Source organism: Cuculus canorus, chromosome 21 (assembly GCF_017976375.1).
Source record: "Cuculus canorus isolate bCucCan1 chromosome 21, bCucCan1.pri, whole genome shotgun sequence".
Taxonomy (NCBI): Eukaryota; Metazoa; Chordata; class Aves; order Cuculiformes; family Cuculidae; genus Cuculus; species Cuculus canorus.
Genome location: NC_071421.1, coordinates 1,255,575 through 1,325,180, shown reverse-complemented (window position 1 = coordinate 1,325,180; position 69,606 = coordinate 1,255,575). Strand labels below are relative to the sequence as shown.

Sequence of the window (69,606 nt, the reverse complement as noted above, 5' to 3'; positions counted from 1 at the left end):
CTCTATTCACACTCACCGCTAAATAAACTGCGTGTTCTCTGTTAATAGACTTGATTGGGATTTCTTCAACGAAAATGATTTGTTGGGATGTGGGGTTCTTAGATCTGCGAGAAGAGAACCAGTTGCTAACCCTGTTTTTGGAAAGGATTCACTTGGCCTTGTCCTCCAATTTGTGGAATGAATGTGTCACAGCTTTCGTTTTTCAGAAATATTTAATGATTGGCGAAGGAGGCAGGTCAGCAGATCTTGCTAAACAAATCTGTTATGAAATCCACATGCATTTTGCAAGCTTGGACAATGAAAAAAAGGATCTCTTGGCACTAAGATGCCCTGACCAAGCTGTTGCACTGAAAAATCAGACTGGGAAGAGGAATAGAAGGCCTGGAAACAAATGTAGTTGGGAGAATCAGCCTTGATCTGAGGGCTGGAGCACCTCCCATGAAAGGACAGGCTGAGAGAGCTGGGGTTGTTCAGCCTGGAGAAGAGAAGGCTGCCGGGAGACCTTAGAGGAGCTTCAGTACTGGAAGAGAAACCTGAGGGAGGGTCTCTTTAACAGGGAGGGCAGGGATAAGGTGAGGGGGAACAGTTTTCAGCTGAAAGAGGGGAGATTGAGATGAGATCTTCGGAAGAAATGTATTCCTGTGAGGGTGGGGAGGCCCTGGCTCAGGTTGCCCAGAGCAGTGGTGGCTGCCCCATCCCTGGAGGTGTTCCAGGCCAGGTTGGATGGGGCTTGGAGCCCCTGAGCCAGTGGGAGGTGTCCCTGCCCGTGGTGGGGGGTGGTGGAACTGGATGGGTTTCTAACTTTCTGACTCAAACCATTGTATGATCTGTTTTGGTGCTTTGTAAATCTGTATCAGACTTCTGACTGTCCCCAAGATCTGTGGAGGCTCTTTTCTCCCTGAGGTTTCTCTGAGGTTGCAGTACAAGTGGACATCTTGAAAAAGAGCAGATAAGGTCTCCATTAGATGTTGAGATGCTTGCAGCCAAATCCCAGATGAACAGATACTTTCTTCTTGATAATCACCAATGGGATGCTTTTATTTGTTGGGATTTTTTCCTCTCGTGAAAGAAAAACAAGCGATACATCCTGTCCCCAGTCCTGTCTATAAAAGTGTCCTCAGGGAAGAAACTGAGCCTCTGCAAATGATATCTAGATCTAATTTAGGATCAAGAATATGTCATAATTATGAGAAAAGAAATGTCTGCAGCAGCTCGTTATAAATTGTATGGCTTTATTAGTGACAGTCCTTTACCAGCCTACAGGTGCTCTCAGTTTCTCAAACAGAACAGATGGCATATGACCAGATTTTGAGCAAACTTGGGAGTTTGTGTATGTTTTCTTTGGCAGACCTTTTGCAGAAAGTAAATAGTTGATGTTTATGTTAGATTATTTCTGCTTTTTGAAACAAGCAGGTTAGGAAGCCATTCTTGTTAAGTTCTGAGACGTGGATGCAAACAACTTCAGTCAGTCCAGCACCTGAACTGTGAAGTGTATGGATCTTTGATGGAACACAGATAACTCCTCCCTCCAGGTGTGGTTTGCATAACCTGGTCTTGAACAATTCCAAGGTTGAGGCATCCACGACAGCCCTGGGCAACCCGGGGCAGTGCCTCACCCACCTCACAGGAAACATTTCTCCCCAATATCTAATCTCAATCTCCCCTCTTTCAGCTTAAAGCCATTCCTTGTTGTATCTTGTTTTCTGAATTCTGAGATATTAACAACCCTCACTTCATGCTGCGCTTTGAGATCCCGGGGAAAAAATGCACCCCAGGAGTATCTGCAGTTCTTATAGAGATGAAGCTAATCAGCTGCTGGAAGGGATAACTCTTTCTACCATTCTTCTGGTAGCAATTTCCAGCTTTTACGAGCTCAATCCAATTTGGATTTGGGGCTAACAGCTGAGGCTGGAGTCAAACCAGGTCAGAGCCAAAGCTACAAGCCAGCAAATACTGTTCGGGCGCTTGTGTGCTGGAGTGAGCTCGTGCTTTTGCCCATGAGTTTGCACGCTGCCTGTGTGGTTCTGTGGTGGCCTGAGCTATGACTTCAGAAAGGACAGAGAATAAGTAGCTGAGAATGAATACTGTTATTTTTCCACAGCTCATTGAGTCTCTAATAAGTGACTTGCTGTGTTGCTTTTGGGAGGATGTTCTGTGGTTGCTGGGGAGAAGATGGCTAATGTGTTTATTTGTATGTTGCAGTTTGGAAAATTGCTTAAGTTGTATTTCTCTGTGTTTCAGTCGGGGCCTCAGAGCTGAGCCTGTAGAGCTTGCCAAAGCCGGTGAAAGGGAAGGCAGGCAGCAGGGAAAGGGCTTTCCCCTCTCTGTTACGGAGGATACAATCCCTACCTTGCCTTGCACGGTGCTCTTCGTGCTTCACAGAGACGCGTATCATGTGTAACTTTTCAAAAAAAGTCTTCTAGAAGTCTTGTTTGCCCAGAGAAGTGGTGGATTCCCCACCACCGGAGGTGTTCAAGGAAGAGTGTTAGAGCACCTTGATCCCCATGCATGGCAGAGGGGTTGGAACTATATGAGCTTTAAGGTTCCGTTCCAACCCAAACCGTCCTATGATTCTGTGATTCACACTCCAGAGGCATCATCCGTGGCTGTGATGAACTTAATGCAGAGACATCCTGCTCGCTTGTTGCAGGAGACGAGCAAGTTGCTGAGAATGTTTTGGTTTCACATGGTGATTTGATGATGAAGGAGCTTTACTCAGGTTGTCTTGTTGAGTGGAAGTGACCAAGGACATATAGCTGTTTCCTAGGGCGATCTCATAACAATCCTGAGCTGCCACGCTGCTTTGAGTCTCTGCACAGAGAAACCGTGGTTACAGTCAGCACATTCCACTGCTATCTTAGACATCTCAAGATCTGTGACATGTAAAAACACAGTTTTCACCCCTATGTAGGCATTATCCAAATCATGTTCTTGCCCAATGAAATTTAAGAGTTACAGGTGTACAAAGCAGTTCCACAGCACAAAACCCTTTCATAACGCGATCACAGGCTACCTCAGAACACACATAAAACCAAGCAGTGCCTGCTTCAGTAACACCTCCCTCTACCAAATTCTGCTGGTGTTGTTACCCCACTACAAAGAGGCTATTTTCCCCCCTGTTTTCCAGAGACTGAAGCCAAGCTACTGAGTGGGACAAATGATGGATGCCAGTAGAGTTGTAGTCTTCTCATCCTCACTGTTTCTGCATTGGAGTAGACACATAAGCTAAATCCTTGGCAGCATACGGCAATGTATGAAATCAGCTTTTTGCTGTCAAATTCACCAATATTTCGTGGCATAATGAAGTCAATTGACTCAGTAGACCTGCGATTTCACACATAAAACCTCACACCTTACTAAGCAAACAACTGTAATTCAGGACCCGCAGCTCTTACAAATGAGATCATGTCCACTCCATTTCAAACACAGCATTTTTGTTCTGTATTGCCCCGATGCACGGGTGAAAACAGTCTGCTTGTTTTATGCCATCTTAGCAAAGAGCCGGGAATAACCAGTGCTCAGTTTGTAAGTGAAATGTTTTCAAGAACAGCGAAAGACACGCTTCCGTAGAAATGCAACCACCAACCAGCTGACCATAGCCTGAACATCCAGGTAAAACTGTTATGGCTAAGTCAGCTATCTGAGTTCATACCCAAGCTAACGAACTCTCATAGTAGGTGTCGTGTAGATGTGGAGAAGGTAGACAGAGTATGGCCTTTGAGGCCACATCCTAGAAGGACTCACTTCTGTTCAGCTGTGAAGTGGTGCTTTGCTTCTCTCTTATTATCCAGTGCGTGGTCCAAATCTCCTTTCTGATGAGACAGTGAAAGCTGGTTAAATGGTAAACTGCAAGTTTGTCTGGAGAATGAAGTCTTCCAGCAGAGGAGGGAATGCGATGGTGTTTACAATCAAGACGTGATTGAAGGTCAGTTGGACGCAGAGTTCGGTGTCAAAAGATGATAGAGAACTGAGCACCATTTATGGAGGCTTTGAAAGGAATAAACAGGAAAGCAAACGTCAGAGAAGGAAGGAATTTGCCTTCAAAATGGATGGCCTCCAAAGGCATCTGCTCACAGTCTAACCATGATAATGATTTATTGTCTCCTTTGGGCGGACTTTAACCTTACTTGACTGCCAAATGCAGAGTATCAGCCTGCCTTGCCCCAGGGAACGCACAGTACAAAATACAAACTCACAGGGGAGATGACAACCCGGGAACAAGCATAGGAAAGGAGCTGATTTTGCCAGGTACAGATCTTTGTCTGCCTGGGGAGGAATCTTCCTGACTTTGGTCCAAAGTGACTTGTAAACTGGTTCTCAGTGGCCTTCAGCGAGTTATGAGCAAATTGCTCTCAACACCAAATGAGTGTGATCATGCAGATGTCTGCATCCCTCCACCACTGGGAACTTAAAACCACGTTTAAAGATAAAACAGTGCCACTTATTTTGAGTGGTTATTGAGAGGAATTTGGGCACTAAAGATAATTCATTAACTTACCTGCTGTAAATAATGTCTAACTTCTAGGAATGTCTCCCATAGATATGGTTCTATCAGCAGTAAAAATCAACTGCTGTGCATTCATAAACGATGTAAGCACTTTGATAGGTACTTGAGTGCATTCCTTGGGAGGGAGATGTGGCAGAATACCAAGGTGGTGGGAATTCAGTGCTGCCAGAACAGTATTTCTGACTTCTTGTTTCACTCGGTGCTTATTAGCACAGACTTCTTCCTAATGAGGAGACAGACATTTGTATAAATATCTGAGCAAGGAGGCAAGCCATTGAACTGGAAACCCGAGTTCTGTAAATAAGAACAGGGTTCGTATTTCTACAATATATACCCTAGTGCACTCGCACAACTGTCATAGAACCAAAGAATGGTTTGAGTTGGAAGGCACCTTGAAGTCCATCCATTTCTGCCATGGGCAGGGACACCTCCCACTGGATCAGGGGCTCCAAGCCCCATCCAACCTGGTCTGGAACCCCTCCAGGGATGGGGCAGCCACCGCTGCTCTGGGCAACCTGGGTCAGGGCCTCCCCACCCTCACAGCAAAACATTTCCTCCTAATATCTAATCTAAATCTCTCCTTCACCAGCCAACTGGTATCTTGAGCTTAAAAGCCTACAGTAGAAATAGAAGAGGTCCAGCAAAGAGTAAGAGGTGTGGTCAGGAGTATAGAACCATGTTGTATAAAGAGAGGTTAAATAAACTATGACTGTTCTGCTTGGAAAAAAGACTCATGAAGGAGACCCTAAAAGCCTATAAAATCACAGAAAGCAGAGAAGAGGAATAAGAGCGACATGGTTTCTTGTGATCTGTGGTAGAAGAGTGTGCAGACCTGAGCACCAGACTATTTCCCTGCATTGTCATGTGTTGACAAGAAGATTTCGGTAACGTAGCCAACACCCTCAGAGAACAGAGTGGGAGAAGCACGTAAGCCTGGCTTTGCCCAAAGTGAATCAAGATGATATTCATTCCAGGAAATTTGTTTTCATTCACTGGAGAATTTAATTAGCCATGGAAGGAACTCTAATTACACTTAAGAAAAAAGTTTTTGGATTCATGTGACCGAGAGCCAGTCATTTTCTATTGTTTCGAAAGTAAACACTGGAGGCCCAGGCAATTTTTAGATCATTTGAGTTATAATGAGATGGATAAAGTTGATTCAAACTTCATAAAACATGCAACAAAGTATTTCCTATGAGCATGGTGCCTTCTTCTCGCAGTAAATACACACTTACTACAACTTCACCCTGTTCAAAAGAATCATAGAATCACAGAACAGTTTGGGTTGGAAGGAACCTGAAAGAGACTGTGATTGGACCATGCGTGAGTGATTTCCTCAGGAATGTGAGTCAAATTTTACTTTGCATCTCTTTTTCTTTGGAAGCAGGTGTTCCTTGGCTAGAAAATGGGCCAGACCCACAAAGTAAGGAGTGGAGGTTTGAGGATGCTACAGACAGTACAGCTTGCTACACATTAAAATGCTTATTTCAAGTCCTTAGAATGAGACTAGAATGAATTAGCTTTAAGTGGAAAAATCAAAGTCTAGTTTCCTCGTTTGCTCTCCTGGCCTCAGAATGGACTCTCCTTATTGCCTACTACAGCCCTTGAAAAATTAAGGCTTGGGACACCAGAAGGATGATAGCACATAAATAATATATCACATCATTCAAGCTAATACCATAAAGCTCAACGACTGCCCAGGGCAAGTCACTTTGCTCTCCAGCGCCTCAGTGTTTTCTTCTGTGACTAAGGCAAAAGAAATCCTTACTCGCCTTACAGTTGTGCTTATGAGGCTTAATGAGGCTTGATTAATGTTATCAAAGCACTTTGAGATCTTTGATAGGATAAGAAGCTTCCCAAATGCCAAACAGTGCTTTTTTTCCGGATGAGTTAGCCCTAACTCAATCCCTATGAGAGCACACAGATGGTATTCCCCTTGGTAATATTGTTGAATTTTGGCTATGAGGAGACCTCTTTGGTTCTTGGCTACAGAGTTGTGCAAGACAAACATCCTGAGGCTGGTGACCATCTGGAAGACTTTGATAAGTAGTAACATCTGCCTTTAGTCTCTGGACACCAGATGGCAGAAAACAACGTAGTACACTGTCCAAGAAACCCAGGCTAACCCAGAAGATCTATTCTTCTGCTAGTAGTTAAAATCACATTTCTATTGCTCTGCTACAGGGTCCTGTGAATGGCTGTAATATCATCCAAAGTTATAGAATCATGGAATGGTTTAGGTTGGGAGGGACCTTAAAGATTGTGGAGTTCCAAACCTCCTGCCATGGGCAGGGACACCTCCCACTGGCTCAGGGGCTCCAAGCCCCATCCAACCTGGCCTGGAACCCCTCCAGGGATGGGGCAGCCACCACTGCTCTGGGCACCCTGGGCCAGGGCCTCCCCACCCGCACAGGAGAACATTTCTTCCTAAGATCTCATCTCAATCTCCTCTCTTTCAGTTTAAAACCGGTCCCCCTCTTCCTTTCCCTGCCCTCACTGATCAAGAGTCCCTTCCCGGCTTTCATGGAGTCCCCTTTAGGTACTGGAACGTCGCTATAAGGTTTCCCCAGATCCTTCACTTCTCCAGGCAGAACAACCACAACCCTCTCACCCCGATCTCAGATCACCTTTGTGGCCTCCTCTGGACTCACTCTAACAGACCTATGTTCTTCTAATAAATTATGTTGAACGCAAGTCCTTGTTTTTGTATCCTGACTACATTATAGTTTATTTTACATTCTGTAGTTCCTTTGGATAAATCTTTTTTTTTTTTATCCAAATGGCTGAATGTCTGTAGGAGGTGAAGCAATTTCTTTTTTAGGCTTGGATTTATTAGGAAATGTGTTATTTATAGCCTCCTAAATGACTTTTTTTTAGAGTGCAGGTAGTTTTATCATGGTACGTTCAGCCTGGAGAAAAGAAGGCTCTAAGGAGGCCTTATAGCGACCTTCCAGTACCTGAAGGAGCTACAAGAAAGCTGAGGAGGGACTGTTCATAAAGGCTTGTGGGGATGGGATGAGGGGCAATGGGGATAAACTGGAGAGGAGAAGATTTAGGCTTGATATAAGGAAGAATTTCTTCACCATGGGAGTGTTGAGGCCCTGGCCCAGGGTGCCCAGGGAAGTTGTGGCTGCCCCATCCCTGGAGGGGTTCCAGGCCAGGTTGGATGGGCCTTGGGCAGCCTGATCCAGTGGGAGGTGTCCCTGTCCTTTGCATAGGGGTTGGAACTAAATGATCTTTAAGGTCCTTTCCAACCCAAACGATTCTATGATTCTATGATTGGTAGTGCTGAAATTGTTTTTGACAGAGCTACAACCAACAGCCACGGAGCAGATCTTGGCTTCTCCGAGTTCCAGAGCCACTCTGGTAGGTGTGCGCGAAGCAGCGTCTGCTTTGCTCTCACTTGGCTCCGTCCAGAGCCCTGGCTCTGCCCTGTCTGTCTGCTGCCTCTTGAGAGCATTTCAAAAGCAAATCCAACCTTTCCTGTTTATGGATTCTCACACTGAACAGATGCCTCTTTTGGAGGGTAGAGCTCTTCCTAGCTTGATGTGACTCGTTATTTGTTTTTGAAGAGGCCTGAAGGTTGGCTGGTTTGATTGGAGCTTGTTCAGGCTGAAGAGCTCAATAGCTGCTGGAGAAAGGGAAGCTTTGCTGACTTCTTCAAACTCTCCATTAAACTCCTGCTTAGTAGAGATGCTGCATCTCCGCTGCAGTTTGGGGTCACGGTGTGCTGAGATCGCTTCTTGGCATGCTGATCAAAACTGTTGTGTTGTTTGAGTAGTTTTTCTTTTCTTTATCTCCGTGCTACTTTTATCTTAAGTTAGTTTGCAGATTTTGGGTGGGAAAAGACTTTTTCCTTTGGCTCTGCTCAGCACCTAACACAACAGTGGCCATAGTAATAACAGAAAATCCTAAAAGAAGGGTACCGCGTACAAGTTGAAGAACTTCAATTAAAATCAGGAGCTGAAATGTAGTTATTTACAGTTTATGTTCATGTAGCCCTTTCTTCTGTATCAGCCCTCTGAGACCCAACCCTAAGCCGCATTCATCCAAGTGCCACCTTCTGTTAATGGGCTTTGAATCATTTTTTTTCAGTTTCATTAATTATTGCTTCCATTGGATCAGGTCTTTCAGAAGCAGGTGACAATACACACAAAGAGAAAGCCTTCGTGAGGAATGTGGGGTGGCAGTTACGCATGAGCTGCGGAGTTAGCAGGTCTTGGATCAGGCCAACGTGGCTGGAGCTTTTCCAGACCCAGAAAACTGATGCTTTATGGCAGATTGGGTGGGAGCTGACCACCCACTCTCACTATGCTTTATTTACACATGAACAGTAATCCGGATTGCCTCAACAAGGATATGTGGAGAGATACGTACTTGGCCTCTGCCTGTGCTTGGTTAACCTCTTCATGGCCACTGCTGGGGTTAGTCGTGCATCTTAGAAACCCAGGGAAATAGTTCTGCTACAGCAGCGCTGATGGGGAGAAACCATAGACTCATAGAACGGTTTGGGTTGGAAGGGATCTCAAAGCCCATCCAGTCCCACCCCTGCCATGGGCAGGGACACCTCCCACTGGCTCAGGGGCTCCAAGCCCCATCCAACCTGGCCTGGAACCCCTCCAGGGATGGGGCAGCCGCCACTGCTCTGGGCACCCTGGGCCAGGGCCTCCCCACCCTCACAGCAAAACATTTCTTCCTAATAGCTCTCTAAATCTTCCCTCTTTCACTCTGAAACCATTCCCCTCATCCCATCCCTGCACTCCCTGATCCAGAGCCCCTCCCCAGCTTTCCTGCAGCCCCTTTCAGCCGTGGAAGCTGCTCTAAGGTCTCCCCACAGCCTTCTCTCCTCCAGGCTGAAAAACCCAAAACTCTCTCAGCTTGTCCTTGTATGGGAGGTGCTCCAGCCCTGGGATCATCTTTGTGGCCTCCTCTGGACTAACTCTACCCAATTTGGAGGTTTCATTCTATTGAACATGGGAATGGACCTCTCTCTGTCTGGCTTTCAGTCACCAGAAGTGTATTTTTTAGTCCATTTCTGCCCAGTGTGGTGACCTACATTCAGTTCTTTATAACCTTGATGTGAGTTCTGAAATAACACCGCTGCCTGCAAGCCTGACTCTGACAGGGCAGAGACTGAAATCAGAATCCGATTGATCTCCTCCTTGGTGTTTAATCACAGTCCTTCCCTTTTGAAAAGCCTTCCTGCCATACCTTGTGGGTCTGTGCGCCGTTAAAGGGATGTCTTTGCAAACAGAATTTTGTGCTGTAGTTAGATTTAAACCTGTGTAATTTTTTATTCCTCCGTGTCTGCTCATGAGCTGGAACCGAGAGTAAACCTGTTGCAAATTAAAAACACACTAGTGCCCTCGTATGTGAGAACTGTGCAGTACTGGCTGTGCAGGGGGAACCTCCAGCAAGATTTTACGGGGTTTTATTTCTCAGCATGGTCTTGTTGTTAAGGCTTCTTTTTCATCGCCCAAATTCCTGTCCCTTACACCCCTCTTCCTCTTATATTTTAAATGTGAAGTGTTTATTTCTGTGCTCTCTGCAGTGATGAATCTAAACAATAAGGAGCTGAATGCTTTATGCTTCAACTTTGGGAAACTCTTCAGCAGCAGCCACGGGCTTCCACCGCTCTGCTGTAGTTAGAATCAGAGAATGGTTTGGGTTGGAAGGGATCTTAAAGCCCATCCAGTTCCACCCCTGCCATGGACAGGGACACCTCCCACTGGATCAGGGGCTCCAAGCCCCATCCAGCCTGGCCTGGAACCCCTCCAGGGATGGGGCAGCCACAGCTTCCCTGGGCCACAGCCTCCCTGCTCTCATAGTGAAGAAAGTTGGGCAGATGTTATCTTGTCCCCTCTTTGATTGTAGCTCTCATAACTGCAATGACACAGAAAAAGCGGTCGTTCTTGAGTACTGTGTTTTGTTGTGGGTATGAGTTTTCTTGTGGGCTCTCGAAACCCAGCGGGCAGCACCAGTGCTATTCCACCCTTCCCCTCGAGCCTCTGTCCCTGCGCAGAGCGTGCTGCGGCGGAGCTGGGGACTCAAAACCACAGATGAGAGTAGGAAATGAATGTAGAAATCGGAACATTACCATGGCGCCCGCTAGCAGTGCCATACCAGACAGAGGACACTGCCTGCCGCTGTCTCACCCCTAAACCCCTCTGGATGGGGTTTATATTACTGCTGGAAGGTTCTCCGGCTTGGCCTCTGGATCCACCTCTGCAGAAGGTTTGGCTGAGTGGCCTTATAGAATTTGAGAGGGAAATAGCAGGCTAGGTTTGATGACTGCAAGATGATACTCTTTCATGCTCTCTGTTGTTTTATAACTCTTGCGAGTTAGTACACAGGAGAAAAAAATCAATTGGTTCCATTTAATGCATTAGAGTTTCTCAAGGAATCGCTCAGACTGCAAAGCAGATCAATCGCTTCTGCCTCTTGGCGGAGGAAATCCTAAATCAAATACTGATCTATTCCTTCAGCACCCGAACTCCTTTTGTTAACAAATTATTTCTTCTCAACAATGGCCCCTTGGACAACCACGCGCTTTCTTGCAAAACCCATTTTTGCCCAGCACACCAAGTGACAAAATTTCTCTTCTTTTACTCCCAATTACTAAATTTCATGGCTCTCCAGCAGGCTTTGGCTCAGCTAAGAAAGACCCACGTGCCAGCTGTAGTGAGCGGAGCGAGCGTGATGTGAGGCTGATGAAATGGCACACAACCCAATGGACTGAGAAGCGCCTTCTACCAGTAAGTACTGAGTTCAGATCCACGTTGGAATACTGGGCAGCCAGTGGGAAGGGAGAGAATGGGTTTGGTTCAGCCTGCAATGAGCAATTGCATTTTGCTTGCCGGTGGCCTCGGCAAAGCCCAGCAGGTTTGGACGGGCTCTAAGCATTGTGTCAGCATTATTGCAGGGTGAACGGGGCACGCAGAAAGAGCTTTGTTAAAGGCTGCCATCTCTCAGCATGTTGCAGAGCAAAGGGACAGAGTAGAGAAGGTAAATGACATCTGTGGTGGCTTCCTCGCCACCCTGTGCCTTGAGCCAGCAGAGAACACAAGGCGCTCAGTCCCCTGAGAAGGAGCAATCGGTCAGTTTGCCAGCAGTGGTCAGCAAGCACTGTTGTGGCTGGCATTGTGGTGGGGGGTCGTGGTGCCTGGGGGGGCTCAGTCCTGCAGGGAGCAGAGCAAGACCCTAAGGACCATCACGTTCACTGCAGCCTTAAGGCCAGGAGAGCCCTCAGTCCCTGGCAGGATTCGGCCTAGTAGCTATCCAGGCTGACCTGGGATGCAATTCCCCGCTCTGTGATGAATGTCCCAGCCCTCTGTGGGTTGGGCTCTGAACATTGCTGTAACATTGTCTTTGTTGGTTTAATTTTCTAATAACATATTTCACCAAGCAATGCAGCCAGACTGGAGCCATAACCCAGAACAGCAGCTGGCATGAAAAACTCTACTGTATTTCTGACACTGGGGTCTTTTATAGCCAGGCTATGATGGTTTCAGCACCAGTGCAATTGCAACCAAGTATTAAATATCCCAATTAGCGCAATTCACAGTTATCGACAACACTGTTTTCTTTCCAACATTCCCCAAGGACAAGAAAATGTTCTGTGTGAATCTGAGAGCATCAGAAAGAGGAGGCATTCCTCAGTAGGATGCTGCAGTGTTTAACGTGGATCTCCAGAGCTGATCAGGGGCTGAGGAGAGGCGACACATCAGCTTTCTTAGGGAGAGAAGGTAAAATAGACTCAACAGCCTTAATCTAAGAGGGCCTTAATCTAAGAGCCATTTAAGAGGGGCATCTCTGTAGCAACAGGCATGGTAGCAAATGGCATTTGTAGGACTCTTGCCTGCAGAGAAGAGCTGAGAAATGAGGAGACAGTGGGCCTGAACTAGAATACATTCACCCAGTAGAAGTCTGTGTCATAGGATCACAGAGTGGTTTGGGTTGGAAGGGACCTTAAAGATCATCCAGTTCCGGATCCAGGGACATCTTCCACTGGATTAGGGAAAAACAGCCCCTCCCCAGCTTTTCTGGAGTCCCCTTCAGCACTGGAAGCTGCTCTGAGGTACCCCCAGGGTCTTCTCCAGACTGAACAACCCCGACTCTCTCAGCCTCTCACATCAGTATTTGCACAAGCCTCCAAACACGGGCATTTATTGTGCATTTGCTCCTGCTTTGTGGAAATAAGGAGATGAACACTCTTAAAGATACTTTCTGTAGTCATAAAATGTTCAAAGGCAAAGCCCAATAATATTGAAAATATTTCCCCAGTTTAAACTGTAAATGCAGATGCATTTCTGGCCATGCTTTTATGGGCTCTATTCCCTGCCAGACTTGAGCTACCAGCTTCAGTTTGTGGTTACGACCCAATGCAGCTACAATAAAATGCCGTTTGCTCAAGATAATTCCACTAGATTTCTCTAGATTTCAGCCCTCAAAAAGAGGGGACAAAGAAATTCCTCAATTTCCTTCCCTCTGTCTAATATCATTCACAAATCAGGGCACGATCCTCCAAATGCAGATGTGTGCACTCATGGTTAATGCAGCCACGTGCGCTCATGGTGCAGGATCGACTTCAGCAGGGTTGACTCCAGAGGATCAATGATTACTAAATGATCATTTTATCCCAATTACCACCTTTACTTTTTCTGCTTCTTGCCCTGTAAAGCCAGAGGGAAACAACACAGCTGGAGAACGCCGCTGGATTTCACGAGTTAAAAAAAATGACAGTTAAAAAAAATCATAACTGCCTTTTAAATAAACACCAGAGTTACTGATCCAGTTGTTTATGACTCTCTGTTCCAGCCCATTTCACTGACAAAAGCCAAGTGAAATCAGTGTTTGATGCCTGAAAAGAAATGGAAAGCCATCAGCCTGACATGAAAGGGGAAGCAGCGAAGTAAACAAACTCTGATTACATAGAAGAGATTGCGTGTTTGCTTAGAAAGAAATCGGTGAATCACAGGTTGGTTTCAGTCAGGAAAAAAAAAGAACATGTTCTGAATAATTCAAGGAATGGGGATGTTAGGACACCGTCTGATGGGCAGTCAAAGGAGATAGATGTCACAGCAGCCTGGGGACGATTGTGAAAATACAGCTCAGTTCTTTGATTTTGCTCCTGATTGCCATGTGAGGCAGTTCCTCGTGGTCTGTTAACTTTTGGGACGAGGAGTTGGAGCTGATTAACTTGAGTTCAGCACGGTCCTATACCAGAGTCAGGGCAATCCCGAACACGGTTACCGGCCGGGTGGAGAATGGATAGGGAGCAGCCCTAAAAGAGAAGGATTTGGGGGTGCCGGTGGGTGAAAATCTCAACTTGAGCCAGCAGGTGTGCTTGCAGCCCAGGAAGTCAATCATATCCTGGGCTGCATCCAGAGAAGTTTGCACAGCAGGGAGAGGGAGGGGATCGCCCCCTCTGCTCCACTCTGGTGAAACCTCACCTGAAGCCCTGCATTGGAGTTCTGGAGCCCTCAGCACAAGATGTGGATCTGTTAGAGTGAGTCCAGAAGACGCCACAAAGATGATCAGAAGGCTGGAGCACCTCCTGTACGAGGACAGAGAGAGTTGGGGCTGTTCAGCCTGGAGAAGAGAAGGCTGCGAGGAGACCTTAGAGCAGCTTCCAGTACTTAAAGTGGCTCCAGGAAAGCTGGGGAGGGGCTCTGGATCAGGGAGTGCAGGGATAGGGTGATGGAGAATGGTTTTAAACTGAAAGAGGGGAGATTGAGATGAGAGAGTAGGAAGAAATGTTTTCCTGTGAGGATGGGGAGGCCCTGGCCCAGGCTGTATTCCCCAATCAAGGATCTGCAGCCACTTCCAACCTGCTCCTGGCTTGCGCCTGTTCTTTTGCAAGGGGTTCTTCAAAGCTGCACTTCCCATGCCATGAAGGAATCCCTGGTCAATATGAACCCTAGCTTGAACATGGAAAGGGAATGCAGTGGGAGGAAAGGAAAGTATGGCCTTTGATCTCTTATTTCATCTGGAAGGCATTGAGAGCCAAATGCTTTTGAATAAACAAACCGTCAGTGGTAGGGAGCGAACAGATCCACATGGACTGGGTGGGGTGCTCTCTGCACGAGCCGATGTGGAACTGATGTAAAGCAAGTGATGGGATGTTTCCTAAGCATTTCCCTGCATGGTGATGTAATCTCTCATTTGTCATGTGCCCTGGCTAAGGCTGATCTCTACACATGCCAAGGATGAGTGGAGGCAGACTTGCAGTCAATCCTAGGATAATTAACTTTGGAACAGACCCCTGGAGGTCTCTAGTTTGACCTACCGCTCGAAGTGGGGGCAACTTTGGGGGCACACCAGGTTACCGTGGGCTTTATCCAGTTGGATTTTGAAAACCTCCATAGTTGGAGACTGCACAGCCTCTCTGGGCGAGCAGTTCCAGTCACTGACTGTTCAAATGATGAAAAACGTTTCTTTCAATCCAATCTGAACCTCTCCTATTTCAATGTGCCTATTGTCTCTTGTCCTCCTGCCCCAGAGAAGGACAAGACGTACAGGCCATACGTGTCCTCCTGCCTTCCGCAGGCTCCCACCCCTCACGCCAGAGCGACTCCCTGGGCTAACCATGGCTCTGGGTTGTGCCCTTCTCTTTTCCAAAAACAAATGGAGCAGAGCGCTGTTGCTGGTAATGAAGATAAAGTTCCTCTTATCACAGCTGGAATCAAAATCAAGGTCATTTTACCCCTTCAAGTTCCTCCTTTTCATCTCGATCCTTCCCCAAACAGGCATCTGTCTCTTCTTTAGTGACCCCAGTGTTTAGGACAACCGGGACAGCACATCCCTGCCCAGTGGCTGGTCCCACCCAGTTGCAATATTTATGTATTTCTTGCTGTCTCTTGCTCTTTGGGATCCTGCAGCTTCACTGCATTTCATTTGTCTCAGGTTTTAGAATTTATTTCAGTGACTCCAGCCCTGATGTCTGAATCTGGCTGAAAATAGTAACTCAGTCTGATCTTATCTGCAGCTATTAGAGACCTCAATTATATCCTCCTGGGACTATCCTTTACTCCTAAGAAATTAGATCTTGGGTATTGTTTTCTTACCCCTCTTCTTGTCCTCATAAACCTTCCAGCTATGGGTTTTGCTTTGATGAAGCTTTTCAGGAGCTGGATTGGACTTTGTACAGAGTGTAAAGTAATCAGGCACTTCCCTGGGTCTGGCCACGCCTGGCTCCCCAGGGCCTTTGATGGCTTTTCTTCTCAATGCCCTGGGAAGAAGTATAATTATTATTAATTTACAGAGGAAAAAACCAAGGCACAGAGTAGTAATTAGTTTTATTTTAAGAATTATTTCCAATGGATTCTGTTGGGATGATGGATACGCAGCGCATTAAGAAATCGGGGAGCTGCAGCCCATGGTTTGTCTCGCCTGTCCGTGGCTGCGGACTAATCTGATGGTCACTTCCATGAGTCCTGACTGCAATTAATTGGTCAGTTCCTCCTTTATAATAAAAAAGTGCCTCGCAGCTGCATAAACCAACATCCAGCATTAATATCCTACTGCTCCAGCACTCAAGGGAAGACGTTACTTTGCATTTCCAGGAGAGAGAGGGTTCTGGGAGTAACTGCATCTTCTAGTGCTTTAAATCTGGAGATGTGGAGAGTTCACAGTGTATGGCCAGTAACTCTCCTCCCTTTCACCAGTGCCAGTGCCTCTCGCTGGGACACCCCTTTGCCACTCTTCTTGAAGGAATCTCTCCTCTCTGTCTCCCTCCAGCCTCCCACTGCCATGGTGAGCCATCCGTTCTTGCTGCTACAAGGCAAGAAGAAGCAGCTGAGAGACCCACCACCCTGAAAACCTTTGCAGAAGTGTGCCAGAAGGCAGTCAGAGAAGGAAGATGAAACTCCACCACACATCTCGCAAGCCAGGAGTCTCTAGGAAATCGGGGATTAAGAATGATAAAGAAAGATTGTGCACAGTGACTCGTATTTGGGAAAATCATAGAACTGCAGAATGCTTTGCGTTTGAAGGGACCATTACAGCTCACCCAGTCCAACTGCCTTGCAGGAGCAGGGACATCTTCAGCCAGATCAGATTGCTCTGAGCCTCATCCACCTTGAACTTAAATGTTTCCGAGGATGAGGCCTTCAACATCTTCATAGGAAAAATATTTCTTCCTTACGTCCAGCCTAAATCTACCTTCCCGTAGTTTAAGACCGTTCCTTCCTGTCTTGTCTCTGCACTCCCAGATCAAGAGCCCCTGCCCATCCTTCCCCTTTCAGTGCTGGAAGCTGCTCTAGGGTCTCCCCGGAGCCTTCTCTTCTCCAGGCTGAACAACCCCAACTCTCTCAGCCTGTCCTCGCACAGGAGGTGCTCCAGCCCTCAGATCATCTTCGTGGCCTCCTCTAGACCTGCTCTAACAGGTCGATGTCTTCCCTGTGCTGACGGCCCCAGAGCTGGATGCAGGACTCCAAGTGAGGTCTCACTTCCTTGTATGGCTGAAGATCCTCCTAATGCTCTTTGCAGCCAAACTGAGCGAGATTCATCTTTCGGAAGGGACAGAGCACAGCATCTGCGGAGAAGCCACTTGCTAGGGACTGTGAGCGACCAGCTCCAAATCAGGGCAGAGACAGCTGAGAAAATTACCCAAACAAGTGTGTGATGTGTAAACATCTAAGGAACTGCAAAAAGATACTGAAATTCTTGTAAGTCTGGGTCAGCTCCTGGCCTCTTTGGTCTTAGCAGAGCCATCGATTCAGGCCTGGGGCTCAACATGGCACATTTCTAGGGGTGGTTTTCCAGTGTATAGAACGCTTGTTTTATTGAGGTCAAGGCATGGAAAGTCAGACAAATATATTAGACAAGATAACATCGGAAAGATTAGACCCAAACCTCCAGTTCTTAGCACCTCAGTTGCTGGTATGTTTGCAATCAAGATCTACTATCTCTGGCTTGAGTCCTTCCCTAAAGTAAATATATTAAGTAAATATTTGTAACTCTTGTGGCTAGAATCTGTTCTGGATAAATGTTTTTGTAGTGTCTTGTGCTCTGATGCTTCAAAGCCAACTGGAGCTATTTGGCATCATCCCAAATCAAGTGATTACTGGCAACAACAGCAGCATTTTCCTTTATTTAAAGAAGGCAGTGTTATTAATTTTCCAGACCCGTCTGTTGCTTATGGATGGTGCACTTTGCACTGGAGGCTCTTTGCGTGGAGCTTCTCTACTTGTCCAGCACTTTAGATTTCATTGCTGTGCATCAGCCTGCTGCCTGGAAAACAAACAGATGCTGTAACAGGACTCGCGCTCCCTGGATCTTGGCTGTGAAGCAAAGCAGGGAATGAAATGGACCACCAAAAGGTGGGGCTTGTGGCCTTCAATGACTTGATGTTCTTCTTCTGCCAACTTGCTAAAGCGTGCTGCTCTGCCGGGCAGGGGCTGTTGCTTTGGAGTCTCCAGAAATCTGGGCCAGAGCAATCACCAAGCAGTGGGCAGTAGGGGGTTGGATGTGTGGGCTTGTGGCTTTTTGAGTTTTCATCAAGACGTGAATCAGTGTCTAGGTTTTTCCACATTTTTTTCCCATATTTTCACTGAAACCAATAACAAACCAAAAAAAAAGAGAAATAGGAGAGGATGTGGAAAGTAGTTTGGATTTTATGCAATGCTTGTGACCTGGGTCTAGAAACAGAAGGCAGCTTGACAACAGTGCTGGAATAAGGCTGGAGCACTCCATACTCACTATAGCATCAAGAAGTATTCCTGCGTGTATAGAAACCCTGGCTGATCCGAGCAGGACCAGGCTAGAACCCTGCTGGGCCCCGGGCGTGGAGCTCTGCCACGGCTCCGCTTTGCCTGGCGTGCTCTAGAGGTCACATAGCCGAGCAGTAGCTTAGGTGTGTTCGGAGACAGGGTCTGATTCCCTGAGCTGCCCCAAATTTCCCTGGAAATACTGTTGGACTCACAAGGGAATTGTTTTATCGAGTGGGTGCTATTCAGAATTAATAAAGCCTTTGGAATCTGGCTCAGAACAAGTATTTATTTCCGTAAGGATTGATAAGCCATTCCTTACCCTTGCTCTCACAAAATTCTTTTTAACACTCCCTAAATTTCAGCATCAAATGCCCCATGAATGTTTCCAGCACAGATAATGAGTAATTCATTCCCTATCTCAGAAAAGACTCACCTGAGAAGCTCCCATATTCAATCACTGTGTTGATAATTTTGAATAAGTTTCATTTCTACATCTCCTTTAATCAATCAAGAAGTTCAAGGAGGAGTTGCACATGGACATTTTTTGGACCTGAATTCCTTTTGAATATTTTGGGGGAGAGTTTACCTTATAAAAACTCGTTTTGAGCCTCAAATCAATTGTATTTTCAGCTGATAAAACCACAGAAAAACTTGATTGGGGATGGAGGGCAGGAGGACTGGGGGCTTTGGTTTGTTTTGACTTATTCCTTAAAAAACGTCCACTTCATTGGAAAACTATTTCTCTTCCACCTGCCAGCCTTCCCCCCAACAACAACAACACACTTTGATGTAAATTTTTTGGCCAGTTTAACCACAAACATACATAGACATGAAAAAGTCATCTGAAGATTTTTGGCACATCACAGCTGCGTGGTTTTTTCCCATAACAGACACAGTTTGTCCATAATCCCAAGTTATTGGAGCTCCCAAGGGGTGTCTCAAATTCTTTGCTTTCCAGTACCTGGAGGGGCTACAAGAAAGCTGAGGGGGGGCTGTTCATAAATGCTTGTGGGGATAGGGCGAGGGGCAATGGGGATAAACTGGAGAGGGGCAGATTTAGACTGGACATAAGGAGGAATTTCTTCACTGTGAGGGTGGGGAGGCACTGGAACAGGTTGCCCAGGGGATTTGTGGCTGCCCCATCCCTGGAGGGGTTCAAGGCCAGGTTGGATGGAGCACCTGATCCCGTGGGAGGTGTGGGTGGGGTGGGACTGGATGGGGTTTAAGGTCCATTCCAACCCAAACTATTCCATGATTCAATATCAGACTGACAAAATCCTGGCTCGTAATTTTTAATTGATTTGCTTTCCCCACTTTGGGGGGGCTCTGTGGGCTTCTACAAAGGTCTGTCTTTAACATTTGGGTGTGCATTATCAATCATTAATTCCATGGAACAATACGTTGGCTCCACCCTCAATCATTCCTTCTGAACCCATTTAAGAGTTGGAAAACTTCCTCCCTTTTCTCCCTGATCACCCATTGGAGCCTGTGTTAAACAACAGATATAATTAGATTTTGGTCATAAACAACTGTCTTCTGATGCTTCTTAGGCTGCAGCTTTAAAAGCCCTTCTTATACCCAAGGAACACATCCCGTTAGGTGCTCCTAAAGGCACACAGGGACATCTAGTGACTAAGCTGTATAGGACAAGTAAACCGAGTTCCAAAGAGCAGCCCTCGCTTCGATATCCAATCTGAAAGGGGTTTTTTTAATGATTTATTTGAAAAAAATAGAAGAAAACTCGTATTTTAAGTCTTTGTAGCAAAGATGCAAAAAAAGTGAGCTCATTATACATATGGGAAAGATTTTAATGTATATTAAAATGCATTTTTTAAAAGAACTGGAGTCCATAGTTTGATTGTTATCAGGGAAAACAGAAGGAGAACAGCCACGTGGGGATGTCCCTTTAAAACAGTTGGGCCTAATCCTAACCTGCAGTTGATTTGTTGCTTCCCTGAGGTCACTGATTGACCTCTTTGTAAAAAGCGGGAAGAAGAGGTCTGTGGCTTTTTTGGTGTGGAGTGTTTAGGCTGTGCTCATGGACATCATCCGTAGAAGCCACGTTGGGTAGGTTGATTTTATTTGCCACCTTCCTAGGAAAAAAAAAAGGTGAGGTAGATGACCTGAAAGGATTGTTCTGGCTCTTGGGTAGACGGTCTTTAAACAGTGCCCCGATAACAGCAGCTGGGCTGCTGCAAAAGAGGGTGGGTTTGGATTTAGAGGAGATGTAATATATTGCTTGTCTATTCCGGAGACCTGTGTTACGGAAGCTATGTTGAGTATTTGATGTTGTAGGTTAACTGCAAACCTTCAGCTGATGTGACCCATTCAGCTGAATCGTGCTTGCTTCTCTTTGGATTGATAACCCCAGCACTTGATGAAAAGCCATCTAAAGAGCTAATGTTTTAGACTTAGAGGCTGCCACTTACCCTTGTAACTCCTCGACAGTCTGCTGAGAGTGCCCCGAGCACCTCCCGTACGAGGACAGGCTGCGAGCTGGGGCTGCTCACCCTGGAGAGGAGAAGGCTCCAGGGAGACCTTCCAGTCCCTGAAGAGGCTATGAGAGAGCTGGGGAGGGGCTGTTCACAAAGGCTTGTGGGGACAGGATGAGAGGGAATGGGTATGAACTGGAAAGGAGGAGGTTTAGGCTACACCTAAGAAAGAATTTCTTCACTATGAGGGTGGTGAGGCCCTGGAACAGGTCACCCAGGGAAGCCGTGGCTGCCCCATCCCTGGAGGGGTTCCAGGCCAGGTTGGATGGGGCTTGGAGCCCCTGATCCAGTGGGAGGTGTCCCTGCAGGGGGGTTGGAACTGGATGATCTTTAAGGTCTCTTCCAACTCAAACCATTCTCTGATTCGATGATCCAGGAACACTGAGAACCAGCACACTTAGGATCGAAAGTAACAACTCTGTCTTTCTCGGAGTCACCTTGTGCTTCTGCGTACAAATAGATTGGTTTATTTCACTAAAACCAGAGGTGTTTCTCTGGGCTAGAGCTCAAAATGCAGCAGCAGCAAGAACCCGCTCATTTTGAAGGGCACCGACTACTCACCTCATCAGCAGAAAGTCTGAGCTATTTTAAACTGCTCAGAGTGCTGAAATCATTGGAACAGATGTTGGAATGAAAATATTTTCAAGTCTCTGGCAGAATTTTGCTAATGTTCGGAGTTTTTAACACAAAACTGGGCTGTAGCCAATGGTGTTCATGGATGTCTGACTGCTTTATAGTTTAAGTCACCCCCCTTTCTTGCTACCAGTGTAACAGGAGGATGAACAGGTACCTGTATTTCTGTACAGGTGTGCACCCCAGCAGCATTCCTTGCCCCTCGCCACTTCGGGGTTCTGGCATGCTGATCAGACATTCTTACTGATCTGAACAGCTTTTTTTGTACAATTGCTGAAGACTGAGCAATCTTCTGTGCCCCTCAGTACCATAATACAAGGAAAATAACCACACTTGTACCTTTTCATCCATAAAACAAGCAATCAGCCATACAGCAAAAGTCTTTTATTAAAAATCACAGCACACAGATCCTTTGGCCAGTGAAGGCATACAGAAAGGACATAAATACATATACAATACGCTTACGCAATTGCCAAGAGTTTTCACCATCACAGATAGCTTCAGGCTTCTAGCAGTTTATTCCCTATATAAATGCTGAGCAAATAAACTGTGTGCCACAGCCCTGCCCCAAAGGGTAAAGACACGTGGCTGCCAAAAAATGGGCAATTTCATTGATTTCCTTGTTTAAAACATACCCAGCAGAGCACCCCACACAAACTCCGTTTCATAAAGGCACACTATGCAGTATCCTTCAGCTCCAGGTAGGCTACAAGGAACAGACTGATCCAAGTTTTACTAGACATTACCTAGTCTGTATTAGAAAGTAATAACTGCCATATTATGTTGGCATATAGTTCCAGTTCCAAGGTAGAAGCACGCCTTACACAGGTACGTGTAGCGACAGATTTGCATCTTGCAGGCAGCATGTTCTAAATGAAATATATAACAGTGTAGGTGTTGACAGTCTGTCAAGCGATCAGCAATACCGAAAACATGTTTCAGCTCTGATGCTGGAGCAGAGCTGAACAGAAACGAGCAGAAATGGAGCTCTTGATCACCTTCCTGCGCTGCTGGGCTTTTAATCAAATCTGCAAAGCTAACACCTTGGCCCCAAACACATCAGTGTGAACAGATATGAAATCCAAACCTAAATGCCCCCAAATGAGACATTTCAACTAGAGAAAATGTAACATTTTGTCAAAAGTACCAGACAGAACAGCTGCATTTGAGCAAACCTCACATGAACAAGGTGAGGCATTCAGAGAAGTAAGTTTGCGGTTACAGGAATAATAATTTTGAAGTTGGGTTTGTTTTTATAAATCTTGACCTGACTACAGGAATTTTTGAAGACTTTTTTTTTTTAAGTTGAACTGTTAGTTTATTTAGTATGGAAATTAATGTTTTAGCTACTTATTTTTATACACTAAAGTAATAAGTCATGTTGCACATAATTAAAAACTCAGTGGAAAATAAAATCAACCTTCTAGTTGAGTCTAAGCCATTGTCAGCTTTAAATATTTCAGTCTCGAGTCTTAAATGTGATCATGGAGAGGAGAGATCATGAACAATTAATTTCTCTACTATTTGTTAGCTTGTGTAGAAAGCTAAATGCCTTCTTTTAAAATTATTTCTTACATTACATCTGTAAATAATAAGAGCTTAGTACCCACTTAGCGGTAGTCTAGAACGGATGCCAACCTAAGCTTAGTCTTGACACAGTTGCCTACCTTCTAGCGCATAATGCACTGATATCTAGGAAAGCTGACATGATAATTTTTCCCCATACTAACAATAATAAAACCGCCAAGTATATATGAAGGGAAAACTTAGAAACCAGCAGAAACACTGTTAAAAAAAAAGAAAAAGCCAGACATATTTTCTAGTGGGACACGGCAGGAGGTTGGAATTGGATGGGCTTTAAGGTCCCTTCCAAACAAAACCATTCTACGATATCACTAAGTTACTGTCACTAAGAAAGGCTACAAAAAAGAAGATAAATCTGTTCCTGGATAACTTTTCTTTCACCAAGGCCAACCCCAAGACCTTCCCACTGCAATATAGCTGCTATAAAGACCAAAACCTGCTTATTTCTCAGCAGCAAGTAAACACCCTCTGAAATGCTGGATCCCTGAAGTTGGGACTTTCAAGGGAGACAAAGATTGTATCCTGGTTTTCAAGCATAAAACCACCATATACCAAATTGCTGAGATGATGTCAGGAAATGTGGAACCTGGTCCTGCACAGGTTTGCCAGATGGCCCTTAGTTACTGCTTTTGAAATATTCAACTCAAGTGTGGTTCAAAATGTGCTTTATATTTCGCTTCAGAAAAAGTGGGCTCAAAAATTAATTTGGGACTAAAACTAGTGAGACACTCATGCAACACACGGATGTTTGATTAGTCAAAATAGCCTTAATAGTCTTTCATATGCAAATTCTTTCTAGGAAAAGATAAAAAGAATCTTGTACCAGTTAATGTTTTTATGGCTTTTTCTGCACAACATGTGGAATGCCTGCTCTCTCCCAAATGATTCAAATTGCTTTTAAAACACCAAAGAAGTCTAAGAATCTACCAGTTAACTGGGATTGAAATCTGTGTGCTCTATTTGCAGTAGTGGGGTATCAACTAAACAAGGTGAAACCACAGACCACAGGGCAAGACTCTGTCCATCTTTCTCTGTCGATCTGTTTTGCAATGAGAGCAACACATGGGAAACCCCAACCAGACACTCGGGGAAGAAATGCTTCAAGAGAATTTAACTATTAAACATCTATATGAGTAATGTTTTCCATCAGGTTAATATCAGGGGGAGATCCAGCATTTCTCTGCCATTAGTTTTGCTTGCAATGAAAAACAGTTGTTTTGGGAGTGGGGATGGAGGTTTGCAGGCAGGGAGAGTCAAAGTCACCAATGTAAACAGCTCCCGTGAGCACAGTTATCGAGAGGAATGGATAAACGGCACAGTCTTACTAGTCAGAGAGACATGCAGCAGATATTTGATCTGTAGTTCAGATCTCGGTACTTTAAATAATGGCTTGTACACCGATAACTTCAAGCACTGCTTGATATGTAATTCTCATGGACATTATACAATACCTCCTTAAACAAATTTAAAATTACATTTATCTATCTTATTTTTCCTATACATAACACAGTTTCAATAATTATAAATAAATACTCACATTACAAGCATTTAATCACATATATACACACAATAGTACTGAATGCCAAATGGCAAAGAGATATTTTTAAAACTCTAAAACCAATTTAGATCTCCGTATCGTTGTTAAACTCCTGTTTTGGAACAGTATACCTTGCTGTAACGCACCTCTGCCTACCTGTCAATACATAAGCGTGCACTAGAATAGACACGTGCTAAAATAACTTATTTTTTCAGTAACTTAATTTAGCTTTGCTTTTAGAAGGAAGTCAAAGATTTGTTCAAATTCTCAAAGCAGAGCATTATCAACCTCTGCAGTAGACTTTGCTTAATCCTCAATTATTTAATCAAAACAAGAATAATGAAAAAACCCATACTCGATCCCTTTGGTATGAATTGCTAACTTATTTAGGGATTAAAAATACAGGTATTGGCACCCTTTTGTTTTTCTTTGCAATTTGTCTCTTCCTGCCGGTGGGAACGGACACTGACCTAGGGAGAGGAGGGAATGAAACTGTATGAAAGTGCAGTGTGCATAAACTGTAAAACTGATAATTAACAACGCCCTCTAGGCATGAAAATAAAAACTCAGCGTATACTGAAAGATCTGTAGCTGACACAGGTTACTGAAGGCAGTAACTCTGCATTAGTACTGGAAAAGAATGTGTTTCTGCTATTAAAGCACCTGACATTAAAAAATGCTTGAATTAGAGGCTTCCCTAAAGGTCTGAAGATAAATACCATGGTGAAATTGTGTAAGTAATCTGTTCTACAGCCAAAAAAGTCCTGTCTGCGTTTGCAATTCAATACTGCATCTGATGCTGACAAGCTCTGTCAGTTATAGGATTATTTGTAGTGTAGACAGGGCTAAGGGGAATAATCCCATTTATTGACACATTGCTTGAGCAATTAACTTAGATCTCCTGTAAAATTCTTTGTAGTTCCACTATAAGTTGCTACTGGAGAGGAGGGAAATCCACACAATCTGGCTTCTGGCATGTAAACGTGACTGTGAGAGACTGGTCCCCCTGGGTTGTAAGGTAGCTCCTGAAGAGACAAGGTTGTCTTCAAACAGGAATTTGTGCAGGGCAGAGCGAATCTATTCCTCTTGGCTGCCTACAGAGTTTACTTTCTTAGCTGAGGTACCCACGTTCGAGCACTCTTGTTTGAACTCCAAAACTTCCACTGACCTAATCCTGCTAATTTACATTTTACAGAAGTAATCCAGAATAATATAAATCTGAAGCCTACAACACATGACCTTGTAGGAGTCAGTGAGATCGCTCAATGTTAGGAGGGAAACGTTTCTTCATACGCAGTGTGCTTGGAGGATAAGCTAAGAACACCAAGGCTACCTTTGTAGCATAACTACTTGCCCCCAAAATAAGATAATAAATTCTGTATCTGTCAAATACCATAACTCATCCACCTTTCTAAATGTAGACTTACTCTGTAGCTGCCTGATAATTTATGTACATGTCTTTAAAACAACAAAAAGCTGAGACAACTTGCACAGGTCTAATAATTCCATTCTTGTCAGAGTACTCCCTAAAAAACTCTTCCTCCTCTTTCACAAATATCCTAGGCAAAATCGTTCCCTTTACTTGACTGCTTGTGTCAATATTCAGCCACCTGTTCCCACTGGCAACAGCAACTGATTTGCAGCCCCATTAGAATCTCTAAACCTTGCCAAACTGACACTTGTTCCTTGCCAAGAAATAAACAGCAGATGCTAGTTTTACAATCTTATAGACAGCATAAAGCCTTTAGTAAATAAATCTTGAAATCTGTTAAAAATCTTCTGGCAATTTTTCATCCAAGTTCTCTCTCCCAAATTTCCTGTACTCTCTGTATTTTGCAACCTATTGTTTGCCTTCAATCCTGTCTTATGAGCCTTCCCATGCTTTTTTGTCATCTATTTCTCTTGTTTGAACACCTCTACATCATGTCACATCAGTAGCTTTTAAGAGTTTCAGGGTTTCATTGATTGTGACATAATGAATCGTGCAAAATCTTTTGAGTAATTTAAGCCCTAGTTACCAGGACTCTCCCCCAACAGTAACCAAGCTCAGAGAGTCCATCAGCATTCTGCCTTTTCCTTCCTCAGACTTTCACGGGATGCCATCCTTCCTTTGGCAACACTGGGAAGGAGGCACCCCCCAGTCATACATGTAGGAAAGCCTGAGCTTAACCTCCTCCTTACAGAGCTTTCCTTCTTTAGCCAGGGTCTGGTGCTTTTCCAGCATGTCCTCAATGCTTTGCTTATGAGTTACTATGTACTTATTGTTGCAGCCCCGTGATTTATACTCAGTGTCAAAGCGAGGGTCGTGCACTCTCTTGACATCGATGGGCGCGAGCCACACGCCCAGAGAGACATCTTCGCTCTGCCACATGTTCAGATAGTCTCTGCTAAGGCGCAAATAGTGCACCAGATCTGCAGAAATCACATACCCACCACCAAGAGCGTACGGCAGATAGTAGTCACAGAGCACCCAGGCGCTCTCTTTCCATTTGCCACCAGATTTCACACGACCGCGGCCAGAAAAGAAACCCCAATAGAGGCGACGCGGCTCCTTGGCTCTCAGCTCTTCCACAAGCACATCCAAGCGTACAAAGGTATCGTCGTCAGCTTTCAGGGCAAACTGGAAGTCCAGGTGCAGATCCAGCCAGATGTACGTGGCCAGGACTTTAGCAGTCAGGTTCTCATAGGAATCCCGCAGCTCTGGCAGGAGAAGGAGGTCTTTGTGCCGGCTCTGCTCCAGCTCCAGGCTCCGCAGCTCCTCAGCACTGAGCCCCCCAGTGCCAATGACGAAGCGGCTCCAGATGTCGTGGTGAGGGGGGTGCCCGGCAGCCGACAGCCACGTGCTGCGGATGATGCTGCGCCGCTCGCTGTACTTGGGGCCACTGGTGATGAGCACGGCGAGGAAGGCGCTGTCCTGAGGGGAGGCTGCGGGGGCCGGCGGGGCTCCCCGCAGCGGCAGGGCGGCGGGCTGGTGGTGCGGGAGCCCGCGGGCGGCTGGCAGCGGCCGCAGCCCCTCAGAGGTGCACTTGGCCAGGTACAGTAGGACCACGGCGAAGAGGGACAGGCCGCCCAGACCCAGGGCCGTCTTGTGGCGGCACAGCAGCCGCAGCAGCTTCATGGCTGCGGGGCGAGCGGGGCCTCGACGGGGCGAGCGGGGCCTCGACGGGGCGAGCGGGGCCTCGACGGGGCGAGCGGGGCCCCCTCAGGCCCCGCCCTCCCGGGTTTAGGCGGGAACGCCTTACGGCGTCCGACAGGGGTCAAGATGCGTGCAGGAACGCCTTACGGCATCCGAGAGGGGACAAGCTTCCTGCGGGAACGCTCACCAAGCTTCGCCGTCCCTCAAAGGCGGTTTCATGCCTCCTCCCTTTCCTCGGGGAAGCGGCGGCTCGGGCCGCGGAGGGAAAAGGAAAGGAGAGGTCCCGTCTCTGCCTACCGGCCAAGCCTGCAATGAGCATACCAACCGCCGCTCCGCTCTCCGCCGGCCTCGCGGGGAAAGGGGCGGGAGGCGGGGCCGCGCGCCAGCACCACGTGACCGCGGACGGCGGCGTCCCGCGGCGGCCATCTTGCGGCGGGGAACGAGAAGCCCGAGCGCGGCCATTTTGGTTGCGGGCGCGCAATGCCGTACCCGCGTTTCTTTTCGCTCAGGGCAAGGAAAGCGGCGGAAAGCGCCGTCTGGGGGCGATCGCAAGGTCTGGGAGCTGCACCGCTTCCGGAAGGGGTGCGGAGCGACAAGAAATGGCTGGAGTAAAGCGCTCACTTGCCCTACTCCAAGATGGCGGCTGCGCGCTCCCATCACGCCCCGCGCTCCCATCACGCCCCGCGCGCTGAGGCAGAGGCCGTGCTCCTCCCTGTGGCCGCGCCTGAGGGGCGGGAGCGGGCACCGGGCGGAGGGCCTTCCCTGAATCGTCGAGGCTGGGCAGGCACTGGGTGAGTGCGTTGGGCTGGGGGGGACGGGGGGCGGCTGGACCGAGCTCAGAGAATCACAGAGTGATTTGGGTTGGAAGGGACATTAAAGCCCATCCAGTTCCACCCCTGCCATGGGCAGGGACACCTCCCACTGGCTCAGGGGCTCCAAACCCCATCCAACCTGGCCTGGAACCCCTCCAGGGATGGGGCAGCCACCGCTGCTCTGGGCAGCCTGGGCCAGGGCCTCACCACTCACAGTGAAGAAATTCTTCCTTATGTCCAATCTAAATCTTCTCTCCAGTTTATACCCATTGCCCCTCGTTCTGTCCCCACAGGCCTTTGTAAACAGCCCCTCCCCAGCTTTCTTATAACCCCTCCAGGTGCTGGAAGGTCGCTGTAAGATCTCCTCGGAGCCTTCTCCAGCTCCCCCGCGCCCATGGCGGGGAGAGGGGCCTGGAGAGGCTGCTGCTTTGGAGCTCCTGGGCGCTCCTTGTGGCCCCCTTTCCCCCAGCCCCCCGTTGTCCCTTTTTTCCCGGTCGCCGTGGCTCCTTTTCCCCGGCCCCGCGGTCCTTTTCCCTTTCCCTGTGGCCTGAGAGCTCCCCTGTGAAGGTTCTGGGACACAAGGGTTATGGGGAGCAGCTGAGGGACCTGGGGCTGTTGAGTGTCTGGAGAAAAGAGGCTGAGGGAAGACCTTCTCGCTCTCTGCAGCTCCCTTGAAAGGAGGTTGTGGTGAGGCGGGTGGCTGGGCTCCTCTGCCAAGAAACAAGCACGGGACAAGAAGAAACAGCCTCAGGTTGTGCCAGGTGAGGTTTAGATTGCATAGCAGGGAATGTTTCCTTCCTGAAAGTGTTGTCACTGACAACAAGAGCTGTCCAGGTAAGGGGTGGAGTCACCAACCCTGGAGGGATTTAGAAGACTAGGAGATGTTACTCTTGTATACCCTAGCTATGAAATGTCTTCAGGAAATGTTACTGATTAGCATTTCCTCTTGTATGTTAAAAGCATTCTCATGACTACAAAATCAGGAAACTTCTCTGTCCAAGTCTTGTTTTTCTTCATCTTTCGTCTGATTTCTCACATCATTGCTGCTACCTGCAGCAAAGACAACAGGAACATCTACTGGCCAGCACCTTATACAATCTGCAACATTACATCCCGGGAGGTGTTCAAGGCCAGATTGGATGGGGCTTGGAGCCCCTGATCCAGTGGGAGGTGTCCCTGCCCATGGCCGAATTGGAACTGGATGGGTTTGGAGGTCCTTTCCAACCCAAATCCTTGTATTATTTTATGTAGTGCTTCAGGATGTGGTTTAGCGGTGAACATGGCAGTGTTAGGTTTATGGTTGGACTTAATGACCTTTAATGTCTTTTCCAACCTAAACAATTCAATGATTTTCATGCGCCAGCAAGCAGGCGTGAATGGCCTGCCCTAAGCTGTTTTTTCCTGCCAGCTGTTTCGAGGTCTCTGCGATGGCATTTATAATTGTATTTTCCTCTGTGATCTCTTTCCGAAAGGACCTTGGTGTCTCTCGGGCTCTCTGAAGAGGTGCTGTGTTGAGGTCTCTGTGGTGCTGTGGCTGCAACTCGCTGTGCGTGGTCACAGCCGAGTGTGGGCTGTGGGGTCGGACAGTGAATGCTTCGTGTGCTGGGCTGGCTTTGCAGCAAGCGCTGGGGTTTCGCTTCTCAAGGCAGCTCACGCCAGAACACCTGCAGATGGTTTTCAGAGCAGAGCTAGGCCATTTGAAGGATGTTCCTTCCAGAGTGTTCTGATGGGGGTTTCAATTGTGCAGAATGAAAACTGACAGAGATTAATTTCTCGTAATGTATTTGTTATTGAAGAGGTGGTTTTATTCTTTCACCACAAATGCTTGTATGTGTAGGTTGTTCTGATTTTTAAAAGACGATTTATTAGTGACGTGATGTTCTAAGGTTTAATTTGCATGTGGTTTTCCTTTTTGTTTTTAGGTCATTTAATCCCTTAACAGGAATTTAATCAGCCACTACTTTGAGTAAAAGGGAGAGAATGATGTCAAGACAAGCCTTTCTCTGTAGCTTGGGATCTCTGTATTTGTCCCTTCTGTTTGTGTTTCTTCTAATGGATGTTTACGCAAGGCCTGCAAATAATTCGGCCCTCAAAGAAAAGCCAGCTGACAGTAAAGATGAGAATGAAATCCTGCCACCAGATCATTTGAATGGTGTCAAAATGGAGATGGATGGACATCTCAACAAAGAATTTCATCAAGAAGTTTTTCTAGGAAAAGAGATGGAAGAGTTTGAGGAAGATTCAGAACCCAGAAAAAATAGAAAGAAGCTCATGGTCATCTTTTCAAAGTAAGTTGTGTGCATTGGCAGGAACAGTGCAGCCTCTTTCTCTGATCTTCTGAGTAAAACTTGTAGTTTTTCCTGTAATACTTAAAAATCGTAATGATGAGGGGAAAACTCCATACTACAAGCAGTGTCTTCAATTAAAGTGTTAACATCCTTGCATAACTGTGCTCAGGAGTGAGAGTGCATGTGTTGAGTGTCACGATCAGTGTAAAGGATTGGTTCTGTGGTCTAGTAAAGTTTATGACAAAACATGCTGTTTCTCTGTAAAAAAACCTCATGTAGCCTCTCAAGGTATGACAACTATGTTATGTACCTGGCTCAGTGAATAATCAATCACACTTGTGTCTTAGATCAAGGCGTTAGGAAGGAAGGGCTGCCTTAGGGGTAAAATGCCCATGCCATGAACTGGGAGGGACAGACAAACAGTGGAGTAAGATTGTGGTGAACAAACTAACAGGTGCTTTCTTTTCATAAAACTTTCTAGTAGATGATAAGTTTCTAAAATTTGAGTGTTTCCAATGAAATACATGAAGGTTAAAAATAATTTTGCCTAACTGCACGTACCAGGACTTCAGAAGTTACCTTGACAGCTTTTTTCATTAAGTTAGCCTTGTTAACAAGATATTTAGCTTCTTAGGGTTTAGAAAAATAAAAGAGAAAGAGAAGAAAATGTGAAAATAGATTAATTTTTTCTTCTGTAGCCTTTTCGAAGCCTTCATCTAGCTCTTTGCTTGGTTGAGAAATATTAACTTTACTTTTACACATTAAAGCATTTTTCCTTTTATAAACCACTTCTGCTAGATAAGGTTTGTGTCTGCTAATGAACTGTCAGATGTTTCGAGGTCAGTAAACGTAATGGAAATGGAAATCAGTGTGTGCTTTTAGACACCAGGTGGCAGAATTAGCTTTATTTGCATTTTTGCAATGAAGGATTAATTTTATTAGAACAGCTTAAATTACATTGGTGCCCTTAGTGCTGCTGATGGTGTGGGGCTGCACATATGCTTGAGATAAAATGAGGAGGCTTCACAAAGCTTTTTTTCCCCCTACAAACTTTTTGTTAACAGGGAAAAAAATATCAATAACATTGGATTTTTTTTTCCTGATGTTCTCCTGAGTAAAGGCAGTTGAAGCAAACAGTTAAACCTGAGCACCTCTTTCTTTTAGAGTAGAATCCTTTATTACTACATCTGTTATAGACTGCACGCAGACCAAGATCTAAGCCTGTTAATTTTGGGTTTGTCACATAGCTTGACATAGTGCTCACAGCTACTGGTATGCATTCTGTCTGCAACGGGAAGACACTAGCAATGACAGCTGATGCTGGGCAATTGCAGGTAGAATAGAGAATGAGGAAAGGAGTCCTTCTAAGCTTTCCTGTTTTGAAATCTTTGGATTAGTTTACAGATTTATATTGTTCAGTTAAAAGACTGTTTATGCTTTATGCCCATTTTACGTTTTAAGGAGCATGTGCGTCCTTGTTTGTTCTTCTCCGAACCTGCAGATTTATATATGCATCTAATAAATTCTGTGTATCTTCTGCCGTGTAAAGTAGAGCTTTTCTGGTATTAGTATTTACTAATCTGCTTTTCATTATTTGGATGAGAGACCAACCCTGAAGTTTTATGCATTCAGTGATCAAGGAAATTTATATCTTTAGTCCTTTAGGCAGGAATGTTGCTTTCCTGCTCCCCTCAGAATCTGGGGTAGCATTGCACTCTTGTCGTTTAGAAACCTCAAAACACGTATCTGACAACCTGAGTGGCCAGTGTTTATGAATAATGCTTTCACTTTTGAATGGTGGCCGCAAAAATCTCATTTTTAGTGGCTTGTGGTCAAGAAACTGGGCTGATGTATTTGAAAGTGGTTGGACTTGATGATCCAAGAGGTCTTTTCCAACTTGGTGATTCTGTGAAAGGTTTCCAGGCTTAACAGCTACATTGACTGCAGCCCTTACTTATGGGCTTTTGTTAGGAAAAATTTACAATGTAAAGACAGTGATATGAAGAGATTAAAAAAGTCAGAGCCAAGCAGGGGGTTTTTGTTGTATTTGTAGTTGTTTTTTTCATTGAACAAGGGTGGTTTTGGTATGCTTTAAATAGAATCTTGCCTTTTAAATGTTAGAGATGTCTTTTCGTTTTAGATATTGTTACATCTTTTTTGAATAAATACTTAATGTTATGCTCAAAAAAAACCTTAAAGTGGCATGTTCCTGGCTTTGTATTTGTTCTTCAGCTGTACTTTCTGTATTTCCTTCTTTTTGATGAAATAAGTGTCAATGGGATTGGTGGTATGGCAGAATATTTTAATGCAATAAATCAGCATCGGTAGCACACTGAGGAGAACAGTGGATTGTCAGGTTGGACATTTACTGATAATTTTAGTCAGGTAGAAAATGTTCCATTCTGTAGCTCAGTAGTTCAGTCGCCCTGAGTACAAGCATATCCCTGGACAAAGCAAAGCGAGCCTGATGATTCAGAAACCTAATAGAGAACAAGTGTATTCACAGAACTTTTAAATGTGTTAAGAATTAAGAACTGTCAGCTGTAATGTTTTCCAGAGATCAAGTTATAATAGAGGAAACATGGTTGGTTTGGTTTTTTCCACTTGCAAGGACTTGCAGAGTATTAAATAGTTTGAAAGTCCTTGCACCAAGGTCATTCACATTGAATTTTCATTGCTTTTGGTGGTCACACAGTTGTGATGTGATCTAGGCACGCACAGGGGGGCAGCTCATCTGTAACTTCAGAGATCTTGGAAGAAAGATCAGGGTAGGTAAGACTTGGAAAGATAGATTGAGCGGGAGTTAATGTTTTGGGAGTGTATCAGAGAGGAGATTTTTCAAAGTAGTGAAAGTCTGTGGCAGCTGGCAGTTCTGAACCAGTAGGGAATAAGCTGATACGCCGTGACTGATGTGTTTGTGGTTTCCTCTACTTCAAAAATTTACTGAAATCCATAATATTGAAATGAGTTAACTTACAGCAAAGTGAAGTAGCACTGGATTTTTTTTCCACTGAGTAGTGGCCTAGATGTTGTACTTACTTAACTTATGAAATAAATGACTAACTTTCTGCTTGTTTACTCTGTAGTTCAAAGAATATACAACTTCTCAGATAGGGTTATAAATATACTTTTTTCTGTAACAGTTTATGTTTGTTATTGTCGTATAACATAATTACTTCAGAATCTGAAAATATACACCTCCCCCTCCGTCCCCAGACCTAAATCTTGTTTGCTGTTCATCCATAGGGTGGATATAAATAATGATAAAAAGATAAGTGCGAAAGAGATGCAGCGCTGGATCATGGAAAAGACAGATGAACATTTCCAGGAAGCTGTGGAAGAGAATAAAATGCACTTCCGAGCTGTGGACCCTGATGGTGATGGTAAGGTGAACGATTCCTCCATCTCCTGATGACATCTTAAGTCAGTTGCTAATAGCTGAACCTACTGGCTGCTCCTCAGGTGGCCTGCGAAAAAAATCCAGTTTCCTCTGGACTGTGTGTAATCACAGCGGGTTTGATCCATGCAGAAGGCAACAAAGCGAAAAAGTAATGTGCTCCATTCAGCGCTGTAGTTCTGTGTTGACTACTGTGCTATTTCGCTTGAGGTTGTAGGAAATTGTAACAAGTAGCTCTGCCAGGGATGGGGTGAGGACAGTGGCATAAAGTTGTTATTTTCACAAGGCCTGTCTGGTTTAAAGATACCTAACAGTGTATCAGGTGATAGTTTTCATGCTGTCATTTATAAAGCTTAGTGGAGTGGTTATAGTGCTGAACCAAAAGATTTTAGCATGTACTGTTGAAGTAATGAGATGAAAAGTTTGTCAGTTAAGCATACTGAGGTCTGGCTTTTTCTTTCAGGTCATGTGTCCTGGGATGAATATAAAATTAAATTTTTGGCAAGCAAGGGCTTTAATGAAAAAGAAATTGCAGAGAAGATCAAAAACAATGAAGAGTTGAAAATAGATGAAGAAAGTAAGTGCAGACTGTTGAAGTGTGTCTGTTTTTCTTTTACTTTCCTAAAACCTGAATGTTAAGTGTTCTCAATATTAGTTGAATGTTTTAGTTGTTCTGCTTCTACACGAATGTAGAATGTGTAAGTCAAGACAGAAATACTACATTTCTTTCTGACCCAAATCTGCCTTCCCAACATTCTTGATGTGAATTTTTAACACTGAAAAATCTTGGTTGCTTATTTGTCACTGTCGATTTCAATAGTTTACTGTTATTTCTGTTTAACAGCCAGTGAAAATTGGTCAGACCTTTTTAGGTGGACCATTGCAATGTTAATGTGGGAGCCAGGTCTCTGTTGCTCCAAATGAAATGGAGCTGCTACACAATTCCTTTTCTAAAACTGGTGTGTGTGTTCATGTGCTACCAAAAGGTGTTGTGTTTAAATCGCTATGTGGATGGGCACTGCAAAGCGTAGAATAGCAGAAGGCTGTCCAAAAACTGTTTCGTGTTTCATCTGAGTTCTCTAGAGAGAGATTTTGATTCTTTAGGCTAGTGAGATTGATCATTTCTACCTTATTACTTTTGAAACTTTCATTTGAATCTGGCATAGTATAAACCTTGCAACCCTTAATAGAGTAATCTCCCTGCTCCTCCCCCATCTAAGTGTGTTTAAATTTACTGTTAAGTAAAACACAAAGCCTTAGCCTTTCCTTGCAGGAATTACTAATTTAAAACTGGGTTATGTTATATTTTCCATTTATCAAAAAGCAACTAAAATGCAAATGGACTTTTGAATTTTATGGCAGGGAAAACACCTGTGCGACGTGTTCTATGGCAGTGTGGTTAACTACAGTTTACGGGAATGCTCATCAGACAAAAGATTTGCTGAATAAGGGAAGTGTGCACATTATCGTTTTTCTACCTAGGTATGAGCCTGGTTCAGAAAAATCAAGTTAGTTATCTACCACTTCCTGAGGATGATGGGCAAAGCTTATTTTCATACTCTAGAGCAGTGTAGACGTTCTCTTTTTCGGTCTGTCTAATAAAGAATAACCGAAGGTGTGGATCTTACGGCATGCTCTGAGTCATGTGCAGAAGCAATACAGTTTGTATTCCAGGCCAAAGCTAGGGACACAACTTTATTTAACTTACGCAGATGATGACAGTTCTGACTGTTGACTGACAGCTGAATTTCATTTAAGAAGATGAGGCGAAGGGAGATTGACTCGTGGCTTCTAACATTTGGCGTTGGCTTCACTAGAAAATCATAAGCAAGTGATTCGATTATTCTGTTTTTACTTGTGTCCTTGATGTAACTAAAACTTACCTTTTACAAACTTACCCTAAGATTTGTATTAAGACTCTGAAGAATTTCTTTACTCTTCTCAAAAAAAAAATTCACTGAAATGTAAATCTTAATTGTGACTAGCAGGTCAAAAAATGTAGATGCAACCATTGCGTTTGGTTTTTTTCCTCTTGTAACTCAGCAACCAAAAGGATGCATGAGCTATGTAAAACAGCTTATTACATCAAAAAGAAATTTTGTTATCTGAAGAGTGTAGTCTTTCAGAGTATTTTAAAAACTTGTGAAAAGCAAATGCTTCAGATTAGTGTTTGTTACTGTATTTTGCATATAGCAGGGTATGCCACAGACTGTATTTTTCCAGTGTGTCATTTAGAAAATGCCTACACCAGAAAAGAATTCTCTCTACAGGTACTTTTTTCCTGTTAGGTTATATTCAGGACCGCTAGGTGCACGTAATAGTCGCGTTGTGTGTTACATGTTGGGTTTTTTCTTCAGATCAGTTGCATGGGTTTAGCGGAAACTCGTGCAAATTATGATTCTCAGTAGGGTTTAGGAAAAATTCGCTTAGAAAGTGCTTGTCTGCGTGATGTGAGATTAAATGAAAGAAGTGAAAATGTAAAGTGAATTTGGTGCAGATATATCTGTTCATACATGTGTAATTCAACTTGCCTTTGCTTCTTGAAGCAAAAGTATTTCCTTTTATTAAATAATAGTGATAACTGAAACGTAGAGAAGGTTTAGGTCTGAAGTCAAAATGCTTTCTGATACAGAATAGACAAGGTAGCTAAAAGGAGTAGTAAGTGCTTGTATGCTTAAGCAGCTGAAAGCTAAATGGGTTCCTTGGTGCTTAGCATCTATTCTTGATGCTTCCAAACCACCTTTTGTAGAGCTACCCTCTTAAATCTCTCGTAGTCCCAACAAATCCTATTTTTTAGCCTGAAATGCTGATCACGTATCAGAGCCTAAGAACCAGCTAACAGTGCTGCTACAACAATGATTTTCAGTTGATACGTTGAAGTTTTAGTGCAGATGTAGCTAAATCTTTATTTTCCTCTCCTAGTTTCAGTTCAGTTATTTGATTAAAGATCTTTCCTAGTGTTTCAGCACAAACTAGATGAAACTACTTGCACTTTGTTTCCCCTTGGCACCCACTTTCCCTGGGAGTTGCCCTGTAAAATAACTGATCATTCTTGTTTAAACAGTTGAATAGCAAGGGGAAGGTGCTTTTTAAGAACTTGAAGTAGGTTGAATATGACAGCTTAAATCTTCTTACATTTCTAGCACAGGAAGTTTTAGATAACCTGAAGGATCGGTGGTACCAAGCTGACAACCCACCTCCTGATCTGTTGTTGAATGAAGAAGAATTCTTGTCCTTCCTTCATCCAGAGCACAGCAGGGGAATGCTGAAGTTCATGGTGAAAGAAATCATCCGAGATTTGGGTATGCCATTTTAAAACGCATTTCTGGGGAGTTGCAAACCATTTTGTTGGGTAGATGTTGTTAGGTCGTGGCACTGTCATGGGTCGATCTGGAATTTTGGTATGTCTTGTTTACTCTGTTCTCCACAGCTTCTAATGTGATGAGTAAGAAAAGCAAACTGTTAGAACAAATTCTGGCATCTCTGTGGAGTTGTCTCTGCGTCTCTCAAGACTACATTTAGTCTCTAGTTGTTAAGGAACAGCCCAATGTTTTTATGTTAGAAAGATATTCTGAGTGCTTCATACAAAGATCAGCTGACACTGCTTCACACTGAAGGGCTGCCGCGTGGTAGGATCACTGCAGCAATAGTAGAAAAGGTTTGATGAATAGTGAAATAATATAAAATATATGGATAGAAATGTCCTGTGAGGAGGGCATTAATTGCTTTGTACTTTTCCAGTACAGCAACCGTGTAAGAATCGTGACGTACAGTCGTGAAAGTGGGAATAAATGGTTGAGGTTTCTAAGAAAATAATATTTTTTTCTAAAATTCATAAGTATTGGCATACTCTTTCTATTGAGTCTGTAGTGATATTCAAAACTGCTAGAACACCTGGATTTGAAAGAAAAATAAAAGAACCAAGACTTTGCTAGTCGTTAGCTTAATATATATGAAGAGCTTCCAGTGATACTTGAATGTGCAACACACACAGATGGAACGGCTCCATATGTAGTCTTTCATGAAGGTTAATTAGCCTGAGTGCTTATGCAAGGGGAGGCTGGATACAGCTGTAAGAAGTTGTCTCTTGCAGTAGATGGTTGAAAAACCAAAAATTTAAAAGAAATTTTAAAGGCTGACTTCTTCCTGGTACATCCCTCAAGTCTAGAAAATTTTTTTCTTTAGTATATTGATGGTTGTATTTGTTTTAGCCTTCTAAAACATTGTGTGTGTGCCATAATACAAAGAGCTAACGAAAGATATAAATGGCAACTGTTCTTCTCTGTTAGAGTCAGGATTGTGAGCTGCTGAAACCAACGATATCTCAAAATGAAGGGATTTCTCATTTTTAATGGGCATTAAGCAGATACTTTTCAGTTACTCTGTACTTCTGTTGTAGATCAAGACGGAGATAAGAAGCTTACTCTTTCAGAGTTCATTTCATTACCTGTTGGTACTGTAGAGAACCAGCAAGCTCAGGATATTGATGATGACTGGGTAAAAGACAGAAGGAAAGAATTTGAGGAGGTGATTGATGCCAACCATGATGGTATTGTCACAATGGAAGAGCTGGAGGTAAGTCTTTGTAAAACCAATAGTTGATTTTTAAATGCAGGGTTGGAACTGCTTTAGAGAATATGAGGTCCAAAAATATTTGAATTCACAGTATGGTGCGTGTCTACTTCACAAAATTTTGGATTTTAGTGTTATGTAGTTCTTGCAGATAGCATTGTTCTGTTTCCTATTAAAGAGGAGGAGTAGTTTTCCTGGCATAACTGTTATTTATAGGAATGCTTTTAGGGTTTTTTTTGTCACCGAGACACTTGTATGGATATGCAGTGCATGAGAGCAAGTCACTGACTTTGTTACGTGAGTGGTTAATGGGACAATGAGTCATACTTTCAGTTGCAAAAGGAGTAACCGGCAACCTATATATTCATTAAAAAAAAATAACCAGAAATAAAACAATAAAAAAAACCCAAACCCAACAGCAAACAATCCCTGGGGCCCAGCAGTGTAGGAAATAGCACAAATCTCTTGTCTTTTTTGTTTTAAACCAGTTAGTGTTTTTAAGTGTGGATGTGGCATTTTTGCACTTTGGTTTGCAGAAGTAAACCTTTCTTCTTGTAATTATCTGCAGAAGAGGCTACCAAACAACAGTAAATGTTTTGCACCCTGTAGTTGTGGCAGTTTTGTGGCCAGTGGAAGCAGCTAGTGCCTCATTACTAGCTGCTTTTTTTTTCTTTTCTGGGTGTAAGAATATATTTTGACCAGCAGAATTCAAACTGCAGCATAAGCAGTGTTAAAGGAAAACCTCTAAAGTGTTGATCTTTAACATGAGACAGGGTGAATGTTACAGTTCCTAATCTTAGTATGCAAATGCAGGTAGGAGTGATGGTGCTGGTATGGATAAACAGTTATATTGTGACATAGTCAATATTAATAGCCTTTTTACCAAGAATTTTCTTTAAAAACAGCTGTTTTATCTGTGAAGTCTTTGTATACATATACATACATAGATGCATGCACATGTATGTTACTTCTTCTGGGAAGATATTGAAGATAATCTCCAGTCTTTATGTCACGAACCAAAGTGTGTAGCTTAAACTTTTAATCTGCTTCAAGTTAGGTGGAGGAACAAAATGCTTTGTGTCTGAGACTTCTGACCTCTGTAATATCTGCCTGGTGGTTTAAAATGGAACAAGAAAGTCGTAAATTGAACGTGTTCTAAGAAGTTTATTTCTAGAAACAAGAAAATTTACATCATACAGATCGATCGTGTGCCAATTTTAATTTTGAATAGAGATTTCTTCACAAAAAACAACCAGATTTGATAGTGAGTGTAGTTTGCAATCAAAATGTCAAAAATATTTTTATTGTAGACACTGCCATAAGCTGAGAAAATCTGGATTTCTGTTAGAACAGCCAAGGAATCAGTGAATGGAGATATATCTTTTTAAGAGGCTTACATCTGCTAACACATTTTTCCGTGACTTATGTTCACTTCGGGTTGGCTTATGTTGGTCCTGTAATTGCTGAAGCTTACATAAAGTTAAGGTTCTTAATTCTGATTTATGAAAATGTGTGCTTAGTGATGGAAAACTGTTTTCTTACTTGTTTTAGGAATATATGGATCCAATGAATGAATATAATGCCCTAAATGAAGCAAAGCAAATGATAGCAGTAGCAGATGAAAATCAAAACCATCACTTAGAGCTGGAGGAGATCCTCAAATACAGTGAATACTTCACAGGCAGCAAGCTTATGGACTATGCACGTAACGTCCACGAAGAGTTCTGATCCTGCTCACTTTTCCAGAGCTCTGAAGCACTTTCTTGCTTTCAAAAAAAAAAAAAGGAAAAAAAAAAAAAAACCCAAACAGACCGAAAGTTACTTTGCTGCTATCTATGTCCTATGCCTACAGTGTGTTGTCATAGACTGAAAGAAATCTTCCGTCCGTATGCAAGATTTACAGCTCTGCCTTCGGTATGAGGGACAAAAATGCTTCATAAATAATGAGGCAGGTTCTGGACTACATCAGTTCGCCCTGGTTTGTACAGTTAATCCAGCTGAAGTTTCAGCTGTGTTTGGCTAATCATATTTGGTGGAGGCTTCTTAGATATTTAACTCTTCTTGTTGCCCTCATAGCTGCTGATCCATGGAAATCGCAAATAACACTGAACGATTTTGGCTTTTGTAAAGGGGATTGTGGTTCAGATATGTGTGTTCTGATCTCATGAAAGTGTCCATACGTGGACTGATTGGCTCATCTTCCAGTATTTTATTCACTGCATCTCAACCTACTTATTCATTGTTGAGAATAACACAAGTTCTCCTCCATCACTGAGCTATTGTTACGAGCCGTGGGGAAGAACTTCATTTAAATGTTACAGAGAAATTGTTCTGCATCTACTTTAAAAAGAAAAGAGATTGTAGTGTGACAGGTTTTGTGTTTGCAGCTGCACTGGGAATGTGACAGACTTGAGATTGCTTATGTCTTAAAAAATCAGGTTTTATTCTAAAGTGAAACAATCGGAGAAGGTTTTTTTTGTGGAGTTAAAGATGTTGGACAGAGCAGTGGGATTCACCTAGGTATATGATTAGTCCTTAACTAAAATTTAATTGTTAAAACTTGCATAATTACTTACCTCTGCACATTAGTGATGCTGATGAACTCATGAGTGATGAAGCTGGGGGAAATGCAGGCTTTGCTTTTGAACTGCTTTTGCCAGAGCAATGTACAGTCAGCACCTGGAAAGCCTTTTCAGTCTGGTTTGGGGTCATCTCTGACAGCATCTTGCAACAAAAGGGTCATATCCACTAGTGTCTAAAATAGAACAGTTATTTTTACTCTGGCTCCATCCTTACTGTAAAAACCCCTCTTTCTGAAGGGTTGCCTGAAAATCCAAGTAAGATGTTATATTTGATTAAATTTATTCTCTTAATATAATGTAAATATAAGCACCACTGTCTGTTTCTGTCTCCATATTCCCTCTCTCTTTTTTGTTTCATGGCCTGTATCGGGGTAGTTTTATATACATATGTCTCTTTTCATTAAATATTTTTCTCCATGCTTTAGAAATATTGCTGGGTTTAGGTTTGTCAGTGAGTGGGAAGAATTGGAACTCTTCAGAGGACAGACATATTAAAAGATGATTATGTAAGAGAGGCGTAAATTCAGTTGATAAGCCTGTTTAAACACAAAATTAGAGCGTCTGCCACATTAGCCCCCACTCTCTTCCGCCTCTGTGCCAATGCCCCACATATAGTCAGTTGCAGGGTGGTGAGATTTTACTGTGGCTCGAACCTGGAGATGTTCAAAACGAAATCCCTTATCTAAAAATGTGATGCAGTGGAAGCCATAGGTGTGGCAGATTTGGATTGATTGGTACAAGGGCTTGGTTTTGCTTTGCTGCTGTTTTAAGGCCTCATAAATATGCCATGACCTGCGCATGGACAAAATCATACATGTAAGCGTGCAGTTCTGCAGTGCTGTTGTTCTCAGTCTAGTAAAGACGAAAGTTTTAGCAATATTAGTTGATAATTGTACAAATGTCCTGACTGCATTCTTGTCTTATACACTAGTTGTTCACCCAATTCTATTATTTAGGTATGATTTGAGTGGACAAGTTGTATGTTGTCACAGCTGATGCTAAGAAAGCAAGTGCTGGTTTGCAGAGGGATCCTTGAGCAGCTGAAATACGATGATGGAATTTGGAACTTTTATCTGTCATTAGTGGAAAAGATTACGTATGTGCAGTCTTAGTCTTTAATCTTCTGATAATGTGAGCGTGGAATCCCTTCAAAAATACAAGGCGACACAGTATTTAGCCAGCAACTACACAAATGTTAAAGCATGGACTGATGTTGCAGTATTTGCCACACTTGAGAAATCTGAAAATTGAGGAATAACTGCAAAAAAATCATTTTTAATGGAGTTCTGCCCTTAATGTGTTTTTTCTCAGCCAGAAATGAGGATCACATGTTAACTGAGAGGTGTAAGGTTGAAGTGGATTGCATGTTGAGATTTAGAGGTACATGAGATTATTCCTGACTTGGAATTGTAGAAGTTCAAACTATTGTAGTTTGTCCATAGACGTATTTATTTAAAATAATCTTTTAAGTATTTATATGCACTCAGTCTTTCTCAGATTCTTGTAGGTCCTTTCCTGTCTGTGAACCCTTCCTTGCCCTCAGTCCCAGGGGAATCTAGTGACTTTTTCTTTGAAGCCTTTCTTTAAGCACTAGCTATGTTTGGGTTTGTTGTTTTTTATGTACACAAGGGCTCTTCTTACTGTTAATAGGACTTGGTATCCAAGTGCTGCTACCTCATGGACATGTTTCATCTTCCCAAAATACAAAGTCTTATATAGAATGTCTAGGATAAACCTCTATAATAAAAAGTGATACATGAATATTAAATAAAAGCAGAAGAGGTTCTTTTCTCTGACCCATGGCATGGCTCAACTCCCCGCTCTGAAGCTCTCCTCTCCTACTAAAACCGGAGTAGCTGCATCCAGGCTGGGTTTTGGGAGCAGCCTGTGGCACATGTGCCAAGCAGCATTTGGGAGAGGTTAACCTGCGTTGGTGAAAATCCAGCCAAGGAGTTTGCTAAATAGGAAACGCTATGGAATAAGCTCTGTGTGCTCTCCCTGATTTATTTGCTTGCGTACTCTGGCCACGTAAAGGTATTTGACAACATCAAGCCTGGTAACGCTTGATGCAATACATAAATGTTGAATTCTTGAGATGGTATGTGGTTAACTGCTTTTATGCAACAAGCATTTAATTTGCATTAAAGAACCCTTGACAAGATGATCAATGAATCGTCGCTGCCCTAGTATTTGGGGGGTTTTCGGCTTAAATGTATTTGGCTGAATTTTAACCTTAGCTTGTTTGTGAACATCATAGGAGTTTTCGGTTTCTTACTGAATAATAATTGACTTATTGAATAGGTGAAGCCTGCAGCTGTTTATGAAAGAGAATTGGAGGGAAAGAAATCCGGTTAAATATTGCTGAGGGAACAACTGAGTCACGAGGTATAAAGCCACTTAAATGAGTGTGGTACCACGGTGGGAAGAGATTTGGCTATTTCTTGTGTGCAGGTGCTGAGTGAGAAGGTAGTTGCAGTTCATCTGGTGTAATTTACATGCTCTGTAAGCTCAGCTCCATTTTGAAAGGAACGGCTGGAGGGAAAAGTGCTTGTCCATAGGGGTTGTTTTCCAGAATGCTTGGAAAACAGGAGAAGTAGGAAAATAGTTACTGATTTGCCTCACTTTTGTCTCTCCTTTTACTCTTAAACAGTCTTACAGAAATTTAAGAAATTAAAATCAGCAGTTCTGGCTGGACAAAATTCTATAATATTGCTGTTAGGTCCTCACCAAATACTGCAGGATAACTGCGATTCCAAATGTACTCCTGTTCCTATTCAATCTCCTTTGCATTTAGTTGTGAATTGACTGTAGATCTGCTTTGTCTGGGAAGTCTGGCTACAGTTTTTAATGCAAATAAAACATCTTTGGTGACTGCAGGATGTCTTGTTTACTTAGGCCTCCGCATAAGAGTTGCTCAAGTCTCTTGGAACTGGAAGATGTAAAACTTAGATCCCAGATTAATAAGGTTAAATTAGTAAAATTCTAATTGTGAGTTTGGAAAGTTAAACCCATGAATCCTCATGTGATCACTTTTCTCTACGTGCTTGTGTTAGGGGAGGGCAGGACTGCAGTGCCAGTGTGCTATTCGGCAGCCTCTGCTGCTGTCCTCGTGTTGCCGCCTTGCACAGCTGGATAGGAAAGCCTTCTAGGGGATGGATTCCTGAGTTAACATGATTCTGTGGAACAAAATAGGCTTTAAAAGCGGCTGGTACACGACTATTGCATCCTTTGCTTTCATAGAGTGCCTCTACTAGAAGACTGTATTTCCATGGGAGCAAATAGTAGTGGTAACACCAGTCTCTATTTTGGAGGTAGGAACTTGCTTTCCTACGGTGGCAACGGCAAGGCAGGGAGTCTGCTCTTAAGAGCTGAAAGGGAGATGGCGATTGCTTCTCATCTGTAGCTTTTGCTCGCTCCTGAGCACAGTAGATGATGCGTGATTCCGCATTCTCCTTGAGAAATATAGTCACAATGTTGGTCTTTATGCAACAGTAAAAGTCACAGGTCTGCCATTACTGTGAGACCAAGGGGAGAATCGGTCTGTACTTTTGCCTTTTAAGGAGGTAGCCTGTGTGGACTGTGTTTCATTTTACCTGTGGTTCTCACCCCTAAAGGTTTTCAGGCATTACCTCTGTATTGCTTTAATGCTTCTCTTTACAGTAACAAGAATCGCCTCTTCTGGTTCTACTGGCAGGCAAAGACTGTGCTTTAAACTGTGCAGAGAGGTACACACCTGGCTGGAGGCGCTCTCTTTGAAGGCTATGAATAGAAAGCTTTTCATAACGCTGCTCGGTACGCTGTCATTCTGCCTATGAATATTTCAGTTGTGAACTGCAAAAAAAGTAGGTTCGTGGGGTGTGGGAAGAACGGGGGTGTGGAGGATTGTGCTGGGAATTTCCCAGCAACCGACATACCATTTTGTTCTGCTCACCAGCAGTTCAGCATCACTTCTCCAAGAGCTGGTAGCTGTCAGGATTTTGCCGGGAGAGTAGGGCTGCGTCATGGTAGCTGTGGGTTTTTACTCGCCTTTTCCTACTGTTCTGCTCTTGCTGCTGACGGTCGCTGTTAGCCGTTCCTTGGGATTGAAGTGCAAAGAACATGAATATCGTTCCGGTGAAAAATGCTGCAAGTACTGCGCCCCAGGTAAGTAGTTCTTGCTGAGTGTTGGTTGTACTTGCTGGATGTAAGATCTATCAGTTAATAACCCACGGGGAACAGAGAACAACTTGATGGGAGTATCAAATGTGGGAAGCGAAACATGGAGAAAGAGCATTTGATGAGGAGACTTTGATATCAGTCTCAACTGACAAGGATTGTTCCTCTATCATGCTATAAATTTAGGAATCCTCCTCCTTGGAAGCTATGTGTTCTTTAACTTCTTCCGCGTGGCTCAGCTTCCCTAGCATGTCAGTCTGATGCATTTACATTGTGGGAGTATGAGCTGAGAAAAGATGGTAGCATTTCTGTTACTTTCCTTTACCTATCATGTATAGAAGCTTAGAAATCTTGCATAATGAAAACTTCAGGTAGATAAATCTGTTACTAAAGCTATTTTTTAAGCTTTCTTTTGAAGCAGGTTTATACTGCTTACAGTGGTGGGTTTTTTTAATGGAAAATACATGCTTGATTCATCGACGGCAACTGGCAAAGCATAATTTGGCAGGAGATGTTTTTGTTGCCTCCTTTCTTATTGTAGAAATGGAATCAGTCTGAATTCTAGGCTTTGCGTGCACTTGTGTGTGGGGTTTTTTTTCCACAGTCTGAATATCTGTGAAGGCAACGCAGTATTGAGAAGCACAAATACAAAATATCAAACCTCAAATACTTTAATAGCTGAGATTGGGTATAGTTACTTTCTCTTTTCATAGTTAAGTCTACTACACAGAATGGATACGGTATGGACTGATGCAGTGGTGTTATCTTCAGAGAGGCTAATTGAAATAAATGCAGCCTTTAAGGTTTGAGGCAGTTTATTCCACTATTCTCAAAACCATTTAAATGAGTGTTTCTGAACTCAATTTAGTGAAAGTCATGCATCCTTTCTCTCTGAAGCTTTTTGTTTCTCCTTATGCCGAAAGAACTTTTATCAAGTGTTTTGCATTGTTAGCAAATCTGCTGCTGTTGGGGAAACATTTCTTCGTAGTCTCTTCCTGAGTGGTAAAACTGCAGAGGTGTATTGCATAGATTGTGGTCACTAAAAAATTCTTGTATTTTGCCACTGATATCACTCAATGAAATGTGGAGAGAATTGGAGCAAGAGACTTTGTTCTCCTTGTTCACCTCCAGAATGCAAAAATGGAGAACCAAAATGAAAGAAACAGTCTGTGAGAGTAAGGATGTGTTTAAGCTCAGTTGTAAAAGCTCTTGTCATTAAAGCTGTTTGTAGTTCCTGCAGCCTGTGCTGTACAGAGAAGCTGGTGAGACAGAGGAATGTGTCTCACTCCAAAATCCCCTGCTAATGTGCTGCTTCAGTTTGGGCAAGTCACTTTGCTGACAGACTTGTCGTCCTAGTGCATCAGCCTGAACTTCTGTGTGAGTGCTGTGTGTCACACCGGTTGGGATTTGTGGGTGTGAGCGTTCAGAGCTTGTTTCTAAATGCAACATGTGATAGACACGCGCTGTTTGGAATAGCAACAAATGCTGTCTTACACCTTGCACTGTCTCACTGTTTATGAAATGAAGCTGGTAACATCTTTGTTGTTGTTGGTTGCCAATACAGATGCGTATCAAAATACAATCGTATTCTTTCCTGCCTACTGGGTTTTCAGAATGCCAACAGAAAGGTGCTACAGGCATTTGTCGTGACCCTACAAACCTATTTCTGCTGCTTAATTTATGGTGATGCTATGGGTCAAAACTTCTGTCTCAATCTACTGAATGTTTTCAGCCAGAGTTGTAAATGGAACTGTTGCTTTGTGGGCACTCTTTCATTCTAATGCATGAGAATGAAGAGGGTTTCCTTATGATAATGATCAGTTCCTCCTTCTACACGATCTTTGTTTCAGGCGAAAGAATGAGGAACCGCTGCACTGCAACTACAGACACAGTTTGTGCCCCCTGCCAAGATGAATACTTCAGTAGTGAGCACAACCACAGCTTCTGCAAGAGCTGTACAATCTGCAACACTTGTAAGTGAGCTGCGTGGTGATAGTTTCTCGGTATGAATTTGGGAAGCAATTGATCTACCTGTACTTTCTTTATCTGTTCATGCTCCTCAAAGGCTGATGTCGTAAGGCCTGTCACCTGAGACAACCAAGTCCAAAGACTGGGTTATCATTTTGATAGCTGATATCTCCTGATTAGTGCTGGTGGTAGACCCTTCAAAGGGAAACAGGCCTCTACTGCCTGAAAACCGGTGATTTCAGAATTGTTAGTAAACGCTGTTCTTTGCAGGGGTTTTTCTAACTACAACAAATAGGCACTGAGTAATTAATATTTTTTTCTTTCTTAACTTATTTCTTGTCTCTCACTTGCTCTTAATTCTGTTGTTGCCAGGGAAGGGGAGCAGGGAAGTGAAGAAGTGTGAGAAGACGTCTGACAGAATTTGCAGTTGTGTTCCAGGTTACATGCCAGAAGAAGGATACGCACTGGGAAGCGGTGAGTCAGTGGTGTGTCAGACTCTCCAAACTCTTGCCTGCACTTTGGAGGAGATGGTTGTTATTTCTGGTGTAAAAGCTGTTGTCATTTGTCTCATTGATATCTCCACGCAAGTGTTATAGCAGGGTAGTTGTGCAAACTATTGTTCTGTGATTCCTGAGTTGTCAGGAATCTTAGAGTCTTGGTTGGAAAAGATCTTTCAGATCATTGAGTCTAACCATACCTGTTCACTACTAAACCAGATCGCTGAGCACTTCCTCTGCCCGTCTTTTAAACCCCTCCAAGGATGGTGACTCAACCACCTCCCTGGGCAGCATCTGCCAGGGCCTGAGAGCCCTTTCAGTGAAGAAATTTTTCCTGGTATTTTTCCAATTTGAACCTGCCCTGGTGCAGCGTGAGGACATTTCTTCTCGTCCTATTACCTGTCACTTGGAAGATGAGACCAGCATGCAGCGTGCTACAACCTCCTTTCAGGCAGTTGTTTACAGTGATAAGGTCTCCTCTCAGTCTGCTTAAGGCTCTCCTTGTTGGTATCCATAATTACCCAGTAGACACAATGGGAAACAGAAAAAAATTGCCAGTCATGGACTAAAATGAACCGCTGAGCATGTTGTGTTGTTTCGGACCCAACGACTGTGGCTTTTAGAGCCTATGTGGGTTTTGTTGGTGTGTTCTATAAGCCAGACTGCTAGCATAAGCTGTTGGTGTAATTACTGTGTAGCTGTCATACGGTTGGGTTGCTGACTGAACTAAAATTCTGCCCCTTTCTTTTTTTTTATCCAGTATGTTCACCATGTCCTGAAGGGTTTTATTCCATGGGAGGAAATGAGAACTGTCGACCTTGGACCAAGTACGTATCACTGATCCAAACTTGTTCAGAGCAATGCTTTGGGTTTACTGATGTAGCAGTTGATGCCCAGATCATGGTGCGCAGAGTAAACCTGCAGCAGGTGCAATGAAACCATGTTCCCTGTGACTCTCCAGAGCCTTGAGCTGTCTCTGTACTGATTTTATGATCTGTCTGCCTTCCACCCTTTTTCTCTTCACCTGTGGCAACAACAGTATTTATTCTCGGCCTTTTTTTTTAAAGGTCTAGGTGCTTTGTTTCTGTAGCGAAACGTTCCCTTGCCAAATGCAGCTGTGCCTCAAGGCTGTTAGATGTACAGCTGCTAAGAAAAACAGAACGTATTTTTTCCCGGTAATAGCTTTGATTAGCTTAGTTGTTCTTCACGTGTTTGTGGAATTTAGGAAAGTTGAAGCCTGAGTTTCTATTGATAAAACAAGATTTGTAATGTTCACCCACTTATTCCATGGAGATCACTTATATAGTCATTACTGCAACAGTTTGAAAAACTACATTAATTTATTTTATATCCCCAGCTGCAGCGTTCTTGGCAAAACTACTCTTCAACCAGGGACAAAAACAAGTGATGCTTTTTGCAGCAACCATGTCACCCAGCCAGCAACCCCTCAGAGTGCAACCCCTGCTTTGAATCTTTCCACCACTGACCGCAAGAATAACACAGCGACTGCATTGTTCTCACCATCCAGACCTAGTGTGATTCCTTCCCCTTGCCTGGATAAGAACACTCCCACAGAGACTAACTGGGGTAAGGAGAAGGAATGACCCGATCTAGTCTCTCTATTTACTGGAGCTGGTCAGGAATTTTTACCCGAAACTGATTTTGTTGGAAATGAAATTGCACTCCCTCTCAGAAGCCCTGTCTGTATTGTACAGAGATCTTTCAGTGAGGCACACACAGGATCCCAGATTTATTACTAGCCTGCTTGGCAACTGGGTCTTTTTAAACTTTGTGATTCAGGAGTACTTCTGGAGTCCTAGGTTCCTTCTTTTGAAGCTGGAAAGCCATGGAAACTCCAGCTAGAACCATGAATCTTTTTTCTTAATGTATTCTGGTTTTCTTCCAGGGTCTTTATCACTCATTCTTATTTGTCTGATATTGCTCATGGTGAGTGGAATGTCAATCCTCCTGCTGATTATCCAAGCAGCCAAAAAAGAGACCAAGAGGAAAAACAACAATCACGGTGAGTTTCTTTTCATGTGGAAAAGTGTATAGGAAATAGAATTATTAGAGCCCTCTATTTGACCATTAATTGTTTCAATCATAATGAAGTTTACCTGGCTAAGGAGCACAGTGTCATTGCAGTTAATAGGAGTGGTTGATCCTCCGTTCAGTCCTGATGCACTGGAGGTCTCAAGTGTCTCAAGTTTGCATTCTTACAGAGCACAGATTCCCTTGTTTGTTGCCATGCAACAGGATTCTCTCTCTTTTCTCTGATTTTAACCCCTGTTAGATTTCCCCTCCTTTTCCCCTCCCCTCCCTTAGTCACTGCAAAAATGAAGTAGTGGTTTTTTGTAGTACTTAGCACAGAGAGGATCCAGAACCAACGGTCTTTTAAAGAGTATATTGTGCCCTTTTTTTGCCTACATAGAAGTGTACTGTCTTGAAGCGTCTCCTGCACACACAGGAAAGGTTTGGCTGAGAAGATCTGAACTCTATATTCAGAATTAAGTGGCAGCCTGGCTCTTAAGTTAGCCCCCAGCCACCTCGTTCCATTCGCAGAGCAATGGCGAAGTGTATTTTCACTGTTCCCTACAGTTAGTGTTTCCTAGCAGTGGCTGAAAAGACAAGCACTGACCCAAATGTCACTTGTAGGTGTGTAGTCATCCATGAAACTCGAATAGTCCAGGGCTTCTCTTTTCCTGCCCCTTTTACTCTACTGTATTTTTTTTTTTAATTATCTGTCTTTCAGGAGAAAGGAGCTTTCGAATTCCTGTCCAGGAAGAACAAATTGACTCCAATTCTAGTCTCATCAAAAACTGACTGCACGTTATGTTATGGTTTCCTGCATTTCTGAGCCGATCAATTGTAACGAGTAATGTGATGGGACATTGTGTGGCTATACGTGTGGGAGTGTGTAACTCTTCAATTGCCCTTGGGTTCCTCTGGATCTTGTTGAGTGGGCCCTTTCTCGTTAGGACCCATGGGAGTAGCTGGTTTTGGTGGAATCATGCGATTCCTTCCCTTGAGCTGATAATCCTCTGTGCATTTCTAGCCAATTCTCTGTGTAGTGATAGGAAATTGTCTTTGGATTGAAGAAAGTGTTAATGAAGCTGTAAGAGCTCATCATTGAGCAGACAGAAAACCAGGGAAATCAAAAGACCTGCTTTACAGCCTTCTGGGATGCTAGGCAGAGTGCCTCTCTCTTTTCAGTGTTTCAGTCTAGTTCCCAAATGAATTATCCTCACTTTAGGTGTGGCGAATCTCCCTTGCTGAACCTAGCCAGCTTCTTTTGTGCTTCCATTTTTACAAGTTATTTCTTCTTGGTCAAATGTCATATGTCAGATGTGCCTCCAAAGAGAATTGTGAGTGCTAGAAAATAGCCTTTGCTGTAATTTAAATACCTCAGTGTAAAATTTCAAGAAGAGATGAACTTGGAAGTTAGATGAGGTGTTTTTCTCATCAAATATAACTCCTTAGTAGGTAACTCATTAGACAGGTATTTTATATACACAGTACCAAAGCGTATACCAAAATATGCAACAGGAAATGTATTAAAGAATACAGATGGTGTTTAGAAACATGTTTTTAAACATAAGTTTTCTTATATGTTATACATATGGTGTACTTAGCAATATTTTCCTATTTTGAAGTACATATACAATGTATACAAACATTTGTGTTATATACGAAGTGTGATAGTGACTTTTTGAAATAAATTATAGTGACAGCTAGACACACATGTATGATGTGTATAATTGGAGAGTACAAATGAGTGAAAAGTTATTCAAGTGTGTGTAACTCTCACAGAAAGCAGGATCACCAGATGGTCAGCCCTACGGCTTAGCAGGCTTTGAGTTCTCCTGCTGCCTCGTTCCTAGTTTTCTGTGGCTTAGCAGGCTTTGGGTTCTCCTGCTGCCTTGCCCCTGGCTTTCTGTGCCACTTGGGAAGGCGGTGCGTAGTGGTTCTCTCTGTAAAGCTGGCTTGGCAGCAGCGCTGACCTGACGGCTGCTGGGACCTTCAAAATAGCAAGGCTCAGCTCCTTCAAAAACACAGAGCCCATGTTGTGAAGGCAGAGGTCTTGGAGAGCATGCTGTGACCTAAATTGTGTCATCTTGAAGGCATTCCAGGGAATGAGCACCCAACGAGTTCTTGGAAATGATGCTTATCAGGTTCGTAGGCTGCGCTTCAGGAGCACACAAGCCTGTGACTGTAAGTGAGGAGGTGCAGATAACTAATGAGCTCTCTGAGGTTGTGGGTTATCTGACAAAACCCCAGCCCGCAGGAGCAGATGAGCTGTGGGCTTGACAGAAGTGCTGCTGTGGCAGCACAGCTCCTCTGTGGTGCGGGCTCATCACCTCTTTCCACGAATTCTACTTGTTTTCTGCCCTCTGGCTACCTGCACAGGAAAACGCCAGCGTACACTGTGTTCTTACGCTTCCTACAGCTTCCCGGTCAGGAGATTTCCTGCAAATTAGGGCATGGGTTCCCTCTGGCTGAGGAAGAAACCAATCCTGGCCCTGCAAGTGCGTGGGGAGCTGAGGACAACTTGCATTTGCTCCCCAGCATCTGAGAAACTACAGACAGACAATTCAGCGTGCTGTGTGGCTGAAGGCCGCCTGCAAGAGCAAACCCTGGGCGGCTGTAATTGTTGGGTGTTGTGGTAGGGAATACCTGTGAGCAGGTCCGTGCTGCTGTAGAGCTGTATCCACTGCCGTACTGGGATGTATAATCCTATCAGCAGAGTTAGACCATAATAACATTTGTTAGGATTGGAGGCATTTATGATTTGATTTCTTTGAGGGTTTACGTGTTGGTAGATTGCCAGTTTAAATAAACGAATATAGATATTTCACTCTTAATAAAGGAACAACTGTTTTTTTTAAGTGCCATGTTCAGTCTCGTCACTCTTTGGTGAAAAGCTCGCATGGATTTTTTGTTCCAATCCTCAGAAGTAGCAGAAAGTAGATAAAAATAGGTAAGACAATCATGAACAAATTGGCACTGACTTCTGCCCACGCTTGTCTTCCTACGTGCCAGAAATGAAACTTTCCCTTCTCAAAGGTCCGGGTCTGTGTCACAGAGTAAGTTCCTGTTTTTCAGTCACTCAGATTTCCCCTTTTTCAGACACTTGAGATGCTGAGTTGTGCAGCTTCATCTGAGCTGATAAAGGTAGGGCTGGACAGGAAATTTTTTCCAGTGGAGAGCAGAAAGCTGAGGTGTCGAATTTTCTTTTACTCCACAACCCAGTGCTAACTCTGGTTTTGGTGTGAACCTGGTAAACCTGTACGATTTGTTAATTCGATGCATCTTGGTTGCCGTAGAGCCACGATTCAGGAAGCCACTTGAGCACGTGCAAAACCATCTGCATGAATATTGCTGCTAAAATTTGGCTTCTTGGTTTAAGAATCCTCTGGAAAAACTGATTAATAATTCCAGTATTTTGTATTTCTGGATGAGAATAATGCCATTTTTCCTTAATTTAACTTTTTTTCCCCAGCACTAGCTGTGAGTTTCGGACCCCGTGGCCTGCCCCTTACGCTGTTTGTAATGAGCTGCAGTCCAAGGTTAGGTCAAGTTACTACAAAGAAATAGGAAGAAAACCACCCAATAAAAACAACTCGGCTTGTCTTTGCGATTTCTACCTGCGATATTTCTTTCTCTCTTACCTGCAAGTCTATCACACGTGGCTGCCAAGGGTATCAACAAATCTATTTGTGTAAATTGGAGATTTGTTTTGCTTTCAGTTTTAGAACAAGAACAGATGGCACTGAGGAGCCACATGGGAAAAAATATATAAAAGCGCTGGATTTGCCATTCTTGAATACTCCTTTCAGAATGTGCAGCCCTTGGATGCTCCTTCAGACTGCAGATTTGGCTGTTAACGTTTATTTAATGTTTCAGTAGTTATTGCAATTGAAAAAAAAAAGCCTAAAACACAGATCTATAAGTTTATGCTTTTTATGTTCATTTCCTCCTTTGTCTTTTTTTGGGGGGAGGGGGGCAGGTGTTCCCCTACAAATATATGAAAGTTTCCACTACTGTGGCTTCCTCAGATCCTTTATCTCCTGTATTTTCACATTCTCCTGTAACTTAGAAGAGCATCAAAGTGACTCAGGTTTGCCATGAGAGACTGCAGACTGCTCACATCCGCTGATAGACGCCGTGCCAGGTGCTAGAATGGAAAGGAAGCAGTTTGGTAACGTCAGGGACTGCAGGGTTTTGCCTCTGTCTGGTTTGGTTTCCTTCGATGAAATGTCACCTACTTTCCTCCCTGCTCTTTTCTCCCGTGGGATGGTCTGCGTGGAGTGGCTCCTCTGGCAGCCAGGCCATGCGGACAACCTGGCGAGGGGATGGTGAGTCTCCTTCCCCAGGAGCAGAGCTCTGGGAAGCGCGTGCCGCAGGGTCCCAGTGCTGCTCGAAGGAGCCATCCGGGTGCCTTTGCAACGCCTGCCTTGTTCCGGGGTGAGAAGCTGACTTGGGAACCCCCGTGTGGCACTGCATGGCTCGGGCATGTTCTGTGCCTGAGCCTCACCTGCTGCAGGTTTGTGGGACAGTCGTTCTCCCTCTGTGCCGAAGGAGGGCAGGCGTTACACTGCAAATACCCCAACTTTGCTCCCCTCCCTCATCTCTGGGGGGTGTGAGGGGAGACCTCATTGCGGTCTACAGCTTCCTGACAAGGGGAGGAGGAAGAGGTGCTGAGCTCCTCTCTCTGCTGAGCAATGGTAGGACCCACGGGGTTGGCAGGAAGGTGGGCCAGGGGAGGGTCATGTTGGAAAGTTCTTTGTGCAGAGGATGGTGGAGCACTGGAACAGTTCCCTGGGGAAGGACTCGCAGAGCCAAGCCTGACAGTATTCCAGAAGCGTTTTATAACGCCCTCAGACGCGCAGTGTGAATGTTGGGGTGTCCTGTGCGGGGACAGGAGTTGGACTCGATCAGGCTTGTGGGGGTAGGACTAGGGGGAATGGGTACAAACTGGAGAGGAACAGGTTTAGACTGGACATTAGGAAGAATTTCTTCACTGTGAGGGTGGGGAGGCCCCGGCCCAGGTTGCCCAGAGCAGTGGTGGCTGCCCCATCCCTGGAGAGGTTCTAGGCCAGGTTGGATGGGGCTTGGAGCCCCTGATCCAGTGGGAGGTGTCCCTGCCCATGGCAGGAGGTGGGACTGGGTGGACTTTAAGGTCCCTTCCAACCCAAACTATTCTATGATCCTTGTGCATCCCTTCCAACTGGAGTCATTCTGTGATTCTCATATGCTGTCCCGAGGAGCTGATGTCCTCGTTCCTCTGCACTCGCTGTGGCCCATCAGAACTGCTCTTCCACCACGCGTGGAAGAGCCTGGGCAAGTTTTGTACAATAGAATGTCAACCCTGTAGGTAGCAACGGAGCTTTTTACATTACAATGGATTAGAAACAACTGATGAGGTGGAGCTTAGAAGGCAGTCTATATATCGATCTAACAAAGATCATTAGTCATTCAGAAATTACGTAGCTATCAAGCAAACAACTTCTTGTAGGAGAACTGCACAGCTTCTTTGGTCACCCATTATGGGTAATCAGCAAAATCTTAATGTCAGGAAACCAAATGCTGTCCCTGGTAATGATATCTCATCAGTGATGTTGAGCCCAAGGGGTGTCAGTAAAGCCACTGGCCTTGCAAGAACCAATTATGTGCTTGAGAAGTGGTTACCCTTTTCTTCTTTTCTTTGTTTTATTCTTTCCAAAAGGTCAGTGGTTTGGATAGTTCAGCAAGATGGTGGCTCCAGTGGCCCCAAGCAAAAAGGAAACTCTAAAATGAGGGCCCTGGAAATGTGTATGATGTTCAGCTCATGGCTGGATATCCTTAAGGTGGGCAGAAGTAGAATTTGCAGCCAGTTCTGTAAATACTCTTAGGAATGTGTGCCCTGAAGACAGAGATGGAAGTTGCCACACCAGTGCCCTCAGCAGGTGGAAGAATCCACTGGTTCTTCCTTCAGATCTCCTTTAGCACTCCTTCTCGTGTTACGTGTGCAGGTCATAGTAACACAGAGGAGGGAGAAGGGACTAGGAAACCTGTAACATCTTTTCTTCTGTTCCATCACTGTATGCATTGATGTTTCAGCCTTAATCTGCCCTGAGCCTGTGCGTGAGCGTGGGCAGGTGTGGCTGGAAGAGCCCTTTCTTCTGGGGAGATAGAGCAGGACATGAGCCACTGCCTTTGGGGTCTTCTGCCACACGTGTTTCTGCGTCTCCTTTCTTTGCTGAAGGAAAGCAAAGCAATCCACGTTCCCCAAGTTTGATGTAGGGAGGCCCCACGCTCACAACTGAGGTTCATTTCTTGGAGACAGCCATAAAAGTTTAAGACCTCTTCATCCAAGACTGAGGAACTGGAGCCTGGCATGAAGGAAACGCTTTGCTTTGAATTCCAGCACGAGCCATTGCAGAATCTCCCTTCAAAGGGACAAGAGCGGCACATTTGGATGCTCCTTCCCACCGGCAGCTGGGAGCACTGAGGCCTTCCTGAACATCTTGGCTCCTCGCTTCGTCTCTTTGCCTGTTCAAGACTGTGCTGTCTCCCTCTTTCAAGCAACGGAGAAGGCGCTGCACTATACGCAGTGCAGCCCTGAAGCCCACGTTGCTTCCAACGGCCTTTTTGCCCTTGGGATGATGATTTTGAACACAGGAGACATGGATTGAAAGAAACTCTGCAGCCGGAGAACCTTGGCTTGTGTGTGAAGGTAAAGACCATAAGGATTCCTGGTTTCTGACCAGTCTTGGTCAAACGCTGCCCTCTTAATCCTACAGCTGCTGCTGTATAAAGCTGCCAAACAGCCAGGTGAGGAGAACGACTGCTTATTGATGAGTGGAAAGGACATTTGTTCTATCGATCGGTGCAGAGAGCGCTGGCAACCCTACTGCATCGGGCAGGGTTGGCAGACATCACATAGAGGACTGAGCAGGAGAGGGATAGACAGCTGAAATGTCACTACCTTACATCAGAGGCAGGTAAGGTTAGCTCCAGAAAACCCCAAAGATTCTAAAGCCAGATAGTCAGGTTGTCTCTGAAAGGTCACTGCTGACTCTAGAGATTTAGACTTGGTGTCTGCAGCTGTTCTCTGTGATCTGACTGTAAATGTTCCATCGTCTTGGCAGCGTCTGTTTGCGGCTATAATGCTTGAACGAGAACAAACGTAGAGACTAATTCAGAACAAAACTGCATTCAAAACAGATAGAGGGAAATACATTATTAGCTCCTATTCTGATAAACACCAGGTATCGGGTATCGCGTATGCTGTCTGCCTGCAACCTTTGGGCTCGGGGTTCCCTTCTGTACCACCTGCCGGTAGACTTGGAGGTCTTTTCTCTATTGCTGTGTTTATGATGCTGAGTAAAAGTCTGCTCGATGTTCACGTGTGGTATTTAGAGAAACCTTGCTTTCCTTCATGGGCCTTTTGTTCTTGCTTTCTTCATGCCGGTGAGGCTAAACACCGCTTTTACAGACTGAGAAAGACTTGCAGAGCCAGGGGAGGTGTTGGGCTGAAAGGCAAGGTGTATCCCCTCCTGTCCACAATCTCTTTATGGATGCGGTGAGGACCTTCTAAAAGTTGCCGGTGCTGCATTGCCACACGTGCTGGGGAAGGGTAAAGGATAGGAGAAGGTGGAAAGGAGAACTTGGCTGGCAAACCATTGACGTGAGCAGGAGCAGCGCGTGGTATTGGGGCAGATGTGGGCTGCTCTTCCCCTGAGAATTCTGTCTGCAGCCGCAGCGAGGTGAAGTCTTGGTATTCCTTGGCTCCAGGTGTTCCTTGCCCTGTTGTGTGAGGAGTTTTTTCAAATGGTATTGCAGCACCGCATAGAAACATCGAGGTTGGAAAAGACCTCTGAGCTCCTCCAGTCCAACCATAAGCCCAACGCCACCGTCCCTGCTGAACCTGAAGTGCCGCATCTCAATGCTTTTTGAATCTTAACATAGTGACATACTAAGGGTTTTGAAACAAGTTCTTACTATTAGCCTGTTCTTATAAAAGCCAAGGACGATAAAAATATCCTCAGGAGCTGCTCAGGGCTTGTGTGGTCCTGCAGAGCACATTGCTGCAGCTTCCAAGCGCTTTGCCTGATCGCTTGTGTTCACCTCAGGACTCTGCTGAGTTCGGAAGAGGCTGAGACCGTTTTATACACTGTTAGGTTCACCCTCTTTTCTGTACAAGGGCAGCACCTGACCAGGACCTGTAAACCTTCCCTGTGTATCCCACAAGTGTTGTGGTTGGAGGAGTTGGTGGAAGGAATCCTGGTTTGGGGCACGGAGCGCCAGAGCTGAGGTGTCCGGGTGTCCGTTCAAAAAGTAACGCGAGAGTCTCCAAATCGAGAATGAAGGGAGTTGAAAGCAATTAACAGAATCAGAAAATCAGTGGATGGACTGAACTACTGTGCATCGCAATCTGACAGTTAAATCCTTGAAAGTTTCTGAATTCTTTAAGAACTAAGTCAGAATAAAATAGTCTGAGAGTGTGGAATTTTGAGCTCTAATTTACTTTGCATTCATTTTCAGTTGTGCGCCAACTTGCAGGATCCTTTGAAAATCAAGTTATGTGATGCTATACCTTGCTTCTGACCTGCTCCATTGGAGTCGTTGGTGCACTGTGGTTTAACACTGCTTTTTGAAGACTTCAATGACGTAAAATCAGATCTTCTCTCCGCCCCTGAAGAAGCAGGAAGAGTGCAGCCTCAAAAAGCCCAGTGCCTTCCCACAGCGTGAGGGGAAAGAATCCTTTGGGTTAGTGCCGACAGAAGCCCACCCTGGCGTGGTTTTGGGGTGGCACAGCTCGAGGCATGACTGAGCAGACAAGGGCCGTCGGACACCTCGGGATTCGCGCTCGCTCGCTGCTCGTGGTGTGCCTGTGGCAATGGGCACAGCACTCGCTGGCAATCCCCTGCGAGCGCGGGGAACTGCGGATCGTCGGGAAAGGCAACGAGAAGTGCTGCCCCAAATGCTTCTCGAGTGCAGGTAAGGGAGCGATACGTCTGTCTTCTTTCTGTTTGTCACTGTTGTTTTGTGTCAGCCAGGGTAATCAGGTGTGGGTAACGGATGTGTGTGCGTGTGGAAACGTATCCTGGATCACTGTCTGTGCAAAATGAAACGGCAAAGGCTTCCTTCCTGTCCCTTAAACTCATAATGTGCCTTAGCTATGAACTTCAGAGTGAACTCATGTTTCAGGTTTGTTTCGTGCTTATACTTCTTATTCTGTAGTGGGAAAGGGAGCGCTAATTCCTGTGGGCTGGTCTTGCTCACAAGGAGAGAAAGTGCTCAGGTAACGCTGGTTCGGAGCCCTCGCCCTGAGAGGGAATACAGGGAGTGATGCTCTCTGTAAGGCCATCCTTTGCAATTTGTGATCCTAAAGGGTAGGAAGCATCCCTCTTCCATCCCTCCGTTCCACTGACCTGTGCTTCTCCCAGAATTAAATATCCGGAGTCTCAGGTGATCGTTGCTTTCAACAGTTTGTTCTGACCTTTGTCCTCGCCTGATCTTAGAGTGGTGGTGAGATGGTAATGGATTCTTATTTGCCTGTAACTTTAAGTCAAATTAAGACCCTAGAGGCGAAACACTGGCGTTTCTGTGCCTTTTAGGCTGGTGATCCTGGAACAGGTGACTCTATTCCATGGTCCCAGGAGCGATCACGCCACTCGTCCTAATTTAGTGCTGTCCATAGCAGTAGCCAGAGCTGATGCAGATTGTCTGTACGACCTTCAGCAAGGAGTGCCCCTTCCTTTTCTGTTTGTTCTCAAACGAGGTTGCTGGAAGCCTGATCTGACCTGATACGGGAGCGCTGGTGTCCCGCAGGTCAGCAGCGAGGCTGGCCGCGACCTTTCGTTGGTGCAGGTAGGAGTCAGCCTCCCAGCTACTACTGGCTTGAATATATCAACCAACATCAAGGACACTGAATTCCCTGTGGAAGGAATGGGTGGATATATGGGATTTATGGGAATGAGCAATAAATAGGTGAAGAGCTCTAAAGTCCTCAGTAGCATGGAGACCAGAGGTTTTTATCCTTCCCACTGAGATAAAGTCATTCAGCATGAGTTAAGAGAGTCACTCCTCGGTGGGAATCAGCTCCGGAATCACCTGCTAGAAATACAGAAGAAAAGCACCTCCAGGCTGTTTTTTTTTCCACTGCCAGGATTCATTAAGTTCTGTAGGCTGGTAAGAGGAGACCAGTGGGCAGAGGAAGACGTGGGCAGTTCCCTGGAGGCCCCGTACATTCCATCACTAACCTCAGCAAGTAATCTTTCTTTGATCTTTGCTGCTCGCTGTGGGTTTTCAAGCACGCCGCTGAACTAGGTAGCATTTCCCTCTGTTTTTTTTTCTTTAAGGTTATACAGCTTTCTGGTTGAATAACACTTTCCCCGTAACTCACCTCCAGCTGCCTGAAGCCCTGATGGGATCAGTGTGTATGATCAATCCCTGGCTTTCATGATACCCAGGAGCTTCTTGGAATTAGGGATGATACTTCCGGAGCGTGAGCGAAGTTAATAACAGATCTCTTCTAGAAACAGAAGGAGAGAGGGTAGGAAGGGTGCTGGATTTATAGCTTGGGTATAGAGCCACTTCTGCCAACGCAGCGTAGGAAGCAGCTGCTGTTGTTAGGGAGGGCATGGAGACGGAGCTCTAGCTTCGCTGGCCAAGGATCTTCTGGGCATCCCTCCTCTGACGTGGCTGAATCTAACTGAGAAGAGCTCTGGCAGCGCCCTGAGGGCTGACTGCGCGGCTGGTTAATGGGTAGTGTTTTTCTGGGGTACTGGTAGTGCTCTCCTTACCCTGCGAGGTCTAAACCTTCACCATGTAGTAAAGTAAACCTTCTGCCTTACTCCTGTCTACCACGACCTATGTTGGTGTTCCAGATAAGCTCAGTGGTAACTCACACAGCGCTCAGAGAACCACGGTGTAAACATCTCAGTGGAGCTGAATTTGAGTACTCCAGACTTTATCCAGAGTGCACGGGAGTGACATGCTTCTGGTACCCACTTTTTCCACCACTGCACTATTCCACCTGTGTCAGCCAGTAATGTTTAAGTTAATTTCTGGCCTTTGTGACAACGACAAGTCTAACTTATTTCTTCTTGACAGGAGACAACAGCCCATGTGAAGGCATTGAGGACAAAGACTGCAAATGTCGTCAGGGGTACAGCTGCAGCGGCAGTTCGTGTCGCTCCTGCAGCAAACTGCCTGAGTGTGGAGAGGGTGAAGAGCTGGTTCAGCTTGGTAACTAAAGCAACACAAATTACTCTAAAAAGCAAAGTTCAGTATAAATGGTTGGCTGAGCAGCAGACCGTTTCCTTCACTTATTATAACCTTCTTTCAGGGAGGCTCATGATGCAGAGAGAAATGGTCTTTGCACTGTGGTCTTTGTGACCCTATTTTATAATATTGTGGCCTTTGTGACACTATTATAGTCTTCCCTTCCTAAATTTGAGACTTTCAGACTCAGATTTGCACTATTACTGGTCTTCCAAGCTGCTAGAACTGCCACTAGAAGACTGTTTCACTCTGTCTTACCTCTTAACTTTACACCCTCTGCTGTCATATCAGATTATTCCGTACCTTTTCTGTAAGAGCTCCACCCATACAGTTCCCCAAATGCCGTAGTGGCAAGAACTGCTTAGGTTTTTCTCCAGGGGGGTGATTCATGATACAGAGAGAGTGCAGAGGGCGTGCATTCTACTCTAGTCTGTTGTATCCCCATCTTTCAGTAAAGGCACTCATCACTAATGATTCGTGTTCTCTTTTCTTGTAGGTGATTTTGACTTCACCTTCAAATGTAAACCCTGCAAGATAGGAACGTATTCCAATGTTAAGAATGGCTGGTGCCGTAACTGGACTGAGTATGTATTTATTGATACTTCCCTTCTTTGGGCATAAAATTATCAGATAAAACTTTAAATTAGAAAATAAAATTGAATCAGAGAGGAGATCACAGAATCATAAAATCATAGAATGCTTTGGGTTGGAAGGGACATTAAAGCCCACCCAGTTCCCCACCCTCACAGGAGAACATTTCTCCCTAAGATCTCATCTCAATCTCCCCTCTTTCCGCTTAACTCATTTATGAGATTAAAAGATGAGTTCTTTATGATTTAGCAATATGTGATATTTCTCTCTCCTTTGCCTTTATAAACCATCAGTCTCAAAGCCGATCTTAAGACAAACTGCTGTGTATTCCACCTACTTCCAAGTCCGGCTCAAACTGATGAAAAATTAGCCCAAACATGGACATCACTTGAAACAAAGAGACTTAAAAAATTGTGCATATAAACAATTGTGACATAGTCTTATCTTACTGCGGAACAGCCCCGATTTTACCTGCACTCGTATAAAAATCGAAAAAGGAGATAAGTTGTGGAAAGAGTGGAGGGAAAGAAGAAAGGGAAGCAAGAAAAAGCCTGAGGAGGAACAAAGGGAAAGGTGGGGATATTCTAAACGTGGGGATATTCTAAACCTGAGGATATTCTAAACGTGAGTCTTTTTCTTCCTTTAGCTGTGAAGGTTCTGGATTTCAAACAATCAAGCAAGGCAACAGTACACACAACACAATGTGTGGTTTCTCTTCGAAAGATCTGGAGCAAGGTACCTTCTCAAAATTATTTGTTTCTTTGAGCCTGTAACTTTTCTCCACGCTCGTTCAGCTGGTGGTTCGCTGCTTAGCTGTCATCTGGAACTTGCCATTGTGAAAATAGGCTTTGGGAATCACTCTAGTGTTTCTTGCAGTATTAATATTGGTAGAATTGTTGACCTGGGCAAAGGTTCCATTGTTAAATCAGTGTCAGTAATAAAGGCAGAGAAAAGCCCAACAATTGTCCTTAATTAGAGCACACTTATTTGGCAGATTTCCATTGAACAGCTCTTGCTGTTTTCATAGACTCATGGAATGGTGTGGGTGGGAAGAGACCTTACAGCCCATCCAGTTCCACCCCTCTGCCATGGGCAGGGACACCTCCCACTGGATCAGGGTGCTCAAAGCTGGATTTGCTTAAGAAGGCGGTAGCTTAGTTAGTCATCCAATTCCTTTGCAAGTCTTGGTTGAGTCCATGACGCCCAGAAATGAAATATCATGTCTTATCATGGATCGAATTAGATGGGAATAAGTGGGTCCAGGCTTTGCCGGTACTGAGCATCTTGAAGACAGCAAGCTGTACTGCTCCTGCATCTGCCCCGGCCCTTGTCCCTGCCAGGAACTGGTGGCTTTCAGGTCTGAGTCCTTCATTCAGAGAAACTGGAGGTTCTGCTGAGACAGATGGCAAAAAGGGGCTACCTTTTTACCTCCGTGAGACTGAGACAAGTGTGAAATTTTGGCTCGCTCTAGTGCTATTTGGGGAAAGATTGAAGGCAAATCTGCTCAATAAGCAAACTGCAAAGCAGAATAGAAAGAAATGCTTTTGCTGCAAGAGAGAAAGGCATTGAACAATGAAGGGGTCAGGCATGTAGGGGGGTTGTGTGAATGCCTCTTGCCACAGACCCACCTGTTGCACTCTTGACTTAGAGGATCTCAGTTTTATTGCTAATACCTGCACTGTTTGTATTCCCTGGAAAGTTATTTTCCACCAAAAGAGGAAATGAATCTCTAAATTTCCTTGAAAGAACTGCCTTTCTTTTAATAATAGTCTGGGCACGTGATTTCTTAATCTCTATTAAATATATCTGATTGCAGCTCATATTACCCGTGACTCTCTATATACCACCGTCCTGGCCATCCTTACAGCAGTGGCTGTGTTTGTTCTCATCCTGCTGACCTTCTTCTTGCATTTCTGCATCTGGTCACTGAAGAAAGAGAAGTCCCACACAGCTAAAGGTAAATGCGCCCTTTGTGGAACTTTTCAGTGGAGACAAATGTGTTCAGAGTCAGAATATGGAATAAATTAAATCGAATAAATACAGGAAACGTAGATTTACTCTTGTGATTTTGAACGGGTTATTTATCGTAGAATGGTTTGTGTTGGAAGGGACCTCAAAGCCCATCTGGTTCCAAACCCTGCCATGGGCAGGGACACCTCCCACTGGATCAGGGGCTCCAAACCCCATCCAACCTGGCCTTGAACCCCTCAGGGATGGGGCAGCCACCACTGCTCTGGGCACCCTGGGCCAGGGCCTCCCCACCCTCGTTTACTTTCACGAAGATGCAGAGCATCACCTGGATCTTGGCCCTTCCCGCAGAGAGAGTGTGTGGGAAAGGTAATGGGCAGATAACGAACACGTATGAAGATCTCTTGTATCTGCAGTGCTTTTGCTTATTCTCACTGCAGATCTGGAACGTAACTTCTGTAGGCTGCTGGAGGCTCCGCAACTGTCACACCAACGAGAGGAGACTTACAGCTGCCAGTTTCCAGAAGAAGAACACGGAGGCAAAACACCAGAAGAAAAGCCGTGCTATTTCTACCTTCAGAGTCTCCAATGAAAGCAGATGGATTGCAATGTGTTGTGAGGATTGGGAGCTGAGCTCAGTCTTTTAAAAAAGCAAAAAAAGAAGGGAGAGGCTGGGTAAAGCATTGTTATACACATAGCAATAAGGAATGGGCTTGGAGGGAGTTTCATATTGCCTCTTCTCAACACAACCTAGCATTTACAATCAAGAGAAACCACGAGGTCAGCCGGACATTCAGTTCAGCTGCATTGTGAGTTTCCTGGGTCGTTGGCGTTTCTTTTTCATTGATGCTCTCTTCAAATTTCTTTGGGACGAGGGACCCTTCTTGTCGTTATTCCCCTTTGCATCTTCTGTGCACGCCTCTGTGGTGCTCCTACCAATGAATACGTAGCAGGCTGGTGTCCCCCCATCAGTCCCTCCAGCGCTACAGGAAATACAACAGCACCTACAGCACACCCTGACAGCGTTCCCAGGGTATCCGTATCCCCAGGATGTGTCCTGATGGTCCTATTTGAGGGAATAAGGCACCATATCTAGCGACCTTATCGGCTGTTCTCCAAGCAGACAGTGCTTTTCCCTCCTGTCACATTCCCTCAGTGTTATGCAGCAAAGGGTCATTAATTAATTAAGGGGCTCAAATCAAAGGATCTCTTAATCAATTCAGTACTCTCCAGTCCTCACAGAAGGGGGTGGTCGGGCTGGTGTCAGTGCACAGAAGTGCTGACGTGAGGCTGCCATGGCCACATCATCTGTGCCTGCAGACATTTCTCCTTATGAAAGCTCTGTGATCCCTCCAACCCTCCCGAGAAACCAAGGGAAGAAGGGAGTTACATTTATCTTCCTTGTCTTCTATAACTCAGTAATCCTCAATGCCTGGAATACTGAATTACAAAACAGGGACTTCTGAAAGGCTCAAATGAAGATCGCGATGTCTAGAGAAAGACATTGGGCTTAATGCTCTCTTCTCACCTAATTGATAGAGTAGGGAAAAATCAATGGAAAATAGATAAAAGCTCAACATTTGTTCTTGATGGTTTTTTCTTCTCACTCCAGAAGAAGAATCATGGAATGGTTTGGGTTGGAGAGGACCTTAAAGCCCATCTGGTTCCAACCCCCCTGCCATGGGCAGGGACACCTGCAGCATCAGGGTGCTCAAAGCCCCATCCAACCTGGCCTTGAAGAACCAAAGTGTCTGCTGGTGCGTGCCAGCATAGCTCCACTGCCTTCCTCATCAGCTGAACGGTGTTCTCTTTATGGAAATATGTACCATGGAAATTTTTTTTTTATATTAGATTAATGTTCCTCCATTTTCATAGAGCTCTAACGTGGCCAGAATGAAGGGTTTTGCCTGAATTTGAAAGGGCAGGGGTTTGGCGGGAGTTGGTTGCTTTCTGTGATTGACACTCATTTCAAATAGCATCTCTTCTGTGCCTTCAATGAGTTAAAGCACGTGTGTCTTTTGTATATAATTATTTTTGTGTTATGTGACGGCAATAATAGTTTCAAAGCTCTGGATGCCTATGGTTTGGCCTTTTGGTGGAAGCTGCTCGGAGCAGACTCCTGCGACTGAATCAGCTCTGGGCAAAAAATGAGCTTTGCCTCAGCCTTCACATGAGAGGCTATAAATATCTCAGAGCAGAGCCTGGACTTCAGCTTCCTCGTGATTTCTTCCAGATAACGTAAGCAGTTAGGGCTTATTTCCTAACAGAATAATGAAATTTCTGCTAATCCCCTTACTGCACACTGAGAGGGGATTACCGAGGGATGTGCTGCCTTAAGGAGGGCTCTGGGAAATTGCAATAGCTGAAGTTATTGCCTCCGCAGATGTGTGTTACAAAAGCACTCGGACAGAGGATCCTAAGAAGTGGGACAGGTTATTACCTTGGTAAGCCAGTGACATCGCCTCTGTGCCCTGAGGCAGGCTTGGCGGGATTGGATAACAATCTATCTGCTTGACCCTCCTCGAGGTGACTCCGTGACCTCTGTAGGCAACCTGGTCCAGTGACTGCCTTAAAGTCAGTGAAGGAGAGAGACCTTGCGAGCTAATATTATCCATTATGGTTATGAGGAAGAATTGACTCTTGGGCATCTCTTTCAGCATCCATAATCTATCACTGCTTTTTCCAGGCTCTTACCCTACTTCACAGGCTGTGGTTTCTAGACCTCAGCCTCTCTAAGCTCTTTTCAGCTGGTGTTTATTGAAGCCTTCTCTGGAAGAGGTCTTGGCAAGCTTGAATAGAGCTGAAGGATTAATTTTACGGTTCATGGACATGGTTGAATCGCTGAACATTTCTTCAGAGATTGTGTCAAGAGGAGTTATTCTGTATTTTTTGCTTTTTGCCTTTTTTTTTTTGTGCATTATAGAATCTTGTAACTGGGTGAAATATTAGTAAGGGAAAATGAAGTGCAAAGGGTTCTCTTTATTCTCTAGAAGGTATTCTTCCATAGTTCTCGTTTTAATCTTCTAGCTTCTCTTGTATTGTGTTTGCTGCACCTGACACCCCTATACCTCAGCCTCCTCTTGGTGAAGAACAGAAGCAGTGATAATTCTTAATCCTAACAGGATGTTGTGAGACATCCAATGTATTTTTGCCTTCTTTGATCCTCTTGCTGTTAATTCTTGTGTTACTGATAATTTTTCCCATTCCCTATCAGAAATTCCCTGAAAAAGAGTGAGTTTTCCTCCGCTGCTTTGGGAAACGTGCAGGTTCTTAATTGAGGTGAAGTGGAGGTTCAGCCAAGGGAAGGTGAAAGCATTGGATTGGATTAAATAGGATGACTTTAAAGAAGTGTAAGACTTTCTCTGCACTGTTAGCAGTTTCACTGTGGGGTTTGACGGTCTCAGAAGCCTAAACGCTGACTAGTAAAGATACAGAATCATTAAGGTTGGAAAAGACTGCTGTGATCATGGGGTCCAAACATTAGCCCAACACCAGCACACCTACTAAACCATGTCCTGCTGTACCACATCTGCACATGTTTTAATACCTCTGGGGATGGTGACTCCACTGCTTCCCTGCACAGCCTCTTCCAAAGCTTTACTTCTTCTGGTAAAGAATTTTTGTCCAATATCCAACCTAAACCTCCACTGGCACAACTTGAAGCCATTTCCTCTCACCCTATTGCTTCTTACTGCTCCTTCTATGTTGGCTGTATTTATTCTTGGCTTTTTATTGACCCTTCTTGTATTTTTAACATTTCCCACAAGATTCTGACGCTGACCTTTTGTAAAGGTAAAATAAACTTGAAAATTGAATGAAGTGCCTATGTGATATAATTAAGCAAACTGGAAAGGTAGGATTTTATTCTTTAGGTTGCCCCAGCGTTTTTGAGCACACTTAGTTTTACTTTCCCAGTTCACTGTCCCTCTCTTACAGAACTACAGCTACTTCACCAATGGACCCTCACCCAAATTCTTCTGTGATTGAATGTTAGGTTGATGCCAATGCGCTTTATTCCCTTTTTTTTTAGCAGGTGGCTTAATATTTCCAGCCTATTGGCTACACCACCTTTTCAGCTCGCACAACCAAAGCAGCAGGAAGCTGTGCATGGCAATTTTTTCCGTTCCTGACAATGACAGAGAGGCAGCAACCTTTCCAGCAAGAAAAAAAACTCGACAGAGCTTACTCTTTGAGGAATGAAAGACGTGAAGCTCTAGTGGAAGTCTGTGCCTCTGGCAGCACGCGGCAGGTCTTGGTGAGGCGCACAAGACTTTCTGGGCTTGTGGGTGTTAAGCAGCCAACACTCTGCCAGTTAATATTGAAACACGATGAGCAGAGCCGTATTATTCATTAGAAACCTGCGCCGTGGCCTTTTGGGTTTCTGTATGCCTGCCCTGAGGACGAGTCCCGCTTCCTACTGACCCAACCCCCTGATTTTACGCCTGCTTATTGATGGGAAAAGCAACCAATTTCCTGACTTCTTAAAGCTCCAGTTGAGAGGGAAAAACCCAAACTGTGAATCATTTAAGCCCGGGAGAATTTCAGTGAAAGAGCTTTTCTTTGCATCAAAGGAAATGAAAGCTATTGGCTTAGAACTGCGAGCGTGTGAGAAAACACTGTATTTAAGTTTCCACTCAGAAAGAGCAATGGCTTTATTTGATCAGCGTGCGATTACTGCAGTATTGGGATTGGATTGCGGGTGAATTTTCAGCTCAAATCACAGAGTTTATGGGCTTTTTCAGGTTCTGATTTGAACTTCAGGTTGATTTGATTCTATGATTCTATCCTATGTCATCGCTTCACTGTGCTTGAGGCTCCCTTGTCTGCCCCCAGAGAAAGCGGAGGCGGCTGCGCAGGGGGAACTGAAATGGCCTTTAGGAGGGAAACCCCCGGTTCCTCCAAGTTCTGGGATCTTCCTTTGATCTAGCCTTGCAGTTAGGACCAAATTTAGCACCTCTTCTCTGACTGATGTACGTTACTTTCCTGTCGCCAGATCCAGTGACGCGATTTGGCATTTTGCGCTTCTAGTCTGGATCGTTATTCCCAAATTGTGATTTCTAAAACGAAAAAGGTACGATGGCAAAATTTCAGGGCAGGGAAATGTTGCCTGGCAGACTAGAGGAGTTGTCTTTCTGTCTTTGTTTTCATTCACCTTCTCCAAAAGTTTAATTAAAAAAAGTTCTTCTGGATATAGAGTTCCTACGGTCCTTCGGGATTTTCTCTCTGTGTAAATGTTTAAGAAACTTCACGCTCATAGAATCACAGGATGGTTTGGGTTGGAAGGGACCTCAGAGCCCATCCAGTTCCACCCCTGCCACAGGCAGGGACACCTCCCACTGGATCAGGGGCTCCAAGCCCCATCCAACCTGGCCTTGAACCCCTCCAGGGATGGGGCAGCCACCACTGCTCTGGGCACCCTGGGCCAGGGCCTCACCACCCGCACAGCAAAACATTTCTTCCTAAAATCTTACCTCAATCTCCTCTCTTTTGGCTTCAAACCTGTCCTTCCTCACCCTATCCCTGTACTCCCTGATCCAGAGCCCCTCCCCAGCTTTCCTGGAGCCCCTTTCAGTGCTGGAAGCTGCTCTAAGGTCCCCTCGGAGCCTTCTCTTCTCCGGACTGAGCAGCCCCAGCTCTCTCAGCCTGTCCTTGTACCGGAGGTGCTCCAGACCTCGGATCATCTCCGTGGTCTCCTCTGTTCTCGCTCCACAGATCCGTGTCCTTCCTGAAACATTGTCAAGACAAAGTTTTAAACTTTATCTAAAAGAACTGTTGATGCTTAGACGTGCGGTGCTGTTCCGAAGCAGCTGAAGAGCTGCCCCAGCGGTGTTGGGAAATGCGGAGTAGCAGTGCGGAGGATAAGGTGATATCCATTTCCACTGCCATTCACTTACAGGGAGAAT

General features: G+C 44.5%; 4 protein-coding genes across 10 annotated transcripts; 3 read left to right on the top strand and 1 right to left on the bottom strand.

Annotated features, from left to right (window-relative positions):
* Positions 1–22,954: 22,954 nt before the first annotated feature.
* B3GALT6 (beta-1,3-galactosyltransferase 6) lies at positions 22,955–27,978 on the bottom strand. Its single transcript, XM_054086078.1, has one exon. It carries the CDS (start codon positions 27,581–27,583, stop codon positions 26,555–26,557), a length of 1,029 nt encoding a protein of 342 aa, XP_053942053.1. The 5' UTR covers positions 27,584–27,978; the 3' UTR covers positions 22,955–26,554.
* Positions 27,979–28,254: 276 nt separating this feature from the next.
* SDF4 (stromal cell derived factor 4) lies at positions 28,255–43,430 on the top strand. 2 transcript variants are annotated; one of them, XM_054085851.1, is made up of 8 exons: positions 28,343–28,392; positions 29,080–29,174; positions 30,336–30,701; positions 33,948–34,084; positions 34,562–34,675; positions 37,242–37,400; positions 38,498–38,673; positions 40,222–43,430. In XM_054085851.1, the coding sequence occupies exons 3-8, from the start codon at positions 30,394–30,396 to the stop codon at positions 40,396–40,398; spliced, it is 1,071 nt and encodes a 356-aa protein (XP_053941826.1). In that variant the 5' UTR covers positions 28,343–28,392; positions 29,080–29,174; positions 30,336–30,393; the 3' UTR covers positions 40,399–43,430. The 2 variants fall into 2 exon arrangements, with proteins under 2 accessions (XP_053941825.1, XP_053941826.1); XM_054085850.1 differs by lacking the exon at positions 29,080–29,174 and having other exon boundaries at positions 28,255–28,392; positions 40,222–43,429.
* A 198-nt stretch (positions 43,431–43,628) lies between these two features.
* On the top strand, positions 43,629–53,692 carry TNFRSF4 (TNF receptor superfamily member 4). Of its 6 annotated transcripts, none has more exons than XM_054085856.1 (8): positions 43,629–45,044; positions 45,190–45,395; positions 47,258–47,380; positions 47,748–47,849; positions 48,633–48,699; positions 49,230–49,459; positions 49,779–49,895; positions 50,625–53,692. In XM_054085856.1, the coding sequence occupies exons 2-8, from the start codon at positions 45,254–45,256 to the stop codon at positions 50,693–50,695; spliced, it is 852 nt and encodes a 283-aa protein (XP_053941831.1). In that variant the 5' UTR covers positions 43,629–45,044; positions 45,190–45,253; the 3' UTR covers positions 50,696–53,692. The 6 variants fall into 6 exon arrangements, with proteins under 6 accessions (XP_053941831.1, XP_053941830.1, XP_053941829.1 ...); XM_054085855.1 differs by having other exon boundaries at positions 45,187–45,395; XM_054085854.1 differs by having other exon boundaries at positions 43,629–45,094.
* Positions 53,693–58,374: 4,682 nt separating this feature from the next.
* TNFRSF18 (TNF receptor superfamily member 18) lies at positions 58,375–66,183 on the top strand. Its single transcript, XM_009556760.2, has 6 exons — positions 58,375–58,855; positions 60,974–61,108; positions 61,641–61,728; positions 62,382–62,470; positions 63,552–63,692; positions 64,144–66,183. The coding sequence occupies exons 1-6, from the start codon at positions 58,681–58,683 to the stop codon at positions 64,293–64,295; spliced, it is 780 nt and encodes a 259-aa protein (XP_009555055.1). The 5' UTR covers positions 58,375–58,680; the 3' UTR covers positions 64,296–66,183.
* The last annotated feature ends 3,423 nt before the right edge of the window (positions 66,184–69,606 follow it).

Coding starts and splice junctions, on each gene's coding strand:
- B3GALT6 (XM_054086078.1), bottom strand. CDS start 27,583: ATGAAGCTGCTGCGGCTGCTGTGCCGCCACAAGACGGCCCTGGGTCTG.
- SDF4 (XM_054085851.1), top strand. CDS start 30,394: ATGATGTCAAGACAAGCCTTTCTCTGTAGCTTGGGATCTCTGTATTTG. Junction 30,702..33,947: donor CTCATGGTCATCTTTTCAAA/GTAAGTTGTGTG, acceptor GTTCATCCATAG/GGTGGATATAAATAATGATA. Junction 38,674..40,221: donor TCACAATGGAAGAGCTGGAG/GTAAGTCTTTGT, acceptor TACTTGTTTTAG/GAATATATGGATCCAATGAA.
- TNFRSF4 (XM_054085852.1), top strand. CDS start 44,897: ATGCTTCTCTTTACAGTAACAAGAATCGCCTCTTCTGGTTCTACTGGC. Junction 47,381..47,747: donor CTGTACAATCTGCAACACTT/GTAAGTGAGCTG, acceptor TGTTGTTGCCAG/GGAAGGGGAGCAGGGAAGTG. Junction 48,700..49,229: donor AACTGTCGACCTTGGACCAA/GTACGTATCACT, acceptor TTATATCCCCAG/CTGCAGCGTTCTTGGCAAAA.
- TNFRSF18 (XM_009556760.2), top strand. CDS start 58,681: ATGACTGAGCAGACAAGGGCCGTCGGACACCTCGGGATTCGCGCTCGC. Junction 61,109..61,640: donor TGAAGAGCTGGTTCAGCTTG/GTAACTAAAGCA, acceptor CTTTTCTTGTAG/GTGATTTTGACTTCACCTTC. Junction 62,471..63,551: donor TTCGAAAGATCTGGAGCAAG/GTACCTTCTCAA, acceptor ATCTGATTGCAG/CTCATATTACCCGTGACTCT.